We start from the raw sequence: 72,089 nt of genomic DNA on the forward strand, positions 1-72,089 counted from the left end.
CTGTGGGTATGATATAGGCGACATGATGGGGTACCATGGGTACGTAAATATTGGTCCCAGGGTTTTGTCAATGTCTGGTATAGGTCTGCAATCATGTTGGCATTACATGTGGATAATGACATAAAGGAATAGAAAAAGAGCTCTAAAGATGGACAGTTGAGTAACTTCCTATTAAAGATTGTGAAAAAGATTAAGAGAGATGAAACGCCATTTGATCTAACACCGATTGGTAAAGATCCCAGATCATTGAACACCTTAATTACTAAACTCAGTTACTGACCGCTATGATCTGTTATAGTTATAGTAACAATAATGGGCTAATTTGGGTTTGGTTCTTTGATCTAATCATCACTAAACATCATTAATTTGCCCATCATTCCTCACTTTGTGTCCCTCATCATAAGTAGATAAGTGCTGATATTGATACAGTTACACGTGATCGTCTTCAACATTTTGCTTCTTTTCAATTTGATTTCTCTGGATTTTCTGTTCGAACGGAGGGAGGAATATATTTTTAAGCACGTACCTAGGAAGGCAGTCTATTGTCAAACATTGCCTTTCTGCCTTCACCTTCGGGTGTATACGTACATAATTATTATCTTCATGTTTACGTTAAATCATTGGTAGCACGTAATTATCCCTGCAGTAGTTTAATGACGCTAAGGAAACTGTAAGATATGTTTTCGTTTAACAAGAAGACTATCAATTGAATGTAAACATATTTTTGGTAGAATTAGTTTCGACTAGCCGAGTGGTACTAGTTTACAATGACGTCATTGAAGCACGAAAGTTGCAGATGAGGAGACGCTTGGGGAAGTATCCAGCAAAATGAATGCGGTAATAAATTTGGAATCAGACATGTACGAACTATAAATTGATGAGTATTAATTCGATTTATTTAAAGTGATATTACAACACAGAATAAGGGAGCATGAGAATGCGACGAAATGAATTTCAGAAAGTTGTTATTAAAGTTTTTCTTCTTCATCTTTTAAAAAATATTTGTATTTTCACCTCTTCTTCTTCCGCTTCTTCTTCTTATATTTTTCCTGTTCTTATTCCTCTTCTCTTTATCTCCTCCTCCTCCTCCTTCTTCTTCTTCCTCATGTACTTCCTCTTTTATCAGGGAATTTCACAGGAATTTAGGTCTCGCATATAATGCTTAATAACAAAATATAAAAATTTAGTTGACCCAAGTTTGAAAGTTCTGATTTCATTTCCGAATTTTGCCCTACTTTGTGGAACACGATCAATTAAAAAACAATATTTCTCATTTCAAGCACTCTTTGGCCTAGTTTAAAAAATGTATTTGATGACGATGGTAATAAAAGTGATAATAGTAATAACAATAATAGAGATAAAACAATCAACAAAAGTGGGCTGCTAAACAACTGCCATTTTGGCGGTAACAGAACTGAGATTAACCCATATATCATGAAGAAATAAACATGTTATCATCAAAGGCCGGGATATTATCTGATGCCAAGACAATTGGGGTGTGATTCCATTTAATTTTTTACAACTAGAAGGCGTAACTTCAAACAAACATATCTTTATATAAAAAAAGCAGACCACTCGAATATTTTAAAGAGACAAAATCACTTTATCTACACTCGGCGTCAAATTTTGTTCTTATATTATTTTTTTTAGAGAGGAGTATGTTATCGGGGGATCTGATCGTGTCGCCATTGTGGGGATTTTTCGTCTGTGTGAATGTGATCGTAATCTGTTTGATGAACGAGGGACGGTCGCAGAAAAGGGGATCCGACCTATTAGTTTTTTACAAAGGGCATATCTACACAATGTCAAGTTTAAAAGGTTAAGGTCAGTGTGAGATGATAAAAGAAGCAACGGGTAATGGATTCTGAAAATTGAATTCCAGAGCAATATAATCAAGCCTTTGGCGTTAGATTGAACCCCAAATTACCCTTCGGAAGAGTTGGTCATGAACACAATTTCAATTTGCAGTTAGCAATATCATACCCAGTTCTATTCTGATCAAAATTGAAAATCATATTTCTAAATGTATACCACACAAAAGGTGATTGTAACAGTTGGTAATTTGGTACCCCACCTCATTCGTCGCATTCATCTTCGCCCAATCCATTTTGCAACCCTCAAATGATGTCTCGTCCTGTATCCAATCCATTCTACGTCACCTGCCGGATTCGGTTTCCTTTGCTGTACTACATGAATTCAAGCACATGATCACGGCACAGAAAACACCTCAATGACACAGCAAATCATGCTCCCAGGTAGAAGAAAAGAGGATAAGAGAGGGTTGTATAGGTGTGGGGGTTTGATAGGATGCGACAGCACCTTCCTGGACCCAGGTATTACACCTGTTTTTGATCACCCAAACGAGTTAGAAATGATTATTGAATACGAGCAAGATAAACCAGTACTACTGTATGGAAAATTGTGTAGTATACATTCCCTGAAGAATTATGTGCAGTGCGTCAACATAAGATAAAAAGTTTAAATTTAATAATTTAATGCTTAAACAATTAGATCTAAAAGAGGTGAAATAATTAGACATCGATATTGAATAAGAGTCACTCAATAGCAATTGGAAATATTGTAATTAGACACCGTTAAGACAAGGGAAATAAATCATTCAGGGTGAACAGAATTCTTCCGTTACAAATTACGAACTACATGTAGCGGATTGCGTCTGATGGTCTTGTCTGCGTTACGCATTTCAAAATGTAAAAGAAAAATTGGATCTGTGTGGCAATTAAATATCAAACATTTTGTAGTAGGCAAATACATTTTCATAAATTGTTTAATGTAAACAATACTTGTTGCACATACATGAAAGATTCATGTGACATTTGTTTTGATGCCGTCGCCCCAGTAACCGCCGCCGTCGTCGGAAAAGCGGCGCCCATATTTCATTACGCTATATGCTGGAAAGATAAGAAAACGACATGAACATTTTTTCGTGAATAAGGCCTACACATTTTCATGCAAGAAGTTGTTAATCGCAGGAGAAAAAAGTCAAGATTCCAGTCATTTCATGTCACAATTACATCGAATACCATGACAATAGCCATTTCACGCCATTTACTTCGCAATCTGGATATCTCACATTTAATCATTCGCGCATATTCAACAGATGAATGCAGCCCAATCAGGGCATTAAACGCTCGTCAAATCTCACAAAGATATATCGCCTAAAGAGCACAATACACCGAAAAATTTATTCAAAGGAGACACTTTATTTTCGATCCTTAAATGTTACCTGATCAATATTATTAGTCACGATAAGGGGGTCAGAAGAGGAACAGAATGGGGGGAATGCGATCATTTGTACAGGACGTTCTCCTGTGAATTTCTGCCCGCCCACCCAACATCTGCCTCGGAATTGGGAACATGAGTGAGCACGGCGGGCGGGAAAAGATCAAAAGTAAATCAAGAAACGCGATCGGGCTTGTCATGTACACAAACGGGGTAAGAAGAAGGAATCGAATTCACATAGTGTATTTGTGAGCTTAAGAATGTTTCCTCAATGGTCACCCGCCGATTTGTTTAGAATTCTCGCGCGGCCTCTCCACATTTTATTTTGTTATAACGAGCATACGTTTCATTTACTCGGTTTGAAATGAGAGTTCCCCTTTTTTCCATGTGAAGTGTTTAGTGAGGGTCGAGACGTAAACACTTGAAATATAGACTGTAGAGTCTGTTTGGAGTTAAAGCTATAGACATCTCTTTAACTCCTACAGAAATCAATTTGTCACACATTCTGGTTTTATTTATAGGATAGGTTAGGATAAACTACAATTAAAATCATACCTTAATTGGGGCATAACTGATAAATCATGAAGGTGATAACGATTGGCTTTGATTTGCAAAAGCCTTTGCAGATCCAGATTCATTTTGTACTTGTCTGTTCATCCGTTTTACCATCTATACATTTTATCAATCTCTTTTATCCAACTCAATTATTTGGTCATTAATGCATTCATTGTCTATTCATTCATTCATCCATTCATTCATTTCACTATATCATATATTTAAAATACTAAAATTAATTAAAAATCATTTACTCCAGAGTTTAAAGCTCTCTTCATGTATCTATCACTCTCTATCCACTCATCATTTATGTACATTCATTTGTTATATTTATTGTCCATCCATAAATCAAGTCACCCAAATTTATTGATTTATCTATTCATCTATCCATCTATCCATCATTCCATCCTTCATCCATCCATCCATTCGTTTATTCATTCATCCATATATTAACCAAACAAATTATGATTAAAAAAAATAATTCCTTTGTTACAAAATGGCTTTATTCCTTGATGCTTACAGACACAATACAAGATATCAACAAAACAAATTACAAAAAAGTAATAAATAATAATAATAACTTATTGGCTTTTCTTTGAAGGACAATACAGGGCATTAAATGTAAACCAACCAACAAAAACTACTGAACACTAGACATAATCATGATTTCAGGAGATAGGACACTCTAATGTCTGAAGAAAGAAGAAATAAAATAAAGGTTGATTTGTATATTCCTATCCACCCCCCTTTTATGTTTAAGTATTGATTTCAGGAGACATCAAAACCATTCTCCCTTTCAAATTTGAATTACCACTTGGTCTCATCAAGGAGATTTCACCTTCTTGGTCACATTTACCAGTATATCTTTCAAACATAAAGAAATGAAACATAAAATGAATAAAGAAAAAAACCCTATGTAATAATCCTCCATAAGAATACAAGTTGCCATCAAATGTGTATCAATCAAATGAAAGTTTAACTGACAAGTATTCTCAAAATTTATACCATGATAACGATTTTGAGGACTATGCATCACTGACTGTTCTCTCTAACATGCACACAAATGTAGAAAGATCACTTATTACACTTTATGTAGAAATAGACAGACAGGGTAATGTTGTGTGCTGTATTTTATTGGATGTCTTTTAATGTGTCTTGAATGTTCATGATTGTGCACTATGTGTGAAGCTGAAAGTAAAACAAATGCAGTCCTGCAAACTTCTAAACAAGTCTTCAGTAATCCATGGTCCTAGAAACTTGATAATTTCCTACTTGATGCCAATATGAATCTTTAACTGCAGATGAGTTACTGAATATATCATCAAAATAATTGAAGCTGGGTTTCTATTTATTTATTTATTTTGGGGGGGGATGTGAAACACCCATTAGGTATTCTGTTTTCTGTGAAAATTGGGCCAACATATTTTCTTATGTTAAATCTCTACCTGAGGGCTTGCTATTGTTGGATAAAAGTTCAAGATTAGACTTGGGGAAGCAATTATGAATACAGTCAACTTTGTTCAAATTTCAAGGTAAGACTTATTAGATACCCTAATACATGAGAACTAATGGACAAAGAAAATGGGTCCCATTTCATGGCCATTATTGAAAAAAAAAACAGAACTGTATGAATAAGAGTTTTAAATGCTTGATGACTTTACAATTTGAATCAATATTTTCCTTTTGATGATTTATAAAATGGCACACTGCTTTTTACATGGTAGGTGGGCTATTAGTGTTTCTGAAAAGGACATTGATTTTATGACTAATTTCAGTCAAGTGCTCTTAATAGGTATAATTCAGGGTGAAAGACATCTTTGTGTCTGTAATGATTTTACGGCGATACTGTGAAAAATGCCTTGGGGTAAAGTAATTTGAAAAAGGGGGATTTATCTCTTTTACAATGCTAGAGTCTTAATGATCGTCAGGATCAAAAAGGAGCATTTATCCGTCTTTCAAATCTAGAGCTTTAATGTTCATGCGGATCATTAACTAAAAAAAAAATATGGCAAATCTCCTCAATCTCAAAGATAACAAAAGCACCAATGTCATTTCAAAAATATTCTTAATGTTATGATCATTTTACATTTATAACTTGTGCTTAGAGTAGAAAGAAACATATCGTACAGTTTTCTGTTTCAAGCAACATTTTTCCTTGATGATAAAGGAATATTCCAATCCCATTCCCCTACACTATCTTATAAAATGAACAAAAACGAGGCACTACAAGGATAGCTAAACATGTACAATATTTACATCAAAACAGGCCATGATAAATGACTTGCCTTTACAAAGACGTTTATAAATAAATTGCAATTATCTGCAAATTACACTGAACTGTTTTCTACAATTTCTTTACATCTCCTCCCGTTTAGGATATTTTATGGGCATTATTATTACATAAAGCTGAAGCAACATCATTCATCTATGATAAACAGTTGAGAATCAAGATAAATGGAGAAGATTGCCTTGACTTTCAGGGAATGGTTTGATGATACACGGTTGTCATGGTTACTGAGAGGGTTACGAGGAGGGTTTGGGTTCTGAACTGGTCTCCAATTGCTCTGGTTTCTTCCCGTCTCCCCCATCACTGCTTGGTGGTTTGACTTCACCCTCAGCTGTACAACAAAGAAAGCAGATATGCAATAGCATGAATAACTAAAGATTCATGAATATCAAATCAAGTGTATTCAAACAGGCTTAGAGTCACCTAGTCTAATACCATCTGGGCCCATCTAACAAAGAATTGCGATTGATCCGATCAATCGCAGCTATGGAAAGCCAGAAAAGTCAAATTGTAGATATGAATGTATATCCATAAATTCTTTGATTTCTTTACAATTTAGTGTGTTCTCCTTCGTTTACAATTGACATTTTGCAAACTTCCTGCAGAAAAAAACTGTGACACTGATGGATTTTCATGCAAGACGGGGCCCAGGTCTAAGATCAACATGATCTTACACCACTATAGATTTAACAACTTGGTCTTATCACCCCCTGAGCCATGTATCATTTTGATGAATGTTTGAAACAAGGAAAAAAATACATGGTGGCTCTGGGCAAATTCGCCCCCGAAATGCTCTAAAGAGCCCTGGAAAATAAAAAGAGAGCCCCCCAAAAATCTACATTTGTTGCAATGTTAAAGCTAATACCAAGTTGCAGATTAAGGCAGTAGGTTAGAATAATAGCCCCCAAAAGTAAAAAAAAAATTTTTTGACGGTTCGAAAGATATTCCCAGTATTCCCTAATTTCATAAATTTCTTATTAAAACTATTAAGATTGAATGATGCTAGACCAAGTGGGTATTAGACAAGTGCTATATAATGTCCTTCATTATTGCTATTATCATTAGACAAATTTGAAGATGGATGAAATAGTAATTAGACCAATTAGTAACAACTACAAAGAGAGTGGTTGTACATATAGGTGATATAATATTAGACTGGGTTAAAGAACTAAACTAGTCAAAGAAAAATACGATATACTAGTAAAATGTATTTTTTCATGAAAAATAAAATAATTTTATATGCTCTCTTATTCAATGTACATATCTTTTGAATGCTGGGTAGGCTTACTCATTTTTCTCACTAAAAAATAGATAATATATAAAACTAGGAGAGGGGAATTCCATTCAATTGACCTTTTTAAAATATCATTTAAAACAGGAAGCAGACAGGTTCGGCAAATAAGTTGCCAATTTGCACCAATTATCTCCTAATGAGCAGAGTGCACCCATATTTGCCACTACATTAGACTTGGAATTAATTCCCAAATTTTATGAACTGGAGTGCTTATTCCTCTCTTTCTAATGTTCATCCCATTATTTTAAGACTTTACTGATGTATATATTCATTTCATCCTAGTTTTGAAAAATTATGTTTTGTTGGGGGGGGGTCGTGCCCTCATTTCCTTATAATTTTTATTACCGCAGAAATTCATGACACATCACAGAGAGAAGACTGGGATTTATGTGTAAAATGTAAAATGCACTCCTTCATGCTGAGCATGGCTGTAGACAATAACACTAGAATGTCTGGCAAGCTCAGGAAAACTAAAATTTATTGAATGTAATATTTCATCACCTGACCTGAACATTTTATATAAACATCACTTTATTGTGGGGTTCACTGTTTTTTTTTAGCAAGATGTAAATCACCATTAAAGGGGTGGTCCAGGCTGAAAATATTTATATCTTAATACACAGAGTAGAATTCACTGAGCAAAACGCTGAAAATTTCATCAAAATCGGATAACAAATGATAAAGTTACTGAAGTTTAAAGTTTAGGCGAGCTGATAATGTCACATCTCCACTTTCCGTTTTCTTATGTTATTACATAAAATCATATTTTTTTCATTATTTCATACTTATGTGAATAATATGTCTCCCTTATAATGAAATAAGTTGCAGCAATAAATATCTAATGCACTAAATCAGTTGTCAATCCAATTTTTCTAGTTCTTAGAGGAAAAAATTTGAATAAACCTAATTTCATATAATAAAATACAAAAGAACACGTGGAGATGTGACATCATCAGCCCACCTAATGAATATTCATGACGACTGTTTTTACAAAATATTACTAAACTTTAAAATTCAATAACTTTGCTATTTGTTGTCCGATTTTGACGAAATTTTCGGCATTTTGCTCAGTGAATTCTACTCTATTTATTAAGCTGTAAACACTTTCAGCCTGGACCATCCCTTTAATTGGGAGTGAAGACCTTTTTTTTTTGGGGGGGGGGGGGCGGCGGCGGGGGGCTTCTACGAAAATCATAGATCCACTCCTGATCAACATGCATTTGTTTTTTTTTAATATAGTGATGTAGATCTTTGTTATTTGATATATACTATCGTCATCTCAAAACCATAACATGTCATTATACTTTTCTTATGTCCAGCTGACAGTGATACAAAGCATAGGTTTGCAACCAGTCACATGATTTAGATCCCCAATACAATGTCTTTTATTTAACTTTTTCAATTCATTCTGTGTCTGAAGTAGACTAGTCTGAAGACTACCTAATGATAGGAGATAGACATATAAACGGGTTTTCTTTGTAACATTACGACAGTATAATTTCGATTCAATTAAGAGTATATGAATAAAGATTGGAGAATATTACACGATTGTTCTCCTATATCTAATACAGATTTCTATAATTCTACTGCTCTAACTCTTATTTTCTTCATCAGTCAATTATCAATAACGATTTAAAAATATCAAACATATAACAAAATAAAAATAACCTTTTTTTTCATCACATAATAACTGATCCAATGAATGTTCATAACAACTATACAACTCACCTTCTGTGCTGGTGGGTGGGGCTTCCTTGCTATCTGTTTCCATTGCAGATATCTCACCAGATGGTGGGGTTGTTTCTTTACTCTCACTAGAGGGGGTACTTCCATCTGGTTTGCTGGGTACATCTGTGAAATTACAATTTACATTATATACAATCAAACTTTCATAAAATATTTTACAAGTAGAAAGTTTGCATGAGTCAAAACATTTTTCTTTTATAAATAATCATCTGTTCTTTAGTCAGACTTGTCAAACTTTATCCAATTTAAAGCTATTTCATCAGTCCTAGAAAGTCAAAATGCTTAACTATAAAATGGACAAGGGCCCCATTTACATGAATGCATAGATTACTGTGTATAATGAGTTGTAAAATAAGCCTCACTATCAATCGCTACACTTTATGTCACAGGACCCTGAAGAGACAAGAAAAGACCATAACAGTAACAAATGTATAATTTTCTTAATCAAAATGTCAAGTATGTCCTCTAACTAGTAAAGAAGAATATCCTACATGATCTCAGTGACACACTATGGGAGAGTAATCTGAGACATTACTCATTAGACTCCAGTATATAAATGTCAAACCATACAGGATATAGATGTTTGTTCAATATATTTAACTGCAACATCTGATGTTCTGCAATTAGAACTCTTCTTAGTTTTTGCTGGGAATCATGCAGAACAACATCCAGATAGTATCTTGAGACGCAGGACGATTACCCTTGAGGGTGGTATTTGAAGCATCGTTACAACTCTTTAATGAAATAGTTCCTCTAGGTGTGCTTTGGGCATTAAATAGCACAATATACACCGCCGAATGAGGTGCAGGAAATGGCAAAATGAGCAGGAGTATGTTTAGTGGTTACCAAGATTGACTCGTCGACTGATTGATTCATGCTTAGACAAAAACAGAAATCAGTGTCATGTTTATCTGATGTGAATAAACAAAAGTCGTGTATTTTTCTGCACTCTGTAAGGCTTACATGGAAAGGAATGCAGGAAACCATGTATTATACAAAGGCCAAATGTGATCAGGGAATATCTTTTTCTGGGGCAGAAATACTCAAAAATATATTTCACATTGATAACATAATGCCAATAAAGGAAATGCAAACTCCCAGTAAGTCATATCACATTCACCAATATTTTAAAGTCATGTTTGTTAAGACATCTGAAATTGAATTATAAATTGATGTCAGTCCAAGTTTAATATTTTTGTTCTTTACCTCTTGTGACTTACCTGATATTTTTGTAAGCTGAAATCAATTCTATAATGAATATATGATATGAGCAAATATGAATATCTATCAGGCTGAGACCACAGGGGGTCCCCAATATAGGCCAGTACAAACAGGGTTAAAGTGATTTTGTAATTTATAGGAATTGATTATGATTTCACGTGGCTGAACAATTAGTCTCTTTAGCAGTAACTAATCAGATATCTTATGACTATTCATAGATGTGCTTTAATGCCTAGAATCTAGGATTCCATAATTCATTATTGCTATTTCGGGGCCCCATCTTACAAAGAGTTGCGAGTGATTCAATCAATTGCAACTATGGAAAGCAAGCAAAGTCCACATAGAATAATACATGTATATCTAAAAACTTTTCTAGAATGAATTTATATCCATCAATTCATTGATATCTTGACAATTTTGTGTGTTATCATTTGTTTTAAAGGATATTTTGCAATTTCCTGTATAAAAATTATGACACTGATGGATTTCCATAGAGTTACGGTTGATTGGATCAATCGTAACTCTTTGTAAGATGGGCCCTGGTGTTGCATGGGTAAAACTAACAAGTCTTCTGATTTTTTAAAGGTAAATACACCCCCCCCCCACCAACAATTGCTTTAAACTCACCACTGGTATCCATTGCTTCTTCAGAATCCTTTACATCACTGCCACTGGTAGTCTCCATAGGTTTGTCACTTGACTCTGGGGGTGGGGCATCTTGGGAGGGTGGCACACCAGGGGCATCAGAAACAGGAGCCCCAGCTTCAACTGATGGAGCTGAAAATAGTAAGGAAAACATAACTTTTGTGAATATTTCTCAAAGAGAATCTACAAATTCTGTTACTGATCAATTGAAATTGAGCCCGTATTTGGACATCAAATTATAAAATACATTGTGGTTGTAAGTTTACATCTATGGTTTAACAAAGGAAGCTGCATTCTGAATATATTTTCCATGTAACATCTGGCTGCTTGTCTCAAGCTTACATGATTAATGATATTATAAACTTAGTGATGATGACAGTCCTGATGATAACCAGAGTTATCAGCTTGTTTTATTTAGTTACCATGCAGATGTACACAGACACAAATGACACTTCCTTAAATTTTAAAAGCAATTATTTCCCTTTAAACCCTTGTCCCTAACAGCAGTCAATACAATACTTCTCTATTCGATTGCATTAAGTTAAAACTACTTTTTAATATCCTGATGGTTATTACTAGAACATTTAGAAATATGTCTTGCCAAGCTTTAACAGACAGGGATGTTCATAGATAACACCATTCTGTCTTCTACTCTATCCCAAATGATCTCAAACCCGGAAGTCAGCTACTCCGGATTGGATAATCCACAGCAATCCCTATCGAGGGATAATCCCTCCATCCTTCCCCCTTGTCTCCCCCTTGATATCAATGAGGGGAATATGTAATCCGAGACAGGGTCATTGATCCACAATCTGGCAAAGGTTAAGAGGGAGGTCAAATCAAATGCCAATCTTCTGACGATCTCCTTCCTGGAGACAGTATGCTAGATATGCATGAAGCATACATTCCAATAAACTTTTAATGGGAATATTCAACATAGAGATTGTGACACCCCTTGATTAACACTTGATTCTGTACATTTGATGTGGATTAAATAGCCGAAGAATATTTCAATACTTGAATACTGCTCTATTTCTGATTAGCTTATACCTCAGTCACATTTGCTCTACGGCGGCCGCATGGCGAGTCGAAAACAGCCGTTTTATTCATTTTTATTCAAACCACCTATGTGTAGCTGCTACAAAACATGATAAAACCCCTGTTTTTGAATAGCTGTACGCCCACCGTAGAGCAAATGTGACCGCGCTATTAAATGAGTACCTTTGAGAGTCCCTGTACAATGAAAATGCAATCTCTCTTTTTTTTTAAATTTATGTCACTCAATTTCAATGTGGTCAAGGTTTAATGGGAAAAAGGGGGATCAAACAAACTGATGAAATCAGAAAATGCAATGGTCTCTGGAGTGACCATTGCATGATTCTCAGGTTAAAAGTCATCCAAATAAGTAAAATATCCCCCACTCTGGAATCATGAGCCTCCTTTATAGAGATATAGTATGGTTCTTAATGCAAAAAATAGCACAATGTATTATTCTTGATAAAAAGCAGCTATACCTAGTTGGGGAGGTTGATTGGAGTTGCCTTGTTCTTGACCAGTAGCGGGCACTGCTTCCCCCGATGCATCCTGGGACTGCCCAGTTGGCATGCTACCAGATCCTGCTGGTTGCTGTGTTTGTGGTTGCACAGATGGTTGGACACCGGGTTGCTGACTAGGTTGTTGTGGTGGCACAGCTCCTGCTGACGTTACCGATGTTGCCGTTGACGTGGTCACCTGTGTCATGCTACTAGGTTGCGGTGCTGCCGAGGATGGCTGTTGAGTAAAGCCTGATGACTGTGCCTGGGACATGGCTGCCATAGCCTGGGCGTGCTGGCGTGCCCTCATCTCGGCTACTCTAAGCTGCTCCTGATGGAACTGCTGACGATCGGCCAGAAGTTGCTGTCTCTGATACTCCAACTTTATGACAAGAAAATAAATCAAATGAATAAGGTTTAATCTTGAAGTTCATAATGCCATGTATAAAGGTAATGAGGATTAGTTTACTTTTTCCATACCATCTTGCAATGATCTTAGCTAGTACTTCAAAGTATCTTATTATCCTATTATACTTCCAAATATATCTCTATTAATCTTACTACAAATACTTTTTGAATGCTTGCTATAATCGAAAACAGTCCTTTTCAACTAAGAGTGCATATTGATTTTTCATAAAATTACAACATTTGAAATAATATCTTTATTTCAATTTCATACATTTTAAATGATAAATTAGAAAACTAGGTCATTTATGTCATGAAGGTGATGAAAATGTAGAAGGGCGTGGAAAGGGGCAGCAGTGTTTGACACAAAGGCTATGGAAGAGCAATCACACACAGTTATATGCATGAACTCTCCTTCAAGAGAAAATGAATGACAAACTCCAGTTTGATAATGGACAGCTTTGATTTGTGAACCGTGAAGTGGAAATAGAAGGCTCGCTAATCTAAAGCTGGTCACATGATCTATGGAAGATGCCAGGTGATGATAAAACCAAGAAAGTCTAATGCTTGATAAACCCCAGCATTCAGATAAGATCATTTCTAGTTTTCCCTCAAAGTCTCAGACCTCTTTCTTTGTTCTATATTCAGTTGGATAAGCAATGAACCCTTTTATCCAGGTACGTTTGAATACCAACTATCATTCCTTTTTGGTGATAAGAATATTCACATTGGAGAACAAAAATTGAGAAAATGGAGAGTCAACTATCATTATGAAATGATTTTTTCAAACACCCACACACATTCTAATACAACAGAACACTACATCACTAATGAACTGTTGAACCTTTATGTTATGTCTACTACATACAGACAAAAAAGATACAAATGAAAACTAGAGTGAAAATGAAACAAATAAAAACCATGATAGAAAGAGAAATATAGTTACAGACAGCTATAGGGAGGGGGGGGGGAAGGAGAAAGAAAAAAGAGAGAAGTATAGAACAAGAATATCTTGATTAACAAATTACCACAAGAAATCAAAATATGCCCTACTTTGAATATATTTAAAAGAAAACTAAAGAAATACCTAGTCGAAAATGAATCTTAGAATAAACTTAGCAAAATATTGCCGGGGGGGGGGGGGGGTTTCCTGATGTCTGGTTGTTTTTTGTTATTTCATTTACACTTAAATTTCTGAATTCTATGTGTGTCTATTTCTTTTTTCTATTGTTTTGTGTTATATTTTGTAGATATTTAAGAAACCTTTTATGTAAATTTTATTACCTTTGGGAATAACCCTGATAGGCCTTTTAAAAAAAAAAGATCACAAGAATAAAATAATTTCACAACAAGGAAAACAAAGATGAAACTGATGATAAAATAATAATCATTATGGGAGTACTGTGGTGCTACTCACAGCTTCTCTCTCCCTGTCCATGATTGTCTCCAGCTCCTCAAAATGACGGAGCTTGATCTCCAGCTTCTTCATCTGTGTCTCCACCAGGAGGGCTACTAAGCTCTTGATCTTTCTCTCTTCCATTGCAGCAAGGTGCTATAGAGATAAAAAATAAACAGAAAATCAAAGCATTAGCTTCTAATTTGATTTTCTTTACTATTTTAATGTAAACAAAGCAGTAAAATTTAAAGAAGTATGGTGCAGAATGGCTCCGAAGAACAATTTATCCAAAAACTGTGTAATAAGGATTGTCCAATCTACAAATGAGAAACCCAAAGAAACTTATCAACATACTATTACAAATCTGTGTCTAAGTAGATAGGTTAAATTAATTTGACATTAATAGTTCTATGGGTTTCACTCATCCTATCTTACATCTTTGTATCTTTTTATCCTATAAATCAAACAAATGCAGGTCTACCATAGTTAAAGCTAATTTCAATCGATCGTAACTCTTTACCAGAAAATGCATTGGATACACTTGTATTAAAATAAATGTATTAGGGTGAAATCAAAGACAATGTGTTTATTTTCTAGTGATCTTACTGATAGAGTCGCTTCTGTAACCCCTTTCTTTCAATTCAATACCTGTCACAAAAGCAAGTGAACCCCATATCACCTCTTAGGCATTGGATCATGTAGAACATAGAAAGGGGGAGGGAGTCATGAAGAGAATATGTGTTATAAAAACCTTATTGTTATAATTATCAAATCTTATTCTAGCGTTAACAATATTGTCTGCTTAAATCAATATTTGACTCAGATTCTTTCAAACAGCAAAAGATGAGAACGTGAGAATATGTAAAAAAATAAAGTTTTGTACGACATTTCTACTGTTCTCTCAAGCATTTTCTTAGTCTATAAATGATGAACTGAGCACAATAAAACCGGCCTTCCCTTTTCACCTATACATAACCTTTAACATGAATGGTTATTACTAATCAGGGAAATTTCAAATCATACAGTTAACAATAGTGGCAAATATGTCTAATAAAACAGATTCTTAAAGATAAAATGCTGTCTTTATGCAAGAAAGGCATTAATGCCATGTATAACAATATATACATTAAGGACCTTCTTTCAATATGTCAAAAAACTGCTACATGTACCTGTAGCATTTTCTTTTATCAACTGATGAAGTGGAACTGAATTCACTGGACCTTGTATGCCCTTCAGTGTTACAAGTGGCAGGTATGTATAATTGGTTTTATTATAGTCTTTATTTGCTTAAGGATTGACTATGTACATCAACTTTGTGTTCCACTTGGTAGTTTGCAAGCACAGGTGCATCACATTCTATTAATTCCTCAACAGAAACTAAAAAAAAATTTACCATCTATAAAAGAACGTCCATGATTTTTACCTGTGGAAATTGAAGTGTCAATTGTCCTGAATTGATTTCTATCTTTCTCTTTCACACCCTGACCTTTCCCCCACTCAGTTTGGAATATGTATATCTCATTTTTTGCTTTATATTGACATCATCTGCAACAGTTAATAGTGCAGATGCAAGATGTACAGAGTCTATCATCTCCTCTCAGGGAATAAAATTAGACAGGGGCTGGGGACAACTTAGCCCCCCAAAAGTCCCAAAGAGCCCTAGAAACTAAAAAAAAAAGAACCATGGGAATCTCCATTCATTGAAATGTTAAAGCTTATCCAATGTTGGAGATTTAGGCAGTAAGTTGCGAAAAGTTGCCCCTAAAATGAAAAAAAAAAAATTAATGTTGGCTTGATCAATTAATTCCTGAAAAATAAACTTCAAATGATCTCTCTATCTCATTATGCTGTATTCTAATCCCATTTTGACTGTAACGGCTGATGGAATAAACATGTCAAGGTTGCCATGAGTTTGGATAGTCAATAACTTCTTCTCTCCCACCCCCACTCTTTCTTTACCTCTTCTCTCTATTTTCTTACTTTTGCTTTGACTGCAGCAGCCGCCAGTGCAGAAGCAGCAGCAGTTGCAAGGTTTCCAGTGTCTATGGTCTCTTCAAACTTTTTCACTTTGTCTGGTTTCTCTTTGGCCTCCTCTTCCTTTGCCTCTTCTCCTGTAACAAGGAAATGAAATGGACCATATCAGAACACTTAACATTCACGCTACCAGTATTGTTTCATTAAGTTCTTATCAATGACAAGTTACAAGCTGCTTAACTTCTGAATTCTTTATTTGATAGGATGCGAGCATATTTTTATTAAAATATGTAATTGCTATAAATGACAAATTGAATTGAACAAGTTTGTCTTCCTTTAAATGGTAATAAAATTATTTGATGTCCTTAACTTTTCCAGTTGTAATACAGTAGTACCTGATCAATTATTATTACCAAAATTTAATACATGTAGCAGCAATTACCTTCTTTCTTTTCACCAGCATCTCCACCTGCATCCATCTTCTCTACTGCTCCTTCTCCGCTCTCTCCATCCTTCTTCTCTCCCTCCTCTCCATCAGTCATTCCTTCCGTCTCTCCGGATTCCTTCTTGATCTCTATGGCTGGTGGTGTCAGTTCCTTCGGTGGTTGGGAAGGTTGCTGCTCTTGAAGCTGTGTTGGGGCGGGTGGTGCCGTGGTGCCATCGCTGGTGTCCATCGGCTGTGCTTGGTCTTCGCCTTCTTTTGCAGCGCCCTCTGTTGACGATGGAGTCTCATCCTGGGAAGGCGGCTTGGCCGGGGATTTGTTCTCTTCTTTCACGATAGGCACCTAAAGCAATGATTCAGAAGTCAAGTGTCTTTATAATTTAATAGAACAATTTTACATCTCACATGAATGGAAATTAATGCATTGGAATCATATTAGGATGCAGTTTTAAAAGGACACACTTTCATTGATAACAAAGATATACTTACATGGATCCATGTACTTGTGGAGTAATACAATGTACAATTTTCAATATTTAGCCCCCCCCCCAGGGTATTAAATACTGAAAATCTGACAGTTGACATTTGAATATGAATCTAGTTATAAACATAATTAAATCATATCAGTATAGGTGTTCATGGCATAGGTGCTCCAAGGAAGGTTCAATTTGTTTTCATGTCATTCAGTGTTCATTCACTCTTCCTGGACATTTAAAATGCAAGTAGCCGGGAAAACATCTCAAGCAAGAAAATGAAAGGAAATAAGACAGCATAGAATGCTGTACTTGAAACACCCTTCCTGGCTTTATTAGTATCCTGAAAATGTATAAAATAGATTGTATACATAGATAAGCAACATACAGTATGTCTGCTAAACACAAGCTACATGACATACCCTAACTAAGCTACAATTCGACTTCTATTCACTCTTCAATCTCTTGTCCCTTTCACTCTCTCTTCCAATGAAATAATTTACTTTGTTCTGATAAAATTGCAAGATACCCAATACCTGGAGTACATATAGTTATCAATAAAGATTCATAATTTACTAAAAAAAGAACCATTTAGAGCAGGGACGTCCCTCTCACGTCCCTGTTAGAGGAAATAACTTAAGGGGAGGGGCAGACTCTTGAGAAGTTCCAAGTTCCTTTACTAGTGTGTGAGAAGAAGAAAATATGGGAAAAAAGTGATAAAATGTTTGAGGGTACATACATAAACATGTCTATGATTTCACGTATATGAATATGAGTAAAAGCAACTATAATCTGCATCATTCTCTGAAAAAAATACACATGTTTCAAAAGAAAAAAAAGCTGCCCCACAATGCGTACTCCTTTACAACACTTTACTCCATGATAAAGGAAAACAAAATAATTACCTATGCTTTGAATTACTAGGTTCTAACAGATCGAGAGGGACTGTAATGGTGACATTAATTGCTCTTTGAGTTCTGACCATATGGTCTACCAATATGGCTTCTATACACAATTTCAATTTGCAAATAAAATCTGCTTTCATACAATAAGCAAATATTTAGTTGAGTCCAATTACATATAATTACTAGGGATCATTATATTAATTTCAAAACCACTTACCTTTGTGCTTAAACTTTATGCATATTATTTCTTAAATTGACTTAATGATGTAAACGTACAATGTAGGAAGTATTCAATATTGACTGAATGGATAATTACTACAGGTCATGAACACTGCATATTAAGTTAGACCATGTCATCAATTACATGGACGCCAACCCATACACATTAGGCTATTCATCTACAATACATGTAAGAGGGAAAAATATAAATATATTGTTATATAAAACAAATCTGTTTCCTTCTGTGTAAACTAAACCTAAAATAAGTTTGCAAATATCTATATAATCTGCTTTTTGGAAATATATTTCTATAGGAAAAATTCACTCTAATGCCAGGTTGATTTTCATAAAAACAGCAGAATGAAAAAAATACATATCATTAAATCACAGTTTTCAAAGTTTGATTTTGATAAGTCACATGTATGCGAGCAGTTTGAAGAAATGCTTTCTGGGGTGTATTTTCTGGAAATATTCAGAATGTTCATTCTACACACACACTTTGCTTGACAGTGTATATTACTGAGATTGATTCAACCCAATTTTCATTTGCATATCAATTGATATCACATTCATTGCACAACATTTGATCTACTGAATAAAATCTAATGTATGGATGATAGAAGTGCAAATATGAAATAAAATTTGCTTTTAGTCAGAATCTATTAATAAATAAAGCGATATCAATCAATAAATTGAACTATCGAAGCATAAATGCATATTCAATGTTATACAGTGCACAGACAGTTGTTAATATCATATACCCTGAAATCTATTTCCTTCACCCTCCCTCCAGAAATAAAATAATGCATGAAATATTTCTAAATAATAGGATAAGTCGTAACAATCATTCTTGATTGATGACCTAATTTTCTCCAACTAATAATAAGGTCACATCTTTCTTCTTTTGAAAAGCTAATAAGCCATTCACTTTAAGTGGATATATTACAAATTTAATGTGATTAAATTTTATTTTACAATTAAGTGATTATGTGATTTTGATAGAGTAGTTAATAAATATTATCTCTCATGTTTATTATTCTAGAACCATTATAATTTTGTGCATGTGATAGAACCCAAGCAAATTTGTAATCAATGGAAATAATAACAAGCAGTTCTTAGCATTGATGGTGAGTGATTAAAGAAATAATGGGGGAAACGCAAATAGTTGATAACTCGTTACAAAATTCTATTCATGCATTGATCTACATGTAGATAATAGAAAACATATTCAATAAAAAATTGTCTCTACAATACGTGTACTTGAATTGCTTTTGTATGGTGGCTATAGATAATTCTGACTTAACTAGGCTTCATGAATTAAGAAGATATACAAAATACATGTACAGGTAATATAAACAACTTGTCCTAAATTTTCACCTATGTGCAAAACAGAGCTCTCTGCATACAAATTGTACCCTCTTAAACAGCAATAACCAAGAATGGTTAAAACAAATTTTGTTAGCTTAGAAGAAAAAGGTAGTTTTGTAATTAACTTCCATCCTCATCATCAACATCATCATCATCACTATTAGTAGCAGTATCAGTATTATTGTTATAATTAATGAAATTGCTATCAATATGATTTTTTAATATAATTATTTTTTCATTGTAAGTACAAATCTGTTGTTTAAATATTTGCGGAATTTAATTTCTACAAATAAAAAAATTATTCAAGATAGTTAACTTGATACTTAAAATCAATCCAAGGTCAATACTCTAAATTCTGCTTTAAATCATGCACAATGTACATGTGCTTTCTTTTGAAATCACAGAAAGCAAAAATATTACAATTTTCACAACATGTTTGTGTTTACTGGAACCAGATATTAGTGGTAATTTCTGAACAAATCTTTTAACAAAATACTCAGATCATGAATCAAACATCTGTAATTGAAAATAAGGCCAGCATTTAATTCAAACAACTGACTTGGGTATGTAGCTATATACATGTACATGCAAGTATCTCTCGAGAAACTACAGGTACATGTAAATATGGTTTCTTGTGAGAAAGTAGAAAAATGAGCTGATGTAACATGCTTGAAAGTTTTTTTTTTTCAAGTGCATGTCATTCATTGCTCATCAGCAGTCAATTACCCTATTCTATGAATCTATTCCGTGTCCTTGTCATATCTCATTACCAAATATGACGCAGTCATCAATCGAGTGAAATGGAACAAATCCAAGACAATAGAACACCTGTCCAAGTAAGAACAGGAAAAGGCTGGCATGGAACTTATTTTTACCAAGAATGTCATATCAGAAAGGAAAAGAGTGTTGTGAACAGCTTCCAATCTTGGGAGTCAAGTGCTATCAAGATAACCTCAATCCAAATAATGAGTTCACATAAAAACAAATAATGTTCTTGCTGTGGGTACGTTGTATTGACAATGCCCCCCCCCCCACCACAAAAAAAGGAAAAAAATAAATAAAGACGAGATGAGACACAGAAATATCAAGGAAAGCAGGAAACAAAACACATTTTGGTAAAACTATAAGTTTTCTCCACTTCCTGAATTACTATAAGATTATTTTTGTTCATTCAATGATCAGATTGAAAATACATGATATCCAGGGCGCGACAAACCCGCTTGCCCGGGGCAAGTGAAAATGACGTGCGGGCAAGCACCTCTCAAAGTCAATTGCCCGATCGGGCAAGTGGTTGTTGCGTCTTTTTTTTTCTATACCGTACCTCGTTTTTCCATAAATCATCCAAAATCCAAACTCAAAATCATGAATCAGCCTTAAAAAATAGCGAGTAGTGCAGTTTCAAATTCCGAAATTGCGTTATTTTTTCTGTACCACATATTTCCATACATGGTACCAGGTATGAAAAAAATCAACGCAATGGCCGGGAAACAGTTGAATGTAGCATAGAGTCCATTATGACTACCACCATGTGCAATTTCTAATGCACATTTTCCCCCTTCCGATATCACAATTCTGTGATAAAATAATAAGAATTACACAGGAAATAAATCACAGAGTCTAGTAACCTCGCATTGGTGAGTTGTCATGTCATTCGGCTTTGCTTTTCAAAACGGCCTATTAACATCCAAAATAACTTGCCGTATTTGTTAATTATAACTTAAAATTCATTTGTCTCCCTTTTTGAGGGGATGAGGTAAATATCAGACAATAAATCATCAAACAAAGCTCCATCTATTTTACAAGGCCGGCGGGAGACTCACACACGTGTGCATACTAGCTAGCCAGTCTGAGCTCTGTCTCTCTGCCAGAGCTCTGGGGGACAATTCGCTCAGTAAAGGCCTCAATGATGGTGATTTTCTGTTTCAGACAGAGTTTACATTTCGGGTATATTATTCAAAACTTCCAATAAAGTTTGATGATTTCTTCATTGTCATGTATATTTAAGTTATTAATGAATACATTCTCACCAAATTTAGACTCCCCCATAAAGAAATGCAATTTTCGTAGAAGTCTGCGTTTTCAAAGAACTTCAGGAAAAGTTAGGGTATGTGGGCCTTCATTACATGGCCGAGTACAGGTTATTGTACTGGAATAGGCGAAGTAGAAATTAGATATTGAATTCATTTATATCAAAGTTCAACTCACAGTCACACCCACACAAACACCCACACACACACACACACACACCCAAGATTCTAAGTATAGTGAAAAAAAATACTTAAAAATCATACAATATTAAACAATGTTACTAATCATTAATAAGTGAACAGGTATTCCTCAAAATAGAAAAAAAAGTAGCATGTGAAAACATGTAGATAAAATTATTGACCGAGTGGAACATCATAAAATGATGAAGAAAAGACTTGATGGTTTCCAAATAATTTTTTTTTCAATCAAGGAAATATGGAAAATAAATGACCATGAAATCCATGAAATGACATTTCATGGATTTAAAGATGCAAAATGTGAAATTTTAGCCACTCCACTTTTGATGATAGAATAATTTTTTCGAGTCAATAAAGAGCTGAACATTTTTCACTGGCTTTCTTTATAGTTTCCAACTACGGTAAATGAAAGCAATTCGAAGGAAATATGTTACGCAGGTAGCCATTTCATGGATTTAAAGATGCAAAATATGAAATTTTAGCAACTTTTGTTGAAGGGTTTTTAAAACCTTAAATAGCCATAAAATATTGATTTTTTTTCTCCAAAATAAACGTAAAGACTCAGGCCTACGTTGCTGAAAATATCCTTATCAATGTGTGTTCTTTTATACTGGACATGATTCTCAATTGTTATTTAGTATACCTTAAAAATAAGAGAAGTGCCGTCATAATGAAAAAATTATTTAAAAAATTGGGCAAGCAGTTTTTTCTATCGGGCAAGCAAATTTTTTCATCACTTGCCCAACAGGGCAAGTGACGAAAAAATTTTTTGTAGAGGCCTGTGATATCGCTAATTGAAGCTAAATATTCCTACTTTGTAAACCCATTTCTTTTTATATTTTCAAAGAGGACACAATATTGCATACTTTTTGTTTTGCTAAAACCTTTTACAAGTCATAAAAGAGGAAAACTGATATCATGAGCAAAACAAAAATTGGATGGATTTTCTTTTTTTGCCTAACTATACAAAAGTCCCATTTATGTTTAAATGCAAACAGTATGCAGTTCCAGTATGATTCCCTTAGACCAGAAAGGTGTGTTAATAAGTTACTTACATGTAGGTACTATAGAAGAAATTTGTGTTACTTTAACTTAAGTTCTTTTTCAAATGAGTCTGATGGCTACTCTGTTTTTAAAGATAAATCAATGCAGAATTCTTCACAAGTATCATAATATTCTCTTTTTATATATACTTTTAGTAGGAAATAACTACATGTACAGAAGCAATATTAAGTCTGAGTAGAATAATTCCTAGTAATACAAAAACCACTTAATTCAAATTTTGATCCATTTTTTCATTACAAATGAAACTTGTGGTGATCAGCATCCTTAGAGAGTACAAAAGTAGGGTACTTTTTTGTGACCTTCGGCTATTAAAAGGCAATAGCTTTAGGTCAATTCTATCCTCAATGACTGAACTTAAAAGTACAAAGACCAAGTTCCATCCTGTCAAATATTACCAAACACCTTTAAGAACAAGCGCTTCTGGTAGAGAATGACTCACACCTTATCCATAGGCAACGCATAAGGATGTCACAACAGTAACCCACTCTGTTCTAATAATTCAATAAGGAAATTCAAGAACAACAGGTCTTTGTTGACTAAGCACTGCATGTGGTGCAGCAGCAACAAGTGTTTTAATATTTACAGGAATAACCTATACACCTGTAATACATCAAATAAATCATTTCTGGCAGTGTGTACGAGTGCATGGTTCTCATCACAAAATATGTCTTGGAAGTCAGTGATGATTTTGGCTGAATGGGAGGCCATTTTTTCCTTGGTAATTTCATATCCCCACTTTGATAAGAAGGAAATTTGCAAATGTAAAAAAAATTAGCAGCTTTATGAATCTCATTAAAAAAAGTCATGAACAAGATCGTCTTTGTTTTGTCATAATCACTGAAGCAAAATATTTGACTTATTATTCAGCTAGCATGACAATTGCTTTAAATATGTGCAGTACTAAATGTACATACAAGTTCATGTATTTGTAACTCCCAATAAAATAAGCATAATGTATGATCAGAAAACAGAAGTATGGAAAATATGTGCTTATGAATTTGTGTGAAAAGTATTTGAAGATGAGCAAACTATCTGTATAATAATGATGATATTGAATAAATCTGTATCATTTAAAAACAAATTTAATTTGTACTAGTTCCATTTACATGTACAAGGACAAGGGACAAGGAAACAAAATGTTTACGCTGAATTACAAATTAAGTTCAAAACAAACCAAAATGGAATATTTGGGAACATTTGAATAGGTTACAATAATCATGGTAAACTTCTGAACCTTTAGCATACCATAAGAGTTAATCAATCTTAACTTCAATACTTCAGCTCAAGAGGTGGCGCTATTTAATTATTTTAAGGAGAGCAATGAAGACCGCATGTCATGAAAAATAGGCATATATAATTAAAATAAAGCTATTTCATGAAACAATGTACTCATACTGCATCTAAATTACTTGTAAAGTTGTATTTGAAATAAAATAAATTGATTATATGGCTGCTAGCTTAAATAGGCATAATACCAAATATGTAATGACAATTAACCATTACATGTTGAACTTTGAATAAAAAGTTCATTTTATCAAGATATCCTCATTGTTACCAAATTGATAAAATATAAAGTATGGCTTCTGATGTATCATGAATTACATATATTTGCATCGTGCATTTTATGTACAATAAAAAATGCTGCGGAAGCATTAAATATGACTGAACTATCATCACCAATAACATGGTACACAAAACACCTCAGCTTTAACATACACAGAAATTGCTTTTAAAACAAATGGAATGTCTTTAGAAGTCATGCCCGCATTACACAAATTTAATATAACAACATTCCTGACTTTGCAAATAACTACAAGTATAGTAAGATGAATATATTCTGCAAAAAGATACAAAAGGCATTCATTTGATAAAAAAATCCTAAGTTTTTCAACCTCAAATCACCTTGACTAAGTATGACTGTGTAATATCCAATAACAATCATTCTCATTATTTGTCGGATATTTTTTTCCAAGAAATAAAAATACACTGTCCCATGTGTGCTGTATTTGTGTTGCCAATCTTCAGTGTGATTGCTTGTCAGCTTAGATTTCATGATTTCAGAAAGTTCAATTCATACAAAAGTACCAGATCTGGATCCGATTATATTGTGACAGTTAACCTTGGTGAACTGACTTTCTCATGAAAACTGTGTTTACTGCAACTACTTTAATTGATCTTTAACCATTCTATCCTTGTTTAATATAATACAGAGTAAGACTGAGACAAGAACTTGTTATTCATAATAAATCGCATAATTTCACTAAAGATAGCACTTACAGATATCGTTACATCTAAGCAGATATTTTATTATCCCAGTGATCACTCAGGCAATGTATGCATAATATATATTCTTCATCTTCTGAGCCATATGTCACTATTATACATGAGTAACTTATTCATGTACAATGGTTTCACACAATACATGAAAACATTACGTTAAGATACAATTGCAATAAAATCGCATGCTGTGCACTAATAGTGTGCACCAACCTGCAACGCGCTGCAACTCCATTCCAATTGTTGCAGAAGAATAGCAGGTCAAATCTTCCTGCAATTCCTCTGCGATTTTGATAATTTGAACCAGTCAGATTTGCCCTAGATGACTAATTCCCTGCACTGCTGCAGTGCAGACTACATACGTATAAAATAGGAGGTGCCACGGAGATGCAGAGCTGTCGCAATGTGTGCACTGGCCTGGGATGCCATTGCACTGAGATGCGACTGGTAACTTGTTTCAATCAAATCCCATAGTGTAATCGCATCCCGTAGTGTGCACTGGGCTTTATGAAAAAGGGCCATGTTAAAATCACTCAATGGTAAAAACCCACCAAACAGACTTAAAAACATCACTATTCTCAAAATTAGAGGTATGAAAAAGGCCCCAAATTAAAACAGAACTTTTTAACGTCATTACCAACTTTCAACCTTCACTCATTTTCACATCTTTTCTGGTTCACCCCCCCCTCTCTCTAATTTCATCATTTCTCCTCTTCATTTCTTAAACTCTCAGTTACTGCTATTCCTAATCAATGTGAAACATTTGTACCACGATGCTAGCCATCAAACATCAGGGGCTCATTAGAGAAAGATATGCAATCAAACACAAGTAAAAAAAAATCAAATGCAACTTGATTTTTAACCAACCAGAAACATAGATTTGGGACCTGTTTTTGGTCTTTTGATAATGCTAGAAATAATAATGATGGAACATTAGACCACTCATGTCCTTTTGCAGTGTATAATGTTGTATTAGTTTGGTTTTAAAATAGCTTGGCTGCCATCCTTACAGGCACATAAATCAATATTCCTGCCAGGTACCCTGTTACTACACAAGGGTTAAGGAATAGAAAATTTGGATAAGAACCTTGCTGAAGGAATATCACACCATTGCTGGGATTCACAAAAGTGACCCTCTGATTGAGCCATTTCAACAACGGGATGCTAAAAAAAAAAATCCAAAATCAAGCACTGGAATTTTTGACAAATCAGAGCCATGCATTTTGGAGTCAACATTTTTTTAAAAAGAATTTTGATTAAATGCAATTGTTTCTTAAACAGCCTCCATCACCATAAATATGTTCATATCCACAATGCCTCACCTGATCCTTGCTGTCCTCCTCCTTGTCTCCTTCCGTAGCAGTGGCGGTCCACTCCTTGTCTCCACCTTCTCCTGGCTTCTGTTGCTGCTGCTGCTCCTGATCCTTGGTCTCCCCCTCCTGCTGCTCGTTGGTACCTGCGATGCCACTCACACCCAGGAGGTACTTGTTGTCCAGGAGACCCTTCTCTGCTGCATCCTCGACCCTGCGGATGTGGACGTCTACCAGGGTGGTGGGCACCTCGTCTTTCATCTTGGCAAACTCCTCTGAGGTGGGAGGAAGGTGTGAAATAAATCTATGATTACTTTTCACTAAGAACATGTTGCTTCTGACGAATTTGTTGTTCTTTGAAGCAATTAAACACAATCTATAATAACACAAGATGATATTGTTCATGTAATTGCAGCAAGTACAATGCCTAATCAGGAAGACTGCTTTAAACTGTATTAAGATAAAGATTATCATTAAATACAGCTAACAATCCTGAAAAATCAATTTCATAAAATCATTTGAAATGATCTATATAACCCTTTTCCAATGTTAATGTATCCAGGGTTTAATGTAATTTCAAAATGATGGTTGTTTGGGAAAATATTGCAACCAATTTCTGTACAGTCCTAGGCAAAAAGTAACTATTATCATACATTTTTTTCTTAATATTGGCTGTGTATCTTCTTCCACTGCTGGCCATGCAATTGTTATCATAATGTCAACAAAAAGTTATCATCAGTTTATATTCAGACTGATGCTAGTAAGATTTACAAAACAGCAAAAAACCAGAAAGTACCAAGAACACTCACCGATAGCTGCCTTTGCTGCAGCACTTGCCACTCTAGGGTCTACGGCTGAAGCAAGGAATGCCACAGTACTCATCAAGGGATTCCCTGACTGACTGAATGGGATGGGTTGGTAGGCAAGAGGACCTGTATACATCAAACAGTAACCATATGCACTTAATGCTTGGTCAAATGAACATGCACATCCAGACAACTATAAATTGATCCTAAGTTTAATAACAAATGAACCTGATAACCATATCAAATCAAAGACAATAACCACATTTCTAATAAAATTGTTTTTTTCATTTATTGCTGATAGACCATCATTGAGAAATGTGTCTATGATAGGTAGACTAAGGGTCGAAGAACACATTTCCATCAGCTTAAGTTGAAATCAGATATATGTAAGTTAAAATCATTATTGTTGACAAGGATCCCAAGGCAAGAAAACTTTGATTTGGGATATTGGCAATTTAATCCAAATAAGTTGAAAAAAAAGTATGCTATTAAACACAAGAACAGGACACTAGTCCATCATAAAATCACAAGTAACACTCCAATGATAGTAATCTAGAAGGAACCTTTTCTCACCTAGGGCAGATGGACCATCATGAAGATAAGGATCTTCGATAGGAAGTCTGAGGAACTGGAGAATACACTCATCTTGGGTTCTGCTACCGACATGCTCTGAGACCTTGTTCCAATCATCCTTGTACATCTCAAGGGCTTCAAGTAAGAGCAGGGTCTCTTGGTCTGTCCATTCCTTGATGTTACTGGATGATGTTCCCTTGGCCTAAATAATTCAAAAAGAATTTAGGTTTGTGGGATTGTTTTATATAAGTAGTAATTTCTATACGATATTTGAGGTATCTTTTGCTGAGAAGTTTACTTTGACCTAATGACATAGGTTTGTCAAACGGGGAACCCTATGCAATGTGTTCATCTTTCAGGATAAAGGATACTCAATACATGGAATACATACATAATGAAACTGACTGTATCAAGTAATAGAAACCAAATTTACCCAAGACAAACAAATGACATAATTTCAGTAACAGGAGCTTGTATATGATAAGGTTTATAACAATGGGCCTGGCTTAAATCGCATATGAAGCTGATGAAGCCGGCAGCTATCAAAAGATTTTAACCTGTTGACAGCTCTGGAACATTAAAATGTTCAATTGGACATTGTTTTGCACATGGCTTACTTTATTCTGAATGTAAAGCCAATGTATCAAGGCAACTTTGTCTCACTGTCTCCCTGATAAGGGTGGTATTGTACCTGTGGTAGTCAGCACAGAGCAGGACCAAAGTCTATTGCTACTGTCTACAACTTTTTGGGGTAATAAGGGGAAATTATGTAGTTCGAATATGTTACACACCTTTGATATTTGAGACTTCTTGGTTGCATACATGTCTTGTCTAAGTCCAAAGTTTGTCAGGTCTGTGCTCTTTGTATCCTTGGCGCCATCCTTATCTGTCATGTTCATCATCTGAGTTGAGTTAGATTGCTGTAAAGAAGATGAATAACCATTTATTCATGGACTGTTTTCTTACCAGCAGCTCTAGATCAGATATCATTATCATCATCATAACCCCCTACCATCATCATCATCATCACCATCGTCATTCCCATCATCACAAATTTTGGGAACTGAAGTGGCTACCCTGGGTAAATATACATTTATTGTTATTATCTTCATCACTATCATCATCATAATCATTAACATTATCATCATAGCCATTATCATCGACATCATCATCATCACCGTCATTGCCATCACCATCTTCATCATCATTCATTCATTTGGCATTTCAAAGTTAGAACATAAGAGAATGCCAATTTAGAATAATCGGGAGGAACATTCTTATAATATACATATTTACCTTTGCTCCACTTCCTGACTTGCTGGCCTGTACCGGCTGCAGGCCTGAAGGGGTGTCGGCCAGAACATGGAAGTGTGAGGTAGGAGGAGGTCCCATGGGCGTGGCCTTGTTGTCAGCATCTACTTGGTAATTGACCAAACCCCACTGCTCCAGGAATGCATGTACCCTGTACCAAAAAACGAAATCAGTTCACATAAATTTCTGTGGCTTTGTGTTTTTGTAAGATGTACTAGGGGCAAGGGGCGGGTGGGGGGATTTACATAAAAAAGTATTCATCAACACAACATTTAGGCTTTGTCATGTTTACATAAATACATAATAAAATACATTGACTACATCAAAATAGATTTACAGTCCCAAAATATTTTGTTGTGTAATCAGCAACAAAATATTCAGGCTTTTTATAATAATCTACAATCATACTTGAATGAAATACACTGAATAAGTTTTCAATGGACTTATTGCACAAACCATAAGGTTCAGTTGAACAGGGCATCTACAAGATTACCAAACCTTAATTATACTACTACAAAAAAAAACAAGTGGAATCAAGCAAGCAGCCTCTGGCCGTCTCACCTGCACCACGCGGTTCAATATAGCAGCAGTGCTGACTTTGAATACTACTCTAACTCGCACAAGATGTTCAGTGATACATGGTTACTCTTATGTCCACTTTTTATGAACTAGACCAATAAACTTACAGAGATATGATGGTTATTCAACAAAAAACCCCAACATGGCCAAAGTTCATTGACCTTACATGACCTGTGACCTTGATCATGTGACCTGAAACTCGCACAGGATGTTCACTGATACTTGATTACTCTTATGTACAAGTTTCATGAATCAGATCCATAAACTTTCAAAGTTATGATGGTAATTCAACAGATACACCCAGTTCGGCCAAAGTTCATTGACCTTTGACCTTGGTCATGTGACCTGAAACGCGCACAGGATGTTCAGAGATACTTGATTACTATAATATCCAAGTTTAATGAACTAGACCAATAAACTTTCAAAGTTATGATGGTAATTCAACAGATACCCCAATTCGGCCAAAGTTCATTGACCCTAAATGACCTTTGACCTTAATCATGAGACCTGAAACTTGCACAAAATATTCAGTGATGCTTGATTACTATTATGTCCAAGTTTCATGAATCATATCCATAAACTTTCAAAGTTATGATGGGAATTCAACAGATATCCCCAATTCGGCCAAAGTTCATTGACCCTAAATGACCTTTGACCTTGGTCATGTGATGTGAAACTCATGCAGGATATTCAGTGATACTTGATTAACCTTATGTCCAAGTTTCATGAACTAGGTCCATATATTTTCCAAGTTATGATGACATTTCAAAAACTTAACCTCAGGTTAAGATTTCGATGTTGATTCCTCCAACATGGTCTAAGTTCATTGACCCTAAATGACCTTTGACCTTGGTCATGTGACATGAAACTTTAATAGGATGTTCAGTAATACTTGATTAACCTTATGGCCAAGTTTCATGAACTAGGTCCATATACTTTCTAAGTTATGATGTCATTTCAAAAACTTAACCTCAGGTTAAGATTTGATGTTGACGCCGCCGTCGCCGCCGTCGGAAAAGCGGCGCCTATAGTCTCACTCTGCTTCGCAGGTGAGACATAAACACTGCAGAAAAGGGTTTTACACTTTCGACATCAACAAATAACCCATAGTATCAAGTATCTGATTAACATGTTAGAACATTAACACAGACCTGCCATCCTCTGGGAATGAAAAATTGTTTGTGATAAAAAAAACCCCAGTGTTTTTTCACAAAAAACTGTATTTCATTATCAAATGCGTAAAATAAAAAAAAAATCAATCTTTTTTTTTTACAAAATCAAATATTTTGAAGAAAAAACGTACTGTTGTATTTTGTCTGGAAAAACGTACCAAATAAGCCAAAAACGTACAGGGGTGCAGCTCTGTTAATATAAGCCTTGTTTTCTCACCTGTTGTAGTCAAACCATGCAGAATAGCTTGGTACCACGATGTGATGGGTCTGCTCTGTAACATTATCTTCATGGATATCAGGTGCAGCATTCCTGTCTTTCTCTTCTCCATTGACAATGGAACTGCTCTGGGATTCATCAGCCTGCTAAGAACAATTTAGTAAAGAATCATACATTTCTTTTTGGCTTCTCATCAAAAAGTAAAATGATACATATTGAGCAATAAATGGAAATAACTATACTATCATGATCATGGGATAATAAATTGCAATTTATGATCAAGTTTAAAACCCTTATTTTTCTTTAGAGAGGCAACTGTCCTCTCAAAAATAAAAGAGAAGAACACAATTATTTTCTTCTCATTGACAATAGATATTTTTTTTTTTTTATTTTCTTATTCTACTTGAGGATGGTTTTACTAAAGAGTATCTGATAGTATTTATTCCTTGAGAAACCAAGTACAATGGTTAGTAAAAAACACAAAAATATTCTGAGTTCTTTGGAAGTATCTATGATATTTGGTGTTACACTCGAATACTGGTACAAGTGGACAATGTTTCATAAAGCTTGTAAGCAATGGTCAGTACAGAGCTGCCAAGTTGTATTTTGCATTTTCAGTATTCTTATCCCCCAAAATCAGTATTTTGACCAAAAAATCTGTATTTTTACCATGAGATAAATATGCATGCATAATGGCAAAGTTCGATCACTTCTTACATTATTTTGCGCTCAACACCGTCGCAAACGAGACCGAAAGCTTCAGTCTAGATTTTTGTTGTTCCACTGAACTTCGTTGGCTCACTCTCCAATACATAGACTGAAGAATTTGGAGGCCCATACGTACAGACAACGTATTAGCAGTAACGTTAGATCCAACATTCGACGGAAACCTGGTTTTATTTCGATTGTTTTTTGGCTCATAAAATGTCACATTATGAAAAAGAAATTGCATCCATATTTAAGGAAAAATGTATGAAATTCAGAAATATCGTACCTTAGACCGCAGTTACGACTAATTCGTTTCAAATTATGATCGAAACATCGTCATCTTCGATCCTTCCGTCGGTCAACGTAAGTTGCCATCTTGGATGACGTCATCATCCTTACAGACGTATTTACCAGTCGCAAAATATCGCAATTTGAGCCGCTGCTTTGCGCTTGTAAACTACGTGTGCCCTCGGAACTTGTCACCCGCATTGATACGCCAGGATATTGAAAATTCTAATCGGAAAGCCTTGATGTAAGCATAACTCATTGTCAAGATATGACTGTATTTATTGTATGTATCATGTGATAATGAGTTTATAATTGTGTAATTATAACTGTGTATTAATTATAAGACTGTTCATATTATGTGTTATATGAAATGTTATTATTGCAAATGTATGTCATTGCAGTTACAGAGGAAGTAAGGTTAATTCTGTTATCATCTATGTTATTGTATGTTCTATAATGTAGTAGTAAACATTCCAATGTTATGAATGAAATTCATAAGAAGGAAATAGAAAGCTTCCGGTGGAAGGTTTTCCCAGTAATTATGACGATGGTCAAACGTCATACAGGTACCACTTGTGAGTCAGGTTTTCTTAGCATTTATCCCTGAATAGGAAGCCTCATGACCATAAAAGGAGAAAGGCCCAACATCAATGGGGTAAAACGTAAACATTTACCGTTAGACGGGTCAGACACTTTCCAAGAAGAATCAGAGTTCTGTTTCTGACCATTTCCGGTGGTAGAGAGTAAATAGCTCTTAACCAATCAAATGCAAGGGACAGAATGAGTGACCCAGCATTAGCCAATGATATTTAGAGGGGCGTATACTTCAGAAAAATTTCTAAGAATATCAGAGTTTCAAACTCTTGACCATTAGGTCTATGGGATAAATTATAAATTTAGCTAAAATTTGATTCTAAATCAGAAGCTGCTGTAATTCAACAGAGATACTACTTGTTAGAGATACTGCACAAAAGTATTACAAGTTTTCATCAGAATACTATATTCAGCTCTCGGTGAATACAACAAGGTGTTGTTAAGGACAACCTGATAGTCCGGGTCTTGGGATTCCACATTGGCAAAATTGGAATCGTTATAAATCAGTAAACACCAACGAGAAGTTGTGAGTACACATTATTTTAATATTATAATATTGTTTAAGTTATGCATTGTTATTGTATAATGTAAAGGATATAATATCATTCTGAGTTTTACTGTACTGAATATTGTTGTGATACCTTTCCATGTTACTACATGTGTATTACATACCTATGTTTAATTATTATGTAAAGAATATTGTGTTAGTATCATTTACAATGTTGATTAATAATTATCATCATCTACTATAAGAAAGTGATGGATGTGAGGAACAAACTTTTGGAAAAGAATAAATATATTCTAAATAAGATGTTTAACCTGTCAAGAAGTTTTAACTTGATATATCTATAAATGTTTGGGGTTTTGAACAAATCACTAGAAGTGGGTTATATCTATATCTAATTTGACAGGGTGTTTAGATTTATGATCTGTAACTGGAGTTAAAGAGACGGGGACGGAATCATTGGTCTAGGTCTATATCCAGGAGACAGGAGCTGACGTCAGACAGATAGTCATCGTCAGGGAACTCAAGTGTGAAACCAAGAATCAAAGAAGAAGAAGAATAAGCTAAGCATCGTCATTATCATTGAATTGTAGAAACTGTTAATATTTCATATGTTTATAGTTCGTTCATAATCTGTAACCCTTGTTAGAGTAGTTTGTTGTAATAAAGGTTTTCATAAACCTAATTACTGGTGTGAATTGGTATTCTGTTTAACAAGTTTATAAGAGTCTGTGGGGTGGAATAACACTGCAGTTAAAACGATCCCATCACAAGGTGGATCAAGTTCAAATTGAAAGTAGACCCTGTGACACTCATTGAACGTAGAGGGCAGCAACACACTGAATACCTTTTCTTCTCTAATTTGTTTTTTCCAGTATTTTATCATGAAAAAGCGTACTGCCGTATTTTAAATTGATTTCCGTATGAAATACCGAAAAATCATACTACTTGGCAGCTCTGTCAGTATCATGCTGTTCAAAGCCACTGAAGTTGTGCCTTTGATGGGCTAACAACAAATTTGACATTTAATCTGGCATGTTTTATTGATAATAATTTTGTATTATTTGTGAAACAGGTCCCTGGTGTTGCACTAAATACACATTTCACAGATACAAAATATTCATTGCCAAGTTGGTTTATTACCTTATTGGTGTCCATGGGCTCTTCCTTGTTTTCATCTAGATCCATCATTGTTCCACTTTTGACAGGTTGCATTTCATTGTCTTTACCACTCCTGCTGCCTGGAACTACAAACATTATCACGAAAATGAAATAAAGTGAACAAGAGAAACTGATCTAGTTGTTTTACTTTCTCCCTCTCGCTTTGACTGTAAAGCGCTTCTAAGATACACCAATCAACTGATGACTTCAGACTTTAATATCAGAATCAATCTGCTTAGTGCTTGATGTAATTTTGACTTCCAATGGTTGCAATCTGGATCTTAATTCTAGAAACTGCTATACATGTATTTGGATGAATCACAATGATCAGGATATACAACTGAAACTGTTCTAAATGTGGTAATTCTTTGTTACTGAAGCCATAAAATCGAGTAGACAAACGACTGGAAGATTGGAAAATCTCCATGGAAATGGCAATTTGACGATGAACAGAGATACGTCATCTGACTGAATTAGAACATACAAAGATTTAATCATGATGATAAAGCATCATAAAAAAAATAAAAAGAAAATAGATGCCTATTTTTATCTAAACTCACAAGCTTCTGTTGGAAGACAATCCCACTTACTGATAACAGATTTCAATGATTGTGTGTCAATTTTACTTTTCTTTTCTCAAACAAGCAAACACTCCAAGAAATAGAGATTCTAATTAATAATTATGATTACATAAATTCCTTAATAATTACAATCCTTTTTTTTGGTTTCAATAATCTCTTCTCATGCCATTTCATTTTCCAACATCCCTGAAAAATAAAATGTAGCCAGATCATCCATATGTTTTAAGCTCCATTTACAAAGCTCAAGGTTTGATGATGAAACCTTATCAAAAAGATCTCTGGTAAAAGAGATTCTTTTGTTGAAATGCACATTTTAAAACTAGAAACAAAATAAAGAATCATGCAGAAGAATATTTCCCAAATCCTCAATGTTTTGTAAGGAAATTCTGGGCGTTTGGCATCTCTACAAATATTGCAGTAACTCTGGCCAAATAAAAGCTTTTGTGTTAGTATCTACATGATTGAATTTTAATTGATTTTTTCATTCTGGAAAAACTATTCTAAAACCATTTCTGTGATTGAGAATGGCAAAAACGAAGATTCTGAGCAGAGCCACTATAGTGTTTGAAAGCAACAGTGGTAATATGAAAGGAGAGGAAAAACAACCCATGAAGGTACAGAAAATATGAGACATATAGTACTATCATTAATTTGAAAATGACTTACCAACTTTTGGTAGCTCCACCTCCTGCAGCGATGGGACAGAGGGAGGGTTCTCAAGGTCTTTTGTTAGATCTTCCTCTTCATCTTTGGCTCCACGTTTCTTGGCTCCTGGTGCTGGGCTCCTGCCACTAGACAAAAAGGACAGTGCTCTCATTGCATAAAACTTCATTTTATTTACTCCCAGCCAATCAAATGACATCATTTCACAGCTTATAAATGTAGATTTAACTTGTTATTGATGATAAGTTTCAATGAAATACAGTCCATTGATGAATTCCCTGATCCAACAATTATTACATATATACTAGAAACACTAGCTAAAATATTTTCATTGCTTGTGTTGACGGATAACTGATACATATTTTATTGTCTTATCCCCACCCCCAAATAAAACCACCATTTTGATTTTGTGTATACAAAATGCCATTAGTCACCATACAATTTTGTTTCTGAAGCAGAGTAATGCATCATAGCTATATGATAATAATAAAGCTCAGGCTTATTTCATCTTTCCAATGATCCCCTTCATGATGATTATAGCAGAGGTGATTTTTCAAGAAGTTATAAATTCAGCTTTATTCTGTAAGGAATTGCTTACATTCATGAATAAATTCCTGAAAAGTGACTACTCTGCTATGCAATAGAGAACAGGAATAGACAGCATAGTTCATAAACACTAAACAAAAATGGTATGAACATCATAATAAATAAAAAAAAATACTCACGGTTTCTTTCTTCGTTTGTCAGGTGGTGGAGACGGCGATCGCTTCCTTTTCTTACCAGGGCCCCCTCGCTTGTTCATACCTCTCTCATGGTCACCATCGGTAGAACCCTAGAAGAAAGATAATGACCAATAAGATTAGATTCTTAGACTAGTCTACACTTGTAGTACAAAGAAAAAAATATAAATGGAAAGACAATCAATGATTCAATATATCTATCCCACTTTGCAAATTTGTATATTGTCCACAAACCTATTATTATGAATAATATTCACTCATTCATTCATTCATTGTGTCCATAAAAGGACAATTGTACACACTTGCATTCATTCTTGCTATACAATAAAATGCAGAGCCACATTTCAACATCAATAATCAAATAGACATAATAAATATATGACAGTAAATAAAAATATACTACATTTGCAGGACATTTCAAGATGTATCTCTTGACACAAATAACATTATTTCACAATCAAAAATAGTGACTTTTTCCCCCAATCCAAATGTTTCATTTACTAGTCTACTCTTATAATTCTTAAAGAAAGCTTTTTGTATATTGTAGTCTGAAGTCAATTTGGGCCTGAACATGGAGCAGAAATTCAAACAGGAGCTATTCATATCAAACATGAAATAATTTCAGCTTGTAAATGTGAACTCACATCATCTGCAATGGGCCTTGCTGGGTATGCTCGTCTCCGGGTGCGTCCAATAGCAGGGGTGATGGCAACTCTATCCTCACCCTGATCAAACATATTATACATCAAAAGGGGAAACAATATTACTTAAAACAGTATGGTAAGGGATTCTAAAACTACATGGGCTACACACCACTCAGTGTGTAATTTCAATTGGCAAAATGCACAATCTACAGGAACTGTGACTGCAGTGTGACAAAAGATTCCTATTCCTATTTTCTACAGAGGCTGCAAAAAGTACTAAAATGCAGAGAAAACCTGCAACTCACTTCAATGTCATATTTTCCTCCAACGATATAAACATATTTAGAAATTGAGGCACAGGAAATACAATTTTCTTACATAAGAAATTAAGTGCATAGCTTTAGGATCCCTAGGGACAGTGATTTTCTGTTTCTAAAAATTGCCTTTTCCGTTTCAGAAAGTCTTAAATTCCGTTTCAGCATGTCTGAAAACGAAAATTCTGTTTCCCCATAGACTTTGTGTACATGAAAAACTGACAATTCCGTTTACATAGAAAATCAAAACGCAAGGAGTCGCGATGTCAAAATGCTCATGCTGGTCAAAATTTGTAACTGCCACTGTTCTAACAACACTTCAAAATCGATTTTAATCAGAGATTCGAGTACAAAAACTATTTAGAGAAATATAATCAACATGAACACACCCTCACCTTTTATATTATTAGCATTATTTTATGGTTAACTGAGATTTTATCGCTGATTTGGGGACTTTTTGGACATTGTTTTGAGCAGTCGATGACTTTCACCTATCCGCCATTTTGGATTTGTTGAATGTACCGAGACCATGATTATGACCAAATGCAGAGAGCAGCAACACACGGCCGTGTTTCTGCCTTGATATTATGCAGACAAGAGTCTAAACTATTTTTGATACGATCGAGCAATGGAGCTCGAGTGCATTGTCATGATTGACAAAATTTCCAACATTATGCTGGAAAACTCATGTTTTGCCTGTTTTCATTCATACTGTTTGAAAGCATAATTTTCTTCTTCAATATTTGCAATGTCATGACTATCCTGATAATTAATTACTAAGAATCCTATAATGCAGGCGGTAAGTACTGACAGAAGTTGACATGAAAAAAATAAATACTTACGTCTAATTGCATCTCATAATCTTCTTCATTCATCCATTCGTTGAACTCATCCAGATCTAAGATCCATTTGGCATTCACCTGCATTCAAAACAAAGAAAAATAATGAATTGATTAACAAAAATGAAAATTGTTCTAGTAGGATCCTAACCTCTAGCATGATCTGTATTTTGTGTGAGAGACACGTTGAGGGTTAAGCATATAATTATACAAGCTTTAGATGGCATACATGAACCTTCCTGCTGATGATACTGAACCATCAAAAGCAAATGTTAACTCAGCCCACAATCAACAGAAGGTGCAGATGCACATAATACAAGGGTGAAGAACATAGGGTAGAACTTTGTCTGGATGTAGATCCATGAATGATTCAATGCACCGAGCCATCCAATTATGTTGAGCCTGAATCTGATCGATGAATTTTACAAACTTTAACACCTAACTATCAAATGAAAGAGTCTCACCTCCCAGGGTCCATCCATTGTAGCAAGGTGTTCAGGGTCACCATGTACTTCTGAGGATGGTACCCAGGTATCGTAACTGTCTGGGTAGTACCACCAATGCACCAGCGTGGAGCGCTCTTTACGTCCAATGGGTCTCAGGTACTCCTCACCTGAAACAATACAAGTTAATTAAATATAAGACAACATTTAATATCTGCATCATACTACCCTTAGGAGTATCACATCGACAAAGTGCTGCATAATATTATTGTAATTTGGTATTTGGATTCAGAATTCACAAAGTTCATCTTATCCATGGCTTGAACTCATATGACCTATATCCTGATCAGTGATCTTGACCATGTGTATTAAGCTTGAATGCCAGTTTGAATCATCAACGAAGGTTTGAATCATTCATTTCCATTTGGATTTATTTTTGATGTTTTATCATTTAGTATTGCTGTTTATATTGATAAATGTGATGCAGTATCAACAGTTTATATCAAATGTTATTCCTATGAGAAATGTACAACACATTCTACAGCATGTTTTGCTGACATATCATCTTCAGAGATTCAATGAGATGTAATATGATTTATGTAGTATACCTTCAGCCAGAGGTATTGGAGGAGAAAATACAAGGTGAGTCGCTACTTCAGGGTCTTCAGAAACTGTACCCTGCAAAATAAATCAGAACGATATTTCAGTCACACATATTCCACAACAGGAGAGGATGAATTGAAATGATTACATGTTAATATACTGTAGGACATGGTTCCTAATTCCTACTCTTTGATTCATTTCAAGTTAATACAGGTAGGCAAGGTGGCAACATTCAATTACTAGTACTTAGTATTGCAACAGTCTCAGCTAAACATATTACAACTGAGAAGATAAGATTTTTCTTGAATTCTTGAAAAGATATAATACCATTTCAACAACTTTTTTCGATAGCACCAATCATCAATTTTGAGTCATCTTATTGCATCTTATGTTAAACAAAACAGAGACTACAGAGTGCTGACTGATATTAAGTGATAAACGTACATAAAACTACTCATGAAAAACGGGCAATAATATACTTGAAAAATGATGAGAAAACATATTCAATGGAAACAGACAATGTGGTCTTTATACATAGGTGATCCGTGTTAGCAGGGGTGAATGAGGTTGTACTTTACCTGGTGTCTCTTTACAATATCAGTGAGCTTAGCGGCAAGCTTTGGCTCCACACTGCTGTGGATGCAGACCTGGGGCAAGACAAAACACTTGTTCTGGATCAGCGTCTTGGAGATCTGCATGAACATCTCTACGTTGCGGTCCATGCGTGACGGGGGAGTGGAAGTCAAATCGTCTCCTGGTTTGATCATCAAAAGAATAGATCAAAAGATAACAGTCAGATTTAAGATACAATGTAAGAAACATTGAATAAATAAAAAAGTAGGGTAAAGGAAATTTGCTTTAAATCTGATCTACAAAAATATGTAAGTATGTATATGAATCAGAAATTCCATCAACTAGTCGACCTCTTTGTACCTCACACCCCATGTTCGTCCATTCTTAACATGACTCCATGAATCACTCAACTATAATTTGAGGGCATTGAACATTTTCAATTGAATAGGAACACAGAGAAAAGATAATTTCAGGGAGTTCCACATACTTACAGGCATATGGGAATGCCCAAATACTGACAAATATTTATGGCTAATAGGTGTATGTGATTGCCACTGTCATTTTTGTGATCTCTTTCAAATGAATAAATTTATAAATGGCTGCACTGAACAAGCACATATTCACTATACAAATTAAACATAGTAATTATAACCAACAAATTCAATGTTTGCAATGCCATGCAACAAGAAAAAAAGGCACGATTAAGTGATGAACGCACGTTAAATACATTAAAACCGTGTTTAATGTAAACAAGAAAATAGAAATGAACATGAAATATATGAAATGTAGTAATATCGTGTGGAAAACATGATAAAGAGGGTAAAATATTTACTTACCATCCCTGTTCACTCTTGAATCGGTATACAGCCATGAGAACATTGCAAAGACCCCCTCCTGACTTGAAATCCAGAAAGACTTTTTGCTGTAAGAAGATATAGTAGTTTGAGTGGATTTAATAAGGACTTACTTACCCTCTGTCAGATGTCAGTAAATTTGTCAAAAGTTCAAATGCTCATCTTATAAGACACATTGTTAATTACAAGTACAAATCAACAATTGTTTTAAACATGTTACTTAAATATGTGTGCAGTAAATACCAATAATCTATCACCAGAAGAAGTGTATAACTAAGTATGTTATTTTACAATGTATTTCACTTTCCATATAAAATGTATTTCCTGACTTTCTAGGACCAAACAAATATCATTGTGATCAGGTTTATGTTGTTTTGAGGTCATTAGAAGAGCAATTGATCTTTGCTCTGTCAGCTTACTATAAAGTTGATGATTACTCATGCCCATGCCTGGAGCTAGGCTACATGTAAGCAAGTGGCAAGAGCCCTACTGCAATGTTGCTATGGGACATAAAATAGTCCCGCTACAGAAAAAAAACATGTCCTTAATTTTTCCATCCTTTTAAAGGAAACCAAAACCCAAGAAGCAAGTTATGGGAGTTTGAAAACTCTTGTTTTACTTTCTATGGCATCCTCAAATTGGCATTCATGCTTCAAAAAAATGGCTGATTTTGTGGACAACTCTCCATTTCTTTTGTACACAAATTTTCAGATTTTCCTCGTAATCTTTCAAATTGCATCTTGCCTCCTTCTGAGCACAATATATGTCATGGGAAAATATAATCCACACCATATATGTCAAGGTCAGGAGGAGATAATGTGGAAATGTGAAATAAAGGGGAAAATCTGAAAATATGTGTACAACACAAATGGAGATTTGTCCACAAAATCAGCCATTTTGAAGCACGTCTGCAAATTTGAGGATCTACATAGTAAGTAGGTTAGGTTTGATTTACTTACAGGTACTCTGGTCAGAGGAGGGTTGCTGACATGTCTCCCAAAGGCATCTTCCTGGAACTGTATAAGCTGAGCAAGCATACTTGCAATGCTCTTATTGGTGGGAGGCTCAGCCTGGATCCACTGGAAGACAAAAAATACATTTCCTCCTCACCATGAAGGTTCTTGATAACACAAAATAGATTCTCTATCATAAAGTAACCCTACATGTGGTTCAAAATCTCTTTTTCAAGATTTGCCACCTTCAGTTTCAGTTTTATTTTTTTCTCATTTCCAACAAAAACAGTAGACAAAATCCATCATAAATACAGTTATAACAATTGAAATATTATAAAGAAACATGTAATGCGATATAGATACATACATACATATGTGTATATATATATATATATTCATCTTGATTATACATTTGAAACTTAATATGGATCATTAAATATTTGTGGCTGATTGTGTATATTGTCTCAATGGCCATACGTCTATGTATTAAGTTCTGATAAAACAGGGAAGTGAAGTTGTGCGACAGCCGAAGTCACTTTTTTCCCCGTTTCGGTACATTTCAGGCCAAGACGGAATAATTATCTTTATTTTGGTTCAGTTCTTTTTATATATTTTTATAAAATAAAGACAAAAATCAATGAGCCCGGTCGGGGGATTTTGCATTGTTAACCCCCTAATGGTGGCTGCAAAATAGCGAGCTGTCTGTGTACGAGAAATAAAAAAAATAAAATGTAAAAAAACTCCTCTAAACAGACGGCTGCCAGCTGTCTATTATTAGGCTAAGCTTGCCTCTAGCGAAGTTTGTGCATGCTCCACTCCACTTCACTACCGTTTCACTCCGCTCCACCCACATTACTCGAAGTAGGTGGGTAGGTGGAGCGTAGTGGGGCGGTAGTGAAGTGGAGCCTGCACGAACTCCGCTCAAGGTAGGCTAAGCCTAGACCAAAACTTCGGTCTCTGTTATGTTGGTTGTTCAGCTTAACTCCGTTGGCTTCACTCACCAAATACAGAGACCGAAGTTCTAGCGCGATCTGTACAGGGGACTCAATAGTCAATGGCCATATGTTTATGTCTTAAGATCGGATGAAACGGGGAAGTGAATTAGCGCGACAGCCGAGTCACTGTTTTTCTTCCTTTTAACTTGATTTTTCACCGTTTTGGGGCAATAAATGCCAAGAGGAAATATTAGTTTGCATTTTCTTTTGGTCGCATTAATTTTCAAAATTTTTATTCATTAAACTTAAACTTTAAAGACAAAAATTGAAGAGCCCCAACGGCCAACGGGGGATTTTGCATTGCAAGTCCCCTAATGGTGGCTGCACGATAGCGAGCCGTCTGTGTACGAGGAGAAATTTTAAAAATTTTTAAAAAACTCCTCGAAACAGACGGCTGCAAGCTGTTTAGGCTAAGGCTTCCTAAGCCAAGCCCAGGCACAGGCCTTACCTCCGCGTCGCTGCCGCCACGGCGCTGGCCGCGGCGATCAGAAATCGCAGCCGCACACGAGCTCGGAATGGGTACGGTATAGATCGAGCATTATATTTACTGTAATTTGACACTTTCAGGCGCCTAAACAATACCCACCCTCTTGCAATTTCTTTGAAGCCATGATTTCACATTATCAAGCTGGGAAGCAATGTCAGCGGACTCAAAAAACTTGAAATCAGCACCGCCGTCCTTCTTACGGATAGCCATCTTTGTCTTTCTCGTCTTTTGTACACCCGCAATAATTGAACGAAACTGTCGCACATTTTTGAGCGGCTGGGAGCTGGTGGTCAAGTTTTGCGTTGCCAATTTTATGACTAACACGTATGATTACTGCTCGCATGAAATTCAGAGTAAATCAAAAAGGTAAAATAAGATAAAGGAAAGCCTTATTCTTGTAACAGAGAAATATTATTACGTTCAAACATGACAAATCTTCAATGAAGATCATCATAAAAGTTTAGGAACTCGGTATGCCTATTGCAAGAAAAGTGTGGAGCAGATCGGCCTATATACTGAAAACAATGAGGGCTTGTCAGGTTTTGTTCCCCAAATGTGCCAAGACTATATTATATGAATACTCATTAAAATATAAACTGTAGCACCTTTTACAAAAAAAAAGGAAACTCAGTTGTACAAAAAAAAGAAGAAAAAACACGTATACGGAACACGGAGCAATTGTGAAACCTAGCACTATACAAAGGTTAAGGGACAAGTCCACCCCAACAAAAAAAAGTTTGAATACAAAACGAAAATTGTTGAAATTTGGTATCGTAACAAATATGAAATGTACTTATTGCATTGAAAATGATGAAACAATTATGCATATATTTTATTATTATTATTATTTATTTATTTGACCAATATAAAAAAAGTACATACACAGTACATTAGAAAATTTACAGTACATTAACATGCAAAGAAATGCGGGAACGGCATGTGGGTCAGGGGGCACAAAAGCGAAATTCATCACTGTTACCCGAAGGCATGAGCCCCCACACCTTTGTACTCATTCTAATGTAATATGGTCGAGAATAGAATCATGGATAGTTCAAAATACTCAACGAGAAGCGATCGTATTAACGAATGAAAACATTTTTTGGATTTTTTGGTACAAATAACAATGCTCTTAACTGTGCCATGATGATCATAAGACAAGAGATGTATTTAGCCAAATTGAGAAAAGAGTTACCTTCATTTACCTCAATTATGTCGGCTTTAAAACTTTATTATGAAATGGAAAAACATATTTATGAAACAAATTTCAGAGAAAATAAGTTCAGAAAGAAATGGTTTATTTTCAAAAACTTTTTCGAACAAGCTGGCAATCTGTCACATTAACAAACATTACCAGTGTTTATTTTTTAGATAATGTATCTGGGGGCGTTTCATGAAAGGACTTGTCGGACGTTTTATCCGACAGTTACCAAAGGAATAGTGCCTCTCAGCCAATCAAAATCATGGAAAGATGTCAGATCTGACAACTTGTCGGATGAAAATATTGATGAAACGCTCCCCAGATCTCTTATTTTCTTGCCAAATTTGCTTTGGCTGTGACAACTTGATTGTATAAGTCAGTTTGACTACATGTCTATATATTATATTTATTGTTTGTCTGACTTGTAAATATTAAGGCTATGCTTTTTGAAAATAAAGGACCCTGTGGAAGGGTAAAAAATTGAGAAAAAAGAAAGAAAAATAGGCCTAACACAAGCATAACACTGAAAATTTCATCAAAATCGGATGTAAAATAAGAAAGTTATGACATTTTAAAGTTTCGCTTATTTTTCACAAAACAGTGATATGCACAATTCAGTGACGTCCAAATGAGACTGTCGATGATGTCCTTCACTCACTATTTCTTTTGTTTTTTATTGTTTTAATTAAACAATATTTCATTCTTTAAAAACAAATTTGACAATAAGGACCAACTTGACTCAACCATATAGTATTAAATAATGCTTATTCCACAGGTGCAGGGAGGAATTAATTGTTGTTTCACTTGACAATGAGGAGAAAATTAGAATATTTTATATTCCATTATAATAAAGTACAAAAGAAATAGTGAGTGGATGACGTCATCAGTCTCCTCAGTCGCATATATACCGACCAGCCAGATATGGATAAAATAAATGTTTTATGAAATTAGGCGAAGCGAAACTTTGAAATGATAACTTTCTTATTTTACATCTGATTTTGATGACTTTTCACCGTCATGCTTGTTGGATTTTTCTCTTTGTTTTCAAATCAACTTTTTTTGGGGTTGGACTTGTACTTTCAAGATTGGGCTCCCGAACCGAAACCATTATAATGTCTATATAACGAAGGCTCTCTCCAGTAGGCCTATATTCAGATGTTCGAGAAGATTCATACACGGTAGTTTAGCCAAGGCAAAGTGATATGAATGAACTATCCGGGGAATTTAAAATAGTTGTAAAATAACCGGGAGGAGCAATTAAGCCATGCACGAAGAAGACAAATAACAGCAATAATTTTTTTTGGTGAAATCAAGATACGGCCAGTATATAGGGTCCTCCGATCAGAGGAGGAATAGTGATAATCTACACTCTTAAAACGAATCAGTCAAATTGACTATAGCTGGGAGCAACTGATATGGCAATCACTGATATTCACATTTCTGACATAATATATTCTAGTCAAAACTTTGTTCTCGTAAATATGACTAGAATAACAGTTACACCCAGCTGACCCTATTAACTAGTCATTTTTTACTGATTTGTTTTTAGAGCGTACTAATGGGATACGAAATGACAGACGTGAATGGTTACCGTGTAAAAATCGAAATGAGAAGTAATATTTTCTCCCTTATTTTCTGAAGACTTGTATTTCATATTAATTTTTGCATTACTTGGTCTCTACTTGCGGCCTTTTTTGCTTCAAATGGACATATCTTTAAAAATTATTTCGAATAGGGCCTAATGATATAGTTATTATAGTCAAAGTTACTTTAATTTGCATTAGTTCTCATTGTTTATACCTTATTTCGATTGATGTTGTACTGTAAATTTGACTATGTATTGTTTGATTTTGTTGTGCTTGCTTTGTGAATGGAAAATGAATAAATCTAAATCTAAATCTAAATAGACAGAAAAGTTCATCTAATTTGTATACTTTTTTCATCCCTCCACTTATTTGTGCATTTCTTCTTTTCCGCACTTCACGGTTTGTTTGTTTTGTTTTTATTTGCATTCATAGTCGTAACTACAAAACGAGGTTGTACATCTGTTAAGGGAAGTCCACTCCAACAAATAAAAATCAAAACTGAACATCATGTAAATAGGATGTAATGAAACTTTTGAGGAGGGTTATTTAGATAAAATTAGATGGGATTTCCTTTACCGTCATTGTCTTATTTTGGGGGCTGCAACTGCAGGCAAACGGGGACTGGGTGGGGTCTACTGCAGAACCCTGCCTGAATCCTTCCCTCCCTCCCTCCAGTAACGGGACTGATCATTCCTGGGTGTTCCAAAATTATTGGTATCTTGTTTTGTTCTCAGGATTTTTTTTTAATTCCTGTCAATCTGAAGGTTACTTCGTTTTATTCGTTTTGTAATACTAGTAATATGTTTACCTGGTCCGAATCTGAATTAAGCAATTAATTTATAAAATAATTACTTATAAACTAAGAACTAAATAAATTGAATGAAATGAAGAAAAAAGGCCTGTGCACCGTGTGTATGCCAAGCTTTGTAGGCTATTCTCCTATTCTTCTGATACATGAATTAAAAAAAAATGTGCCTGTATTATCACGATTATTATGATTTTTTAATGATTACTGTATTACCATTTTTTAGTTTTCACTTTCAGTAAAATATCCTCCCTATAATGTGATAAAAATGTGTTTAACTTCACAGAGAACTGGTAATTAAACTGCTTGGCAACAACGTATAAAGTTCTACGAAAATGAACTTATCGGTATTTTCATTTTGTTCACAATGGAGTTGCTAATTTGTGCCTAGAGAAAACAATGAAAATCAAAGAATCATTACGTTAATTTCTAACCTTATTTCTTAATTATATAAATCGTATACAGTAATAAATGTATATATATTACTTTTTTTAAATAAAACGTTATAAAATCTATTGTTTTTTACACAAATTAATTTCCTGTTTGTAAATTGATAGTCAAAATGTATTATGGCGACTTCCCGAGAACTACATGTTAATTCGGCAATGATGAAGGGTAAAGAGATCATAGTTTTTACTCTTAATTAATTCAAATTTAAATAATTGATTCAATAATAAGGATAAGATCGCACCTGTTTACGGGAAAATGTGATTTTCGTGCTCAACTCTATTTGAATTTTGTTATGTTGGTACAAATTATAATAATTGCAATTGTGCTACAGTTGTGTAGCCCCATTTATTAGGAATTGTGTACGGTATGGCTCGAGAGCGAGACGATCATCAATACGTAATGTGAACGCTTACAAGGCGCTAATGCCATGAATGCAGTTTAGTATCCCCGTTGCAAATATGATCAAACTTGATTTAGAACATTATTAATGTCATACTTATTCGTATATCAAAATTCAAATCAGAGAAATAATCTCACATCGGCATTATCGTGATATAGGGAACCACCGTTCACTTCATACAGCAGCGCTTTATTCAGTCACACGCACGGTTCCCTATTTCCACCTCCATTCACTTTGTACACAAGTGCGAGTACACAAATCTACGAGTGGTTCCCAAAACCACGATTTGGCCCTCACATCTATGTTACCGTGCCTGGCCTGATATTGATTCTGAATGAAATTTGAAGCCTTGCCTTACCTTGGGCTGGCTGGCTCAGTCTGAATTTTAGGCTTTAAAGGCCACTCTAGGCGACACCGCAATACTTACCCGTGTTAAGAAACTGAGACTCCACTCACGCGCATTTGGGCAGCCCTAACTTAGAACTAAGCTTTCTTTCCGTAAAAAATCTTTATTCTTATGATTCAATAAATGTTAATGAATATATAATTACTCTTAAATCGGTACTCACCGGTTCTTTTCTTGAATTTTCTGCCAAATTCCCACGCTTCTGGCTTCAATTCTGCGATGGATTCTGTTGCCATAGACAGCTACACATGCAACTCTATTTATAAATGGAGCGCCCCTTACGAGAGTTGTTAATGCCGCGGAAAAATTGTTAGGCATTTTGGCCTGTGGTCAAGGCGTTCTTTTGTTCTATTTTTTTTATAGGTATGAGATCGAAATCACAGCGACTATTCACACTGTTCCATAATGATTCCGAAAGGAGGTGCAGCACCCCCCACCCACATGGGCGCAAATCCCAGGGGGACACTTCCCCCTAACCCAAAATAGTAGGGGCACATTATCAAATGTCCCCCTACTATTTTTGTTCTTTTATATATGATGGAAAGAAATAGGCCTACATCATTTAAATCGAAGTAAAACATGTATTTTGGACGAGACGACCTTCTTTTGGGGGTGATAAACCTTCCTTTTTGATTTTTTTTGTTAGTTTTTTTTTTTTTTTTTTGCCTGTTTTCCAGCCCCTGGTCCCCTACCTTAGATTTCCACCCTTGCCTCCCACTACTCTTGATATTGTTTGCGAATCAGTTTTGTAAATTAAAGGGGAATTTCACCCTGATAAAAAGATGATGAAAATATGAGAAAAATCATTTCAAAATATCGATGAAGGTGTTATTTGACAAAAAATGGAGTTGATGAATTTAGAATGCTTGATTTATTGTGACGTCTATAACGAGCAGTTGCTCTATCCTAAATATAAAATGCCCAAATTTCCCATTTTTAATGGTCCGTAACGACCCACTTTTTTCTTTTTGATAACAAGTATGAATTGATATAGGCCTACTAAAATGTACCATAAAAATCATTATCATGTATTTCTTGACATTTCATTTACTTTTTTACCATAATAATAGCTGCTTGCAAAGGCCTACGCCGTCACAAAAAAACCCGGGGGCCGGGGGGGCACTTACATTGACGAGTGGATACCATGCGCGACCAAAAAAAAAACGTAAAAAGGATGTCCTTTTCACGATAGGGCACGTTACCTACGTAACGTGATAAGGGTGTCAAAAACACAAAAATAACGAAAAAAGGGTATCTATTAATTCGCTAGGAAAACCGTCGTGTTTAGGGTCTAATTTGCGGGGATGATAAAACAAAATCAAAATGTTTTATAAAGGATGTCCTTTTTGCTCCAACACTTCGTGTTTAGAGTCCGATTTGCGCGAGGTGTAGAAGGTGGGGTCGTACTAAACCAAATAAGGTAAAGCCGACGACCGAAGGACCCGTAACAATAAAACATTCCTGTACTTGTTTAGGGGTTCATTTCAGGGAATATTTGCCAAGAGTATCGTTTTGTTTCCAATACTTGTTAAGGGTAGGGTTTCACACGCCAATACTTGTTAAGGGGTGCATTTTCAGAATATGGAAATTACGTGTTTAGGGTGCTTTTCGAGACCCCATGGTCGCGCATGGTATCCACTCGTGAATGGAAGTGGCCCCCCCCGGCAAAAAAAAAAATCTTACCTTTGAAAAAGATTGGTGGGGGATGGATTTTCCTCGAACGCATACCAATTTTTTTCTGCTATTTTCATAATAAACTTTAAATGAATTCAACTTTGCACTACTTAATTTTTTCAAAGACAAAATAACAAAATTACATCTCGTCATCATCATCATCACCACTATCATTAGCATCACCACAACCGTCACCACAACCATCATCATCACCAAGATAATTTTCATCATCGTCATTGCCATCATCATCTTTTTTTTTCTTTATTTTTTCCCCATCCCTTCTTCTTTTTTTTTTCTTCCAATATTCCTCCTTTTTTTAGAGCGGCACACCGTCATGCTCCCTCACTGATTATCCGCCTCTATATGCTTGGTGTTGTATAAATTGGCGGATACCTGAATGAAATACTGAAGAGAAAATAAGGAAAGGGAAAAAGTAAGAAGAAAAAGAAGATGAGGAGAAGAAAAAAAGAAAGCCAAACAAATGAAACAAAACAATGTCAAAATTTCGTAATAAAGTCTTCTACATGTACGTCAGTTTAATAATGATGTTTTCATTGAAATGAGAACAAAAAAGAATTGAAACCATAGGCGGCGGAAGCGGGGACGTTCCCCCCTAAATTTGTTGTTGACCTTTTTTTTTTTGCTTGTCAATTTATTTTCCTACGTCCCCCTAAAATGTTTGGGTTGAGAGCCTTTTTTTTTGCTTGTCAAAATTTTTTAGGTTGTCCCCTCCTAAAATTTGGGGCTTCCGCCGCCAATGATTGAAACAGGACTACATTATAGTGTAAAGAAATAGAGGGAAGCTCCGAGACAATAAAAAGGTTGAAAAAGAAAAAAATGTGAAAACACAAAGCTCTCACAACATGAGCATAATAACAAATAATAACAAATAAGCGAGGACAAGTAGCTGAGGGACCCCCCCCCCCAACTCTCTCTCTAGTTATCTATCTATCCGACTCGATTATATAAGAGAAGAATTTACTAATCAAAATATTATGAGCAAAAAGCACGAGCTGATATTTTTTATGAATATTCAAAACTGATAGAGAGACGCAATCGAATTATTCGATTGCGACAAAATTGATGATCTGAGAATTTATTGTTTTTAGGAATTCATTAAAAGCATAAAGTTGATCAGCATTAAAATATGGCAGGCGCAACGCATGAGCTAAAGCTTTATAGGCATACACCGATAAAAAAATTTAAGTATTTTTGGTAATCATGAAAAAAATTGATATTTCATGAAAGAAAGCTCAAATCCCGAGGAGGAATATTCTTATGAATTGACTTTAAAAAAAACTGTGGTAAGCCCCATTTAATATTTGATTATAAGTCGAATAAAACAGTAAAAGCTGACAAACGTTCGCGTGATATTTGGCAACCTCCCCCCCCAAAAAAAAAAAAATAAATAAATAAAAAAAAGTTTTTAACTATAATAATGATCGAAGGTAATTTTGTCTCGCGTAGAACTGGACAAATGAAAAAAAGATTGTCACTAAAAAAATGAAGGTAATTTTGACCCACGTAAAATTTGGCGAGCCCCCCCCCCCAAAAAAAAAAAAAGGAAAAAAGGTTTTAACAAGCAAAAAAAGGCTAAAAAGGAGAAAGAAGAGACAAGAATAATTATGAACGAAATATCCCCATTACAAATAATGCTGTGATCATCATAAGGGAGGGTCGCATAACTAATATGAACAACGTATTTAATTCCAAAATATTTACTACAAATCGAGGGGATCGGGCAGAAATGCTCACCCCCACCCCCACCCCCCCCCCCCCCCCCCCGATCCGCCACTGATTCCAATCAATAATGACATTTATCTGCAATACTGATACTTTGGAATCAAGATACTGAAGATTGATACGCTTTACATAAATTATGAACGTCTGACAAAAAGATAATCTACCGATCACCTGACCGATCAGCTGACCAGTTCGCGTATCACTTCGGAGTTGATCACTCGTCGCAGCTGTGTGGAACGCTCACCGAAAATCAACAAAAAGGGCATGAAATGTAAGTTTAATGATAATATATTTTAATTTGAACTACTTAATTAATACTTTTAATGTATCCCCACCAAATGAAAGTCATATCACGTAACTCCAATTTGTATTAAGGCGTACATTTACCAAAGTCTTGGGTTGGAAATCAGAACAGCATTGTCTAACCCATATTTTTGGGTAATGTCGCCTATGAGGTCCATACATGTTAATGTTTGGACCTCATTGGTACTAGGAGTGTTAAAGGCTTAATTTTTACAATTTTAGAGGAAACATTTTGATGATAAACTGTCGATCCTAGGAGATAATTCTGGTTTCTGCTTGCAAGTATTTCGGGTTTTTAACATTGATTAACTGTTTTCTGAATATGTATTTTTACATTTTATATGCCTATTTTTTATTGCAATATTCAATATAAAATTAGCATTGTTTCTGAGGAGTTTTTGAAGATTTTCTTTTCTTTTTTTTGGGTCTGATTGATACAGTAGAGCCAGAAGAAGTCTCAGGAGAGTAGTATACTAATACTAACCTTGCAATACGTGTGAGTGCAGCAGAGCATATCCCTGACAGAAATAGATCTATTTATCGGTCTACTCTAGACTATAAAGTCAGAATCTAAATTGTATTGCCCACCAAATAAACAGTTTGTCACTAGTGACACAACCATTCATGCATTGTCATGGTTGTGTTTATATTGGAGTTATGAAAAGTTTTAGCAAGGCATTATTTTAGCTGTTCAACCTTATTAAAGCTAATCTTTATTTGTGGTTTACACTCTCTTTCTCTTGATATTTTTTGTTCTGATTTTCTAGAGCAACCAGTAATATACAATGAGTTGGCTATAAGGGGAAATATGTCCATATTGGACTATTGTCGTACATTCATGTCGGCTATATCTGGATCAGCAGCAGGTATACTTGGTCTTACTGGACTTTATGGCTTCATCTTTTATTTCATCACAGCATTTTCTCTATCAGTGAGTACTGTTCTTGATGCTTCCTCACTTACAAAACTTTGGAGGTTTTTTTTGTAAGAGCCACCAAGAATTATTTTGAGTTAAAAATGGGATATGCCTATGGATTTTATTTTTCCATTCAAGATGTTTACAAAATCATGCTGGAATTAATGAAGGACTTGAACATGTCTGAGCTATTTAGATACCTAACAAAGAAGAGCTGAAATTCAACTGACCCCGATAAAAATATTCTTTCTGTTCACTTCTACATGTATGATGTACTTTAAGGTATGATACGTGGAATACTTTTACTTCTCGAATTTATTTGCATTTCTGAATGTAAGTGAAGACCTTTCTCAACTATACTTTGTACAGTCTTTTGTCCTATATATATGCAGTCATGAAAAATGTGGAGCAAATTGTGATGTGATGCCAGGAAGAATATTGATATACTTGAGAGAACTGTCCACAGGTGTGCATGTAGCATGCAAGTATTCTTTGTTCTGGGGAAAAAGTGTGATAAACTGGTACAATGTATATTTGTTTTTTCTCAACAGTTCATGTTGTTCTTGAAGACTGGTGGACAATGGCACAAATATTTCAGGATGAGACGACCTCTCTTGACACATGGACTGTTTGGTGGACTTTTTGTATCCTTTCCAGAATGAACTCTTTTAGAAATCTTCTGCTTTGCAATCATCTTTTTTAGTTCTTTATATTACTATGCCTCCGCTTTAGATAGATTGCCAGATGCATCATTGTTTTGGGTTGCCCGTCCTGTTTTGTTCTCGCAGTAACTAAACTGTTTAATGATTTAACTGGTCTAAGTATACATTTAGAAGAGATGTTGATCTGATTAGAAGTGGGTAATCAAGGTCAAAGGTCACTGTATTAACTGAGGACCATTTGATAGATCAATTTAAAGCATATAACCATTATGCATGTTGGCAGGACAGTAATCTGATTAGATTTCGGGGTCACAAGGTAAAAGTTAGGTCATTACATACCTGAAAATGCCTTATTTTGGGATTATTATAGAACTGTTTCATGGTTCATGTACTTTAAGCAAATGAGTTAGGATTAGTCTTATTCAACTAAAAGTAATGTATTATGATTTTACACACCAATAAGATATAGTAAATGGAGTTGTTGAAGTTAAGAAATTGACCACTTATGATTTAAAATGTCTATTGTTTTGTGATCTATATAAGTTGTATAATTTGTAAATAGAAATTTTGAAGTCAGCTACATTTCATCAATCCCAGGTGATTTTACATACGTGCAAGATTTACATCACATATCCTGTGTATTGAATTTTGAATTATTCTGTGTAACTGTTTATGAAGTTTATTTTCCTTGACTTCTTTTTTTGTCTCAGACATACATCTTATTTTGGACGTATCCTTTACATTATGACGTCAACACTTATGTAGAAGAAAGTTTTCCATTTCGTCATTCCTGAAATAGAAATTTATGGGGAAAACAATGTGAGGGGTATAACGGTATTGCTTTATCATGGTATTGAAACTAGAATTGCATGATTTCATGTGAAGTTACCAGAATGATGTTCTGAGGCCCATTTCATGAAGAGCTACAACTATTATAACTTTCAACTTTGCCATTTTGGCAACTTCCATGCTAAGAAGCCTAAACAGCTTATCAAAATCAAGGTTTCTATGGTAGTTGCCATAATGACAGAATTACAATATTTGTAACGCTTTATGGAAAGGGCACCAAAACTGTTTTAGCCTACTGATGACAAGATCATAAGGTTCTGGGTGAATTGGTTAAAACCTAGATATCTACTCTGTTTTATCGTTCATGGTCTAATCTCATTTAATTTGTTAGTAGGACCATGAAGCATTGAAGTTTCCAATCCATCACAAATAACATTGACCAATCAATGTAATTGTTGCTTGTGCAATTGTGCATATTGTTCAGTTATCAGGCAGTAAGAATTATGATTTGAAATTTTCTATTTATCGCAAATCTTCTCGTAAACAGGCCCAGGTCATTTGATAACCGTCTAATTGTTAACTTCCATAACTAGATCCGAACAGATTTCTCTATGGCATGGTGCACGTGTACTGACCCAAGATTAGAACGAGACTCCATACACCACAGAGAGCCCTCCTAAATATCCACCAGCCATCATAGCAACCATCATTTGCCATCAAGATGGAAGACGCTCTCATCAGATATAATCTTTCAAGGAAAGCGATGTGGCATAGGGAGGAAACCCATTCTGGCCATTAGCTACTGAAATTACATTCCCACATAGGCATAACCTGTTTATTATTATATTAGTTTATTCCATAGACTAAGCGCAGTGATTACCAGGTTCGTTTAGCCAGTGGGCAAATTTAGAAGAGGACAATGTTAAGTGGTGGGGCAAGACCAACTCCCACTAATATATTGAAATCGGGCCAGTGTGGGGACGATGATCCTAACAAATATTACCGATAGTTTGTGTAAGGTGGTGTTGAATATTGTCTGCTAAATACAGGATCGTATTGACGATTTAGGAAAAAGCGACAATCCATTGCCATCATTATGTCAAAACAAAAGAATGGGAAATGTGGGAAAGCCGCTCCACTGTGAAAGATACATAGCCCCTTTATAATGGGATTCAATAGTGCCTTGTGTCTTTGACAGTAGGTTTTTCACATTTCCCATTCTTTTGTCTCTGATGAATGTGGATTTACAATGCAGGATTCCTGCATGAAAGATGTGGCACTAACGTTCAGTAATACCTCAGTCACATTTGCTCTACGGCAGCCGTACGGCGAGTAGAAAACCGCCATTTTATTCAAACCACCTATATGTAACTGATACAAAAATGTTGAAACGGCCGTTTTCGACTCCCGTACAGCCGCCATAGAGCAAATATGACCGAGGTATAAGGATCCTTGTGAATTTACCAACCCCAGCTATCTTGGGTGAAATTCTTATTTCATGTTCATTAATACAATGGAGCATCCGGTTCTCAATATAACAGCTCACAATTATACAAATAAGGGCATTACATGTATGTCTAGATGTTGGCTTATGTGGATCTTTCTATTATACAGTGCGTCCCAGAATAAACGAAACCGAGATTTAGCGATCATTTTTCATAACTTAATCATAAATAGAATAGACAAATGACCTATCAATTTAAAGCTGAGAATCTCCTCTTTCATCTGATATTACTTAGGTTATTTCTCATTCACGCATGAGTGAGCAAAAACAATTTGAAGAAAGGATACCAAAAACTCATTTGGCGGGGGGTATCTGGGTTTCAAAAAGAAAACCACATTTCTGAAAAGTTCAATATCTGCTCTTTAATTTGGTGCCTAAATTACAGAAAATGGTCAAGAAATAAAAAAGTTCTGGTCATTTGAAATAAGGCTTGTATTTTCATAATTTCATGAGATAAACGTGTTTCCACCGGTTTCTCACAGAAGCTTTCGTATGGTGAACAAAAGATTTAATGCATGGCTGATCGTCAACAAAACAGAGTGTCGAGAGAGTTTGAAAGCCAGCCTGGAGAACCTCTTCATTTTATGAAATTATTGAAATTCAAGCCTTATTTCAAATGACCAGAACTTTTTTATTTCTTGACTATTTTCTGCAATTTAGGTATCAAATTAAAGAGGAGATATTGAACTTTTCAGAAATGTGGTTTTCTTTTTAAACCCAGATACCCCCCGCCAAATGAGTTTTTGGTATCCTTTTTTCAAATTGTTTTTGCTCACTCATGCGTGAATGAGAAATAATCTAAGTAACATCAGATGAAAGAGGAGATTCTAAGCTTTAAATTGGTAGGTCATTTGTCTATTTTATTTATGATTAAGTAATGATAAATGATCGCTAAATCTCGGTTTCGTTTTTTCTGGGACGCACTGTATAATCAACTGATAACTATCATGGATTAATCTATATGATTCAGAAATATTTGATTCTATTATGAATTTTCCTTCTTTTAGGTGATGTGAAGACTGTAAATTAGTTTGAAATTCTTACAAAAGAGAATTTTCTGATATTTTTTTGACAAGGGCAATCAAATACCAGTCTATAGGCTTATGTCAAAGCAGTGTTGAATTTTCTTTATAAATGGGTTTGGGTAGCACTAAATAGGAACAGACAGGTACAGTAATAAGTGTTCAGTGCAGACTAACAACAGATATAGATTTTTTTTCTTTCACATACGTGCATTGTTCAATAACAGACCGTGTGGGTCGACATGCTCAGTGCATTATCTGACTGGAAATGCATAAAGTTATGCAGTATATTCATCATATATTTCTGACTATTTCCCCACCACTGCCCATCTTTCTTACCCCTTTTTATACAAAGGAAATGTATTATTTTGTATCCTCATGACTCAAGCTCACAAAATGAATGATCATGTTGAATTTTGAAGAAAAAATTTATTAATTTTTAAAGTAAATCCACCAGCAAACTTAGTTGCATTGTAAGAGTGTGTATCAAATCACTACCGTTTTGTGTAAAGTGTATGTGTTCTAGCAACTCGAGTGAGTGGTGATAAGATACATGTAAGAAAACAGTTTGTATGTCAGTTACTATTTGAGATATGTTTGTGCAATTATTTATGATTAAATCTGGTGTAAACTACACTTTGTGACTAAGACATTTGATTTCTCTGTATCAGTACTTAAAACTTTAATTTAGTTTTTGCTGGAAGAGAAAATGTTCAGTGGACGTACAGAATTAACATTTTTTCATACAAAGAATGAAAATGGTAAATAACATGGTGTTGGGAGAATTCTTTTAACTTGTGCAAAAAAAGTATCCAAAGTTTTCTTTCTCTTCATTTTACCCTTCCAGGTTGGCAATAATCAGTTGATATTTAGTATCAATTAAATTTGAAAAGATGCTTAGTACCACAAGATCTAAAACTGGTATGCTCAATATTTGAATAGCATATTATTGGGAGCAAAAGCAAGAACGAACAGAAAATGAAATCAATGAAAACAGAAGTTAAAAAACTTGGTATTTCACTTTTTGCACCAGAAGTGTAATTTTGTGTAAATGAAATACCCAACAAAATTGATATTTTGAGAATAAGAATTGGAGAGACCCAGTGGAAGAGCAATCATAAGGTGCTATATCCGTGGTTTAATACTTTAATTTCCAACAAAATATTTTGTCCACGAGCTTACAAAAAGTGGATAGAAAGGAGTGAATAGAAGTAAAAATTGTATCACTGATTCTGAATTTTGTTAAAGAACTTTTGATCAAAGATCAGTGCATGTGATAAGTCATGTGAATAGTTGTCCAATAACTCAAATTCATATCTAGCGTAGCACGTTTTGCAATGAATGATACGGTTATTTGGTTCTTATAATCATGGCAATGCAGTCATCAATGATGTTTTATCTAGATGAGATTGCAGATTATAAGTAAGTCATTTTAAGTAAATCGGTGAGGGGCTTGTTTCATTTAACTCATCAATGACAAGTTACAACCTTCTTTTATAAGCTTCTGAATAGGTGCAATTTCATTGTCTGAGAGAATTACAATATTGAATTCTAGCATTTGTTACATGTTTTATGAAATGAACCAAGATCTGGAATGCTGTGTTCAACAATAAATACAGGACAAGCCTTGATATAGTTTTTTCAAAATATTGTATACTTTAATATTCAATACGCCATATTAAATGTATGCATCCTAGTAGGTTACACATTAATCTATTTAAAAAAATTAACCACAACACTCGTGACTCCTCACATTGCACATCACAAAATATCACATAAACAAATTGTTTTATCATATAAATTTTGTGTAGAAAGGCAACCATCAATTTTATGAAGCACTCTTGAAGAAAAATATACTGAATTTTAAATGTATTAGGTTCACTGAATTCCATTAATAATATTAATTGAATGAAATAACTTGAATATCTGATTATGAATTGATATTAGTACTGTATGTTTTATAGTGTATAAATTATATACCATATTCTAAATTCTTGAAAAAAATTATTTAATTGGACATGTATTTTATAACTGACATCTACATCACAAGAGATTAAAGACTTTCTTTTTTCTCATTAATTTATACAAAACTACCATCATCAAGACTGGTCTTGCTTGAATCTGGTAAACTTAGAGAGGGTATATGTTAATAGTACATAATTTAGTATCAACAGATTCATGAAAAGGGTGATGAGCTCCAAATACATTGTTTCATGGTGAAATGACACAACAAAATGAATAATGAATTACCCTAAAGTAATGACATATCACTGCTATTCGTCAATAGGGTTCCTAAAAGCATATCTTCTAGAACATACAGTATATCCAAATTGGACAATAACAAATCAAATAAACTTGTTAACAAAAAATAGTGCCAAAAGAAATTAATATACACAACTCATATAAAAACAAACCATGAATATATTTTACTTATGAAAATGAAGTAACATTCTAGGCATACTGGTATTCAAAACTCCAATATCAAACTCATGAATTCAATTGAAAAGAATAAAAACTCCATTTACAAAACTGAATGTTGACCAATATAGTCAAAGAGGCTGAAGTTTTTATTTCTTAACCTGTACCTCACAGGGTATTTTAAAAACAAAAGTATTAGGAAACATTTCCATAGACTAATATACATATTTAAAGGTTCATACTACCTTGTCTGATGTGAAGGGTATGTGTAGCTAAACAACAAGAGAAAACACACAAAATGCAAGGTATTTAAATAAAATCACATTTTCACTCAATCACTTGAAATGCTAAATATCTTATTTAATTAAAAAGTATTTTGTTGCAGACAACAGATAATCACAATTCAAAATCACTTTACTTCTATATTATTTTATGCATGCATTATATTCACATAACTGCTATACAGAAAAAACTCTATATTGAGGCTTTGAGCACACAAACATTACATGATTTGAAATTGGTCACTCATACTGCACTGTTTAAGAATATAAACATATCCATGATATATATGTACATTTATAAAACTATCAATCTGTGTTAATAACTCTGTGATAAAATAATTGGTCACTCTACATGTACTACATTGGAATAACATTAATAGTGAAAAGATTGGTCAAATTACCTTATAGTTACCTGAAAAAACAAGCCAGTAATACATATATTCATGGTACAAGATAAGCAGTCTTTTATTTTATTTATGTAGGAATAAGAACAGACATTGAAAACATTAATATTCCTGTGTATGCACCAAACTGTTGCAAATATAAAAGGCCTGAGGGGCATGAGCACAAGGGGACACCTTTTTGTGCTAAAAATAGTGAGTTGTGCCTCAAATTCTTGTAAGGAAATTACTTCCTACTTTGGAGTGAAACCCTGCATTGTGTATTTCCTTGTAAATTGTTTGACAGTTGATTTGGGGAACGGGAACCATTTTAATTTTTGTTTATTTAGTTTCTCAGATAATTTGAAAGAAATCAGAATACATTATGTGCCCCATCTTTGATACAATTCTGGATCAGCTCCTGTCAATGCATTAAAACATATGTTACAAAGAGAATGATGGTTGCTGTATGACTGACAATTAAAGGGGAATCCAGCCTTGGCCATAAAATGTTGTGTTGGGAAGGAGAAAAATAAATTAAACAGAATGGTGAAAGTTTGAAAGAAATTGGACAAGCAATAAGAAAGTTATAGCTGCTTTAAAATTGAGATCACTAATACTATGTAGATTTCAAATTGGCAACTGGGTAAGAAAATCATGACAAGGGGCAAGGACAACTTTCCCATAGGCCATGTACTTTATTATCAGGGATTTGTGGTTTTCTCCTAAGTACCCATTCCCCTGGGGCAGTAATCTAAATATAACCCATGTAATATATTGTTTTATGTCCTCATGAAAGAAAAATATAATTTGAAATAAAACTTTTGGGATAAATGACATTTTAGCCATAATATGTATTGGAGTACATGAAAGAGTAGTCCTTGCCTTACATCACTATGACATCCCATATGCAGCCAATTTGACATCTCCATGGGTATAGTGATTACCAATATTTACAACTTTTAAAAATTCATATCTTTCTTTCTGTTTGTCCAATATTGTTCAAACTTTCACCTATCAACTTGTCTGATTTTTCTTTTCCTTATAAAAACAAGTTTTTATTTGGGTTGGATTCCCCTTTAAGTCATGATGTTCATCCATAAAACAAATCTATGTGGAAGTTCTAAGTGTATCGGTTTTATCTGCAATCCCTCCCCCCCCCCAAATAATAAAAACATTTCAAATTTGATTAGATATTAATAAGAGGTATAATACAGATGTAGGTATATAATGCTGACTTTGAAACAAAGATGAATATGATTTTAAAAAGCACTATTCAAATGATAATAAAATACCATGTTCATTGACCCTAAATGACCTTTGGTCTAGATTATGTGACCTGATTACCCTTTACGTCCAAGTTTCATGAACTTGATCAATAAACTTTGAAAGTTATGGCATTTAAAAACAACACCCCTACCTATGACCTCAATCAAGTGACCTACAACTTGGGAAAATGATCGGTGATACTTGAATACCCTATGTCCAAGTTTCATAAATAAGTCCATATACTTTTTAAGTGGATTTCAAATACTTAACCTTGGTTAAGAATTCAATGTTGACCCTGCAGACACTGCATGAAATTGGCGCAGACATGTATAGTCTTGGTCTGCTATGCAGGTGAGACAAAAAAATAACTATAGTATTTGGGGGTTAAATATAATATTAGACAATATACTTCTGCTGAAGAGTATATTAGAAGAGCAGGGTTAAATTCCCTTGTAATACCTGATGAAATTATTGAAAATAAATTATCATTAACTCAAAGACATCAACTTCAGCCATTGTACACCTGTAATATCAGAAGGATATAAACTCCAGAACGGAATAATATTTCAAAGCATGTTGTAGAAAAATATATTCAATGCTTGACGCAAAAATTACATTTACAAGGAGGGATTTGTAAACATATCAAAAAATGCTCCTCGATATCAGAAAAAAACATTACTTTTCTCTCTGAAAGCTTAAAACAAAGATTTATGTGATACAGTATGAAATAGCATGATGCAACACACATCCAAAACCCTATAAATAATGAAACAGCAAATAGATGTTGGCTTATATTGTGATATGTGCTCATATATATATACTTGGAAGAAGAAAAGAAAACCAAGGAAGAGGAAGATAATAATTGTTAATCTACAAATCCCCAAACATGAAAAATATTCGGGAATTTTCATATAGATTTGACAGAAAAGGCTATCGGGTGAATGGCTATGTAAAGTTTAGGATGTTCAAGATATGTAGCACCTTATATTGCATATTAGCATTCAAGGAATCCCTGGAATATTTTCATTACCATTTTGGATGCATGAAGTACAAGATACATGTAAAATGATATTAGTTTAGTTTTAAAACTTATATAACTCTTTGAGACATAGAAGGGAAATTCAAAATATTAACCTTTTTGTACATGTATGCCTCACCAACATTTTCACATTTTTTCTTTATTTCATAAACTGCTGAAGCAATGATAATTTGAAATTATTGCAACCTTTCATATGAGTTAGAGAACAGAGAGAGATCTTTTTAGGATAAGGTTGGACAAACTTTATGAAATACCCAAAACATAACATTCTAATGCAAATGAACAAAAGGAATATTGGCATAAAATAGATAAATTATATACCATGATTGCCAAACAATCATATAAATTACCACTGAGAGGCCATCTGGCTTACAACTCATGATTTATTTCCAGCAAACCATTCAAACGATCCCATAGCAATTGTTAATAAGTAGTCTGCATTTAGTATCACAAGCATGCCATATTGTTAGAAACGTCATTGTTTCTATAGGTGAGTGAATATTTCAAAGACACAGTCGTAACACAAATAACTTTTTGAAAATTATTTTTAATCATTTTCAGAATGACTTTCGTTAAAAGAATAACAATACTTCAAATAAAGTACTGACCATGTAGTTTCTTTCATTCTAATGTAGTTATATATCCTAAGCACCATCTTTCACCTGTTATTGGACTTGGGTTCTGTTCAAGACTTGTTATAATAACAAATGACAATTCTTATAACAGTTAACTATCAGCTAGATAACGATTTCAGTAGCTTATATTACTGCAAACTTTTCATAACAAGTTAAATGAAAATGCCCAGGTATCTTTAAAATATCTAGTCATCTTCTTTTTACTTTCCTGGTCCATATGGATTTGGTTCATCTGGTTTGATATCACTCAAGGTGTGGTTGACCTCACGATGGTGGGCTTCATCAGCACGGATGGCTCGGAACAGATCAATATAATCTGCATCAGGCTGTCAAGAAAAAAGAAGGATACCATGCAAAATGGTCAACTGCATAATCCTGTCAAGAATATGGACAATGGTAAAAAGTTATCACTGATCTGATTTATAATGTACAATTTTAATTCTATAAAGCGCATTGAGAGTCCTTACAGGTCTGATATGTGCTATATAAATACTACATTATCATCATTTTTATCATTATTGGACATGTTGAATATGATGGTAAAGATTCCTCTATGACCTCAAATGACATTTCACCCAACAATGATGGGAAGATCACCTAACTATCTAAACTTTGCTTGTAAGCATACCACTACCTATAGAGTTATTTGACCTTCAATATGACCTATCACTAAAAACTATTCAAAATATCATTAACAAAAACTACCACAAAGTGTTGACTGTTGACACAGAGAAAGACAAAGATATACATGGAGGTATAACTAGATCATATTTAATGACAAATCATAATTTGATGATCTTTTCCCAAGCTCTTTCAATATATTATGTTCACAATGTCTGCCCGAATTCTTTGGCACATGCGTTTTATTTATACAAACAGACACTTTGGTGGTCATTTAATTGGATTCAGTACGAACTCATTTTGATATCGTTACCAAAACTAGCATTTACCTAATTAAAATTCACTTAAAAATGCCGACTATATAAAACTTACTCGTAACTTCCAATAATTAATGGAAATCTCTGGTGCTATCTTATCTTTCCACTTTGGCAAAGCATCTTCTCTTAAATCCTACATATGTAAAACAAAAATCATAAAATCGTTATTTAAACTGTTAGACAATTTTAAAACCATGTTACCTATATGAAATGGCAAAAGATGGTAAGTCATAACCAAATATATCAAAAACTATACTGAATCACATACAGCAATATTATATAGTTTGTATTTAATTTGAAATCATATTATATCAATTTGTGATAGGGTGGTTAATAATTTGCTTTATAAGCAATTTTCTTTGGATTTGAAGCAGGACAAACAGAAGAAAAATGGTAAAGGTTATCACTGTTCTGATTTATAATGTATAATTTTATTTCTATAAAGCGCACTGAGAATCCTTACAGGTCTGAAATGCACTATATAAAAACTACATCATTATCATCATCATCACCATCATCATCACCATCAAGATCATCACCATCATCATCGTCAACACCACCAACATCATCCTCATCATTTGATATACCTTGAGAAGCTTAGTGTAAGTAATGACAGCTTCCTCCTCAAGGTAACCTACAAATCGATGGCAGAACTTTGGACTTATCAGGTATGAGATGAAGAACATGTTCACAAAGATACCTGAAAAGCATTACAAAAATAAAATCAAGACAAATAAAAAAGTATAAGTTATCATAAACAAAAACAAGCTGGAATATATTCCAAAATATTTCATATTGTGTAATACTCCCTATTTTCTTCACAAGCAAGGAAATGAAAGAAAGCAAGTAAAATATGAAATAACAATATACAGCTTTATGGGGTTGATGAGAGATTGATTCTAGAGGTCTGTGGATAGGAAAGAAGAGACAATATTTGTACAATAGTACACTTTTCATTCATTCCAAAATAACAGTTAACATTTTTCAATCCATACCACATTTATATAACTTTTTCATTTTTTTTTCAAAACAATTATGGCTCATTTCTGGTCTGCGATTTTCCTTAATTAAACAACATCCTTCATATCTTCCTTCTGATATGCTTTTAAATACTTTCATTATCAAACGTGTAGACAAGGAAGTTATTAATTTACATCCATCTTACCTTGTGCCCCTAACACCATCAAACGAAAGAACATTGATGGTTGCTTGATCTCAAGAGCTGTCATCAGATGCATTCTTTCATTTTCAGCTTCCTCTAAAAATATAAAAGGTATATAGAGCAAAGTTTCATAAGGAATTCAACTGACAAGCTTTTTCACAAATGGCCAAGTTGGGTTTTGTAAAATTCAAGCATTAGTGGCAAATAGCACTATCTGAAGGCATAACACTTTATACCATAAACTTACTACAAAATTTATTCCCATTTTTTCAAGTTGTTTCATTATACTCTTTTATCATTTCAACCACCACCATAAATGACAGCTATTAGCAGCACTATTTTCATCATGCTGAATATCCAAACCACACCATTACCATCAAAGTGGTCATCAATCATCATCATCATGATCATCATCATCATCATCATCATCCTCATCATCTCAATCATCATCACCATCCTCATCAACATCATTATCACCATCATCATCATTATCACCATAATCATCACCATCATCACCATCAACATCATTATCACCATCATCCTCATCCTCCACCTCCTCATCACCATCATCATCACCATCCTCCTCCTCCTCATCATCATCATCATCATTCATCAACTAATCATCATCCTCGCAATCGTCATTGCTATCAAGACTATTAATACTCTCAATGCAAGATCATTACGATAAACACCACCACCATTACCACCCCAAATCTACCACGCCCTCTACGGTTGACATCACTCTCTCTTTGGTTACCTAATAGAGTATGAATCCAGCCATGGTCTCTCTGCATCCTTCTTAAGGAGCGAAGATGTCTTGACATAGCTGCCACCATACCAGGAACTCCTGCTACAGTTTCCAGGAATATGATACGACTAAACGAATGAAATGTGTCAATATTGAATTTTAATTGGAAGGTAGTAAAATGTTTGCATGCATTAAAAAAAAATAAAGAAAAATACAAACAAGACCCTTCAGTTATTCTTTAACAATCAGTAAGCAAGGTTTTATCTACATTCAAATACATTTTAGGTTAGCATCGTGGATGGAAAAATTGGGAGCTTCTGATAAAATGTTAATGTTCCCATTCAGTGTAATAAAAGCTTATCTAAACAAATAATGACATTATGGGTCAATAATTACATATGAATCAAAGGCAGTTGCACTACAGACTTTAAATATTTACCAAAGCTTTCAGCTGGGAGTAATCAAAGTCCTGATATTGATATACTCCTAAATATATTTAGGAAACATGGAGAAGTCTGATATTGTTATAATTCTCGATAATGACTGCTCACAGTGAGGAAGTAAAATAAACTTGACAAGGCAATATAAAAATAAGATTATGGTTACTGATATTTTATCTTTTAGTTACACAAAATATTCTTTTTTTTTCTTTAATTTTTACAAATCAAATCAATAACACCTGTAAAGAAAATAGCAACTGCCAGGTGGGCTTGATAGTAATGTAAATATTAACTCACTAGATCCATTTCCTTTCTGTTCGCTTGCCCCAGGTGAACCCAGAAAAAAGGTCAAAATTTGTACGGAGCGCTTTGCACGCCCAGTAGGCTGCCTGAATGTAAACAGATAAATACAGTGTTGGTGTCAAGAAATCATCTAGTTGAGCCTATTCCACTTCCACATCAACAGTTAAACATTACACCAAACGCCCGGGGGCCACTTACATTGACGAGTGGATACCATGCGCGACCAAAAAAACACTTAAAAAGGATGTCTTTTTCACTATAGGGCACGTTACGTACGTAACGTGATAAGGGTGTCAAAAACACAAAAATAATGAAAAAAGGGTATCTATTTCGTTAGGAAAATTACGTGTTTAGGGTCGAATTAGCGGGGATGATAAAACAAAATTAAAATGTTTTATAAAGGATGTCCTTTTTGCCCCAACACTTCGTGTTTAGAGTCAGATTTGCGCGAGGTGTAGAATGTGGGGTCGACCGAAGGACCCGTAACAATAAAACATTCCTGTACTTGTTTAGGGGTTCATTTCAGGGAATATTTGCCAAGAGTATCGTTTTGTCTTCAATACTTGTTAAGGGTAGGGTTTCACACGCCAATACTTGTTAAGGGGTGCATTTTCAGAATATGGAAATTACGTGTTTAGGGTGCTTTTCGAGACCCCATGGTCGCGCATGTTATCCACTCGTGAATGGAAGTGCCCCCCCCCCCCGGGACCAAACGAGAAAAAGGCAAGATCATCTTTTAGACATAGAAGAAAATTATAACTATGGTCAGGTCAATCGTCCAAATGGCATTATCAGTCGTGATGAGATGAAGATGGTGCAGTAGTAGGAAAAATTGAAATTTTGCACGAACAATGCAGGACAGTGGCTTATCCTGGGACAGATCTTTTAAATTGAATTTAATTGAATAGATTAAGAGAAATGCCAGTAGTTTTTTTTTATTTCATGAGAAAGTCTGTAAACCAGGCTTGATTGTCAGTATATCATCGAGGATCTAGATCTGGTACAGTTACATAAAATGAACTTTGTGAAATCTTGAAATCTACGCTGAAAAGTGTTCACACTGAAGATCACCAACACAGATAAGCGCACATGGGACAGTGTATTATTATTTCTTTGAATGTCGGCCCGACGCTTGACCTGAATCCTGTGTTTATTTGCTGATTTTGCAGCAATTACACAATTTCTTCCAGAATCCTTTGGAACATATGTTTTATTTATTAAACAAACAAACACTTTGGTGGTCATTTCACTGGATTCTGTATGAACTCATTTTGATATAGTTACCACAACTGGCATTTACCTTTAATTGTCCATAAAAAAGAAAATTCATTTTTGACTAGTAAAACAAAAATGTAGGAAATAATATTACAAAATGGTCAATGGGCCATCTGGCATTAATGTAGTTCAAATGGTCATAATATAAAGATAATAGTAGACAAAATGGATATTTTGGGACAAAGAAAGACAATAGAAGATCCAGAGAGGGGGAGGTGGGGGCATGATTAGGCTGTGCCCCAAAACCTTTTATTTTTGCTTGTCAAGAAGTTTGTATAGGAAAATGACCCAGCTGTGATTGGTAAGAACTACATTATTTTCACATTATTTATATTTTCCTTAAGGAATCATGCAAAGGTTTCCATTATTGGTTTAAAAAATATTTCACATTTCCATTTCTTATCATAAAGCACAAAAGAAATAATGGGGTTCCCTCATTTATTTTACTCTAATGTGCATCACTCTTTTGTCAAAAATTAGCAAAATCTTTGAAATGTCATAAACTTTTCTGATTTACATAGATCTGCTTTTGATGAAATTTTTATTACTACATATGCTTGTTTATTTTCCTCAATCTATTCAAAACATTTTTCTCATTGAGAGAGACTTTGAAGGTCAAGTCCACCCCATAAAAATGTTGATTTGAATCAATAGAGAAAAATCAAACAAGCATAATGCTGAAAACCTCATCAAAATTGGATGTAAAATTAGAAAGTTATGACATTTTAAAATTTCGCTTATTTCACACAAAACAGTTACATGTATATGCACAACTCAGTAACATGCAAATAAGAGAGTCGATGATGTCACTCACTATTTTTTTTTATTGTTTGATTTATACAATATTTCAATTTTCACCAATTTGACATTTAGGACCAACTTTAGTCTGCTGGGCAAACCCTTCACTCGAAATAAGGGTCTGAATGCGCAGCCTACTAATGCCTTGTGTACTGAAGGCTCTCTCGCTCAATGGAAAGTGACTCTGAAAGGAGGAGGTGGGCCCAGATTTGGAGCGTGAGAAATGATCTTTGGAAGATTATGCAGACCCTGTAATGGAACAGCAAGTTTTGTATGTGCTAGTCTTTGCATGGAGGCACACTTGTTGATCAAAGTTCCAATGAGGGTCTGTGCCTGCAGACTAGACCAACTTAGCTGAACCACATAATGTTATTCTACACATGTTCAGGAAGGAACAAAACTCGATTTCACATGACAAGGGGGAGAAAATCAGAATATTTCATATTTTATATAATAAAATACAAAAGAAATAGTGAGTGGGTGACGTCATCAGTCCCCTCATTTGCATATCAACCAGGATGTGCATATAACTGTTTTGGGAAATTAAGCGAAACTTTAAAGGTAAATGCTAGTTTTGGTAATGATTTCAAAATGAGTTCGTACAGAATCCAATGAAATTACCACCAAAGTGTCTGTTTGTATAAATAAAACGCATGTGCCAAAGGATTCTGGAAGAAATTGTGTAATTGCTGAGAAATCAGCAAATAAGCACAGGATTCGGGTAGAGCATCGGGCCCGACGCTCTAAGCATTAATTATACATTGTCCAACGTGCGCTTATCTGTGTTGGGGATCTTCGGTGTGAACATTTTTCAGCGTAGATTTCAAGATTTCACAAAGTTCAGTTAATGTAACTGTACCAGATCTAGATCCTTGATGATATACTGAAAATTAAGCCTTGTTTTACAGACTTTCTCATGAAATCAGTGTTTACTGCAACTACTGGAATTTCTCTTTAAAATGTCATAACTTTCTTATTTTACATCCGATTTTGATAAAATTTTCAGTGTTTTGCTTGTTAGATTTTTCTCTTTTTATTCAAATCAACTTTTTGTTGGGGTGGACTTGACCTTTAATAAAATTTCAATCACTTGAATAAAGAGAGTGAAATCATACCTTGTCAACCTTTTCTTTGGGTGGATTATGAGTGATCTGTACAGCATCAAGTTCTTCCTCAGACCTGTAAAAAGAAAAGAAAAAATTATTGTTTAAGCCTTTGCAAATCTCACATACCTACTAATATGTATCGTCATGCCAATTCACATCCTGCAGGCTCTATTAATAATCCTAGAGCATGCCTTTAGCAGATTGTCAACTTGTGTTTTGCTGTTCAGAGTCACAATGCATAAATAAAAAATTTTGAGCACACATTTAATCAAGTAAAAATAAATGTAAGAAACGTCATCATTACAATTTACAAATACATATTTCTTAAGATATTATATAATCAGGTGTAAATTGCCAATTTGTATGCTTAGAAAAAAATCAAATCACTAGTGTCTGAAACTAAAAGCTCATTCCTGCAACCTTATAACCGACGTGTCCTACGTGAGCTTGAGGGCAGTATTACTGGCATTAATGGATTTGATATTTTACGTCTCGATAGGTCAAAGGCTTCCACTAATAAATCAAAAGGCAGGAGAGAGAGCCTGCATAGATGTGAATAAGCAAGGGTGCCAAAATTTTCATCAACCTGTCTATTCTTATTTCTAATTTATATGCACCTGATGTATTTGAAAATATTATTGTATTATCATGTTTTCAAATATCTTGCAAAAATCACATATGAATTTCCATGACAGATAAAATAGATGTGAATTAAAATGAACATGTCTTTTCTCATGGTGAAGCACAATTTACCTCCTCTAATTTTGAACAAAATTAATTCAATTTATTTCCACTAAAAAAAACAGTATATACAAATTAATACAATATTTGATACATATCAATACTAGAAGAGTGGGGAGATCATAAAAGACACAAATAATGGCTTAATAAAAGACCCCATACTGTACAGGTAAACATACAAAGATAAAATAACATGACTACAATGTATAATTTGAAATGGAAGGACAAGAACAAAAGGAAACATTCACTGATTCAGTATACAAATTACCGGTAAAACCCGCATCAATCAGGTGAAGTAAAAAGGAAGTCTTTTAAACAGATGTTTGAACTGTTTTACAGTCTTACTGTAAATTTCAATATTGAATGTTCAAGATCTTTTTTTATTCCAGGTGATGAGACGCTCAATTGGGAATCTAAATATATCTCCATTGTGGTAAAATAAGCTGTGGCAATGAATAACTAATGCACTTAATCAGTTGTCAATCCAATCGTTTTAGTTCTTGGTTGAAAATTTTTGAATAAACCTAATTTCATATAATAAAATACAAAAGAACAAGTGGGGATATGACATCATCCCACCTAATGAATATTGAATATTCATGAAGACATGCCTAGAACTGTTTCACCGGAATAATGCAAATCTTTAAAATTCAATAACTTTGTTATTTTTTATCATATATTTTGATCAAATTTTAAGTATTTTGCTCTGTGAATTTTACTCTATTTATTGAGATATAAATATCTCCAGCCTGGAACATCCCTTCAATTGAAAGGTACAAAATTATCAATGATTTTTAAAAATCAACTGAAATAACCCAACGGTTCACACTTGGGATGCATGAAAAACCTTTGCAAGATTTACTTAAACTGTTATTGGTACCAATTTAATAGCAATTAGAGTTGCAATGAAAGACATACATCCCCCTCCCAAAGAATATTTAGGATAGAAACACTGATTTAAAAATCAGGCTTTTCCCCATGCATGAATCCAAGAATCATATTCATAACTGAATGACCTTCCAAGATATATGCGACTTTCTCCTTCTTTGGAAGTATTCAAGAAACATCTCAAAACTCTGCTTTTTAATCAATAATCTTTCCATGTACATTGTATTAGTTATCATAATATTCTATTCCATCATTGTGTAAAGCGTTGTGAAACGATGATATATTGTAAGAGCGCTATATACATGAACATCAGCCTGATGAACATATATTATTACTACATGTATTAACTGATTTGTAGCAAAAAGACCTGCAGGTGGTATCAACACCAAGCCAATACACTGCCCAGATAATCAATAGATCCCAATGTTCAGTGTTTAAACTGGCAAGTGGAATATATAAGCAGTCAGCTGTGCAGAGCAGTAAAATAAATAATAAAATAATAATAAAAAGGTGAGAGAGGGATAGACAGGAGGCAGTGAGCCTTAATGCACAACTGTAATGTGAGTTCAAGTTGATTCTTAGTGATGCAGTGCTGAATACAACTCATATGTTATTGAAAGCCTATATTTTAGTTTTGGTGGAATCCCTCAAATTGCAACAAAGTACATGAATGTGTATGTGAGCAGGCCAAGCTGTAATTTCTTTACCCAGGGTGGATCTAGCTTTCGCCAAAAAGGGGGGGGATATCTATCCTTTCCTGATCTGGAGTTAAATGCTGATTTTTTTTCTGGGTGTAGTCCTTACTAAAGTCTTTACGAGTTCATTAACATCGTAGCTTTATTCATACAAACAAGTTAAGGAAGATTTATTTCAGAAGTCTAAATAAAACAATGTGCATGTGAAGCGAGACATATTTTGGGATATTTTATGTACTTAAACCTGAATATTCTGAGCAGTTTTGTAAGCATGAGCAAGATGGGTATCTATCTGAATAATTGATGTGAGCATGAAGTGCAAGCTGAAAAATT

The 72,089-nt window shown here is 34.5% G+C and overlaps 3 protein-coding genes and 2 long non-coding RNA genes across 5 annotated transcripts in view; 3 read left to right on the plus strand and 2 right to left on the minus strand.

Moving 5' to 3' along the window:
- Positions 1-4,276: 4,276 nt before the first annotated feature.
- Positions 4,277-43,430, minus strand: LOC121412067 (SWI/SNF complex subunit SMARCC2-like). Its single transcript, XM_041604978.1, is given in 25 exon segments — positions 4,277-6,413; positions 9,105-9,227; positions 10,971-11,120; positions 12,503-12,902; positions 14,343-14,477; positions 16,302-16,432; positions 16,738-17,080; positions 26,592-26,854; positions 27,389-27,511; positions 27,959-28,160; positions 28,750-28,878; positions 29,255-29,420; positions 31,238-31,380; positions 34,476-34,579; positions 35,741-35,865; positions 36,463-36,569; positions 37,122-37,202; positions 38,278-38,355; positions 38,739-38,887; positions 39,326-39,395; positions 39,899-40,051; positions 40,053-40,074; positions 40,730-40,815; positions 41,707-41,826; positions 43,282-43,430. Coding segments are annotated over 25 exon segments (3,609 nt in total). The 5' UTR covers positions 43,393-43,430; the 3' UTR covers positions 4,277-6,318.
- Positions 33,100-33,891, plus strand: LOC121411358. The gene is made up of 2 exons (XR_005969455.1): positions 33,100-33,353; positions 33,739-33,891. It is a non-coding gene; the product is annotated as an uncharacterized LOC121411358 (long non-coding RNA).
- Positions 43,431-47,302: 3,872 nt separating the features above from the next.
- On the plus strand, positions 47,303-55,721 carry LOC121411360 (ER membrane protein complex subunit 6-like). Its single transcript, XM_041604037.1, has 5 exons — positions 47,303-47,386; positions 52,515-52,678; positions 53,215-53,307; positions 54,036-54,055; positions 54,718-55,721. Exons 1-5 carry the CDS (start codon positions 47,341-47,343, stop codon positions 54,746-54,748), a joined length of 354 nt encoding a protein of 117 aa, XP_041459971.1. The 5' UTR covers positions 47,303-47,340; the 3' UTR covers positions 54,749-55,721.
- Positions 55,722-56,550: 829 nt separating this feature from the next.
- On the plus strand, positions 56,551-59,418 carry LOC121411361. Its single transcript, XR_005969456.1, has 2 exons — positions 56,551-58,792; positions 58,827-59,418. It is a non-coding gene; the product is annotated as an uncharacterized LOC121411361 (long non-coding RNA).
- A 2,486-nt stretch (positions 59,419-61,904) lies between these two features.
- The window catches only part of LOC121411359 (alternative oxidase, mitochondrial-like), a 16,800-nt gene continuing 6,615 nt past the window's right edge, over positions 61,905-72,089 (minus strand). The window contains exons 4-10 of the mRNA XM_041604036.1: positions 69,442-69,505; positions 66,248-66,339; positions 65,520-65,638; positions 64,766-64,858; positions 64,188-64,300; positions 63,656-63,733; positions 61,905-62,988 (exon numbers count right to left, since the gene is read on the minus strand). Of these exons, the coding sequence (XP_041459970.1) occupies positions 62,863-62,988; positions 63,656-63,733; positions 64,188-64,300; positions 64,766-64,858; positions 65,520-65,638; positions 66,248-66,339; positions 69,442-69,505 (685 nt within the window). The 3' untranslated portion in view covers positions 61,905-62,862. The remainder of the gene's footprint in view (positions 62,989-63,655; positions 63,734-64,187; positions 64,301-64,765; positions 64,859-65,519; positions 65,639-66,247; positions 66,340-69,441; positions 69,506-72,089) is intronic.

Source organism: Lytechinus variegatus, chromosome 3, assembly GCF_018143015.1.
Source record: "Lytechinus variegatus isolate NC3 chromosome 3, Lvar_3.0, whole genome shotgun sequence".
In the NCBI taxonomy this organism is placed as follows: domain Eukaryota; kingdom Metazoa; phylum Echinodermata; class Echinoidea; order Temnopleuroida; family Toxopneustidae; genus Lytechinus; species Lytechinus variegatus.

Excerpts from the sequence above, each read along its gene's own strand:
- LOC121411360 (XM_041604037.1), top strand. The coding sequence starts at position 47,341 with ATGGCGACTTCCCGAGAACTACATGTTAATTCGGCAATGATGAAGG. Across the intron at positions 52,679-53,214 it reads TCACAGCATTTTCTCTATCA|TTCATGTTGTTCTTGAAGAC; the intron begins GTGAGTACTGTT and ends TTTTCTCAACAG. Across the intron at positions 54,056-54,717 it reads ACATACATCTTATTTTGGAC|ATTTCTCTATGGCATGGTGC; the intron begins GTATCCTTTACA and ends AGATCCGAACAG.